This window comes from Oryza glaberrima, chromosome 5 (assembly GCF_000147395.1).
Source record: "Oryza glaberrima chromosome 5, OglaRS2, whole genome shotgun sequence".
NCBI lineage: Eukaryota > Viridiplantae > Streptophyta > Magnoliopsida > Poales > Poaceae > Oryza > Oryza glaberrima.
This window is the reverse complement of record NC_068330.1, coordinates 17,870,585-17,940,651: the sequence shown is the minus strand read 5'-3', so window position 1 is coordinate 17,940,651 and position 70,067 is coordinate 17,870,585. Positions and strand designations below refer to the sequence as shown.

At 40.8% G+C, this 70,067-nt stretch overlaps 7 protein-coding genes and 1 non-coding gene across 11 annotated transcripts in view; 4 read left to right on the top strand and 4 right to left on the bottom strand.

The window, feature by feature from the left end:
• The window catches only part of LOC127775143 (uncharacterized), a 3,103-nt gene extending 1,691 nt beyond the window's left edge, over positions 1-1,412 (bottom strand). Inside the window, exons 1-2 of the mRNA XM_052301455.1 lie at positions 1,108-1,412; positions 1-111 (exon numbers count right to left, since the gene is read on the bottom strand). The exon at positions 1-111 is cut by the window's left edge and continues 20 nt beyond it. Of these exons, the coding sequence (XP_052157415.1) occupies positions 1-111; positions 1,108-1,351 (355 nt within the window). The 5' untranslated portion in view covers positions 1,352-1,412. The remainder of the gene's footprint in view (positions 112-1,107) is intronic.
• A 2,455-nt stretch (positions 1,413-3,867) lies between these two features.
• TRNAI-UAU (transfer RNA isoleucine (anticodon UAU)) lies at positions 3,868-3,941 on the bottom strand. Its single transcript has one exon. It is a non-coding gene; the product is annotated as a tRNA-Ile (tRNA).
• Positions 3,942-6,179: 2,238 nt separating this feature from the next.
• LOC127774719 (GDSL esterase/lipase At1g71691-like) lies at positions 6,180-10,897 on the bottom strand. Its single transcript, XM_052301002.1, has 5 exons — positions 10,515-10,897; positions 8,255-8,376; positions 7,859-8,107; positions 7,342-7,591; positions 6,180-6,750 (listed from the first exon to the last, which is right to left on the bottom strand). Exons 1-5 carry the CDS (start codon positions 10,846-10,848, stop codon positions 6,524-6,526), a joined length of 1,182 nt encoding a protein of 393 aa, XP_052156962.1. The 5' UTR covers positions 10,849-10,897; the 3' UTR covers positions 6,180-6,523.
• Positions 10,898-13,984: 3,087 nt separating this feature from the next.
• LOC127772792 (uncharacterized) lies at positions 13,985-16,050 on the top strand. Its single transcript, XM_052298770.1, has 3 exons — positions 13,985-14,309; positions 14,876-15,144; positions 15,836-16,050. The coding sequence occupies exons 1-2, from the start codon at positions 14,219-14,221 to the stop codon at positions 15,103-15,105; spliced, it is 321 nt and encodes a 106-aa protein (XP_052154730.1). The 5' UTR covers positions 13,985-14,218; the 3' UTR covers positions 15,106-15,144; positions 15,836-16,050.
• Positions 16,051-23,422: 7,372 nt separating this feature from the next.
• LOC127774732 (KH domain-containing protein At1g09660/At1g09670-like) lies at positions 23,423-28,229 on the top strand. 4 transcript variants are annotated; one of them, XM_052301017.1, is made up of 7 exons: positions 23,424-24,082; positions 24,569-24,654; positions 25,184-25,329; positions 26,079-26,192; positions 26,289-26,405; positions 27,348-27,491; positions 27,607-28,229. In XM_052301017.1, the coding sequence occupies exons 1-7, from the start codon at positions 23,973-23,975 to the stop codon at positions 27,763-27,765; spliced, it is 876 nt and encodes a 291-aa protein (XP_052156977.1). In that variant the 5' UTR covers positions 23,424-23,972; the 3' UTR covers positions 27,766-28,229. The 4 variants fall into 4 exon arrangements, with proteins under 4 accessions (XP_052156978.1, XP_052156977.1, XP_052156976.1 ...); XM_052301016.1 differs by having other exon boundaries at positions 26,076-26,192; XM_052301018.1 differs by lacking the exon at positions 26,289-26,405 and having other exon boundaries at positions 23,423-24,082; positions 26,076-26,192.
• A 15,292-nt stretch (positions 28,230-43,521) lies between these two features.
• Positions 43,522-48,299, top strand: LOC127774500 (protein root UVB sensitive 6-like). Its single transcript, XM_052300759.1, has 14 exons — positions 43,522-43,978; positions 44,928-45,026; positions 45,108-45,221; positions 45,489-45,560; positions 45,649-45,759; positions 45,893-46,012; positions 46,201-46,302; positions 46,394-46,466; positions 46,818-46,898; positions 46,985-47,049; positions 47,157-47,258; positions 47,356-47,541; positions 47,678-47,914; positions 48,006-48,299. Exons 1-13 carry the CDS (start codon positions 43,601-43,603, stop codon positions 47,744-47,746), a joined length of 1,572 nt encoding a protein of 523 aa, XP_052156719.1. The 5' UTR covers positions 43,522-43,600; the 3' UTR covers positions 47,747-47,914; positions 48,006-48,299.
• A 1,170-nt stretch (positions 48,300-49,469) lies between these two features.
• Positions 49,470-54,291, bottom strand: LOC127773520 (PHD finger protein ALFIN-LIKE 5). The gene is made up of 5 exons (XM_052299602.1): positions 54,054-54,291; positions 53,877-53,909; positions 52,956-53,184; positions 50,237-50,366; positions 49,470-50,170 (listed from the first exon to the last, which is right to left on the bottom strand). Exons 1-5 carry the CDS (start codon positions 54,154-54,156, stop codon positions 49,889-49,891), a joined length of 777 nt encoding a protein of 258 aa, XP_052155562.1. The 5' UTR covers positions 54,157-54,291; the 3' UTR covers positions 49,470-49,888.
• A 2,401-nt stretch (positions 54,292-56,692) lies between these two features.
• On the top strand, positions 56,693-60,309 carry LOC127773519 (pheophytinase, chloroplastic). Its single transcript, XM_052299601.1, has 6 exons — positions 56,693-57,225; positions 57,437-57,548; positions 57,960-58,053; positions 58,513-58,690; positions 58,983-59,052; positions 59,456-60,309. Exons 1-6 carry the CDS (start codon positions 56,819-56,821, stop codon positions 59,804-59,806), a joined length of 1,212 nt encoding a protein of 403 aa, XP_052155561.1. The 5' UTR covers positions 56,693-56,818; the 3' UTR covers positions 59,807-60,309.
• The last annotated feature ends 9,758 nt before the right edge of the window (positions 60,310-70,067 follow it).

Sequence of the window (70,067 nt, the reverse complement as noted above, 5' to 3'; positions counted from 1 at the left end):
TTGCTCTGACATCTCTCCAGTAATTGCTGTTAGAGATATTGGATTTGGATTCGTTATGCAGTTGGTTCAATCCATCAGAGCTGTCACCTGTGGAGGCCGCATCATCATTTCCTGTATAAAAAAGCCATCATTTCAGCACAACCGACCAGGTCAACATTTCAGTTCATGGTTTTAACTAGAATATACTACAGACATACGAAAGCAAACATGAATTGTTCTGTAGACGGCGTGAAGTTTCCCTCTCCTACTGCCATCCGTGTAAACACGTTATCATGCATTTCCTTTATACCCCGTTCTTTTATCCTTATTCACTGGATTATTGCTGTGACTATTTGCTCCACTCTTCTATAAATACATTTTCTCAAGAAACCTTCTTCTATTGCGTTGCTTAGACCACTTGCTCTAAGTTATTTGTTAGGTTTATAAAATGTATTACTTTGTTCTTCCCTATAAATAATTAGATAATTCATCAGCTTTCATCCAAGAATAACTAAAAATAACACTGCCTTAAGTAGCTTAGACACAAACTGGAGCAAAAAACATCTAAATTAGGAGAGTTCCATCCAATTACTAGTGTCCACAATACAAAAGGTGGTTCACTGCTAATGCAACTCGAAAGACGAACTACGGGCAACGGGGCACGCACAGATTCTATTCTAAACACTCACCAGATTTCACTACAAGAACCCCGAATGCAATATCTCCCAGTTCCCATCATGGCTCTGCATACATCCATTTTGAATGTAGAATCCAGGTTTTAATCCATTATCTAGAAAAATGAAGAAGCTACTAATCAATATCAGAACCAATTCGATCACAAAAATGTCAGGGTTAGATAAAATTAGCTAGTGACTAGATTACTCTTCCAATTTCGCTAATTTAACCCAAATTTCCACTGCTGTCTCGTCAATCAGTTGCACAAAAAGACCACCACCGGCCGGAGAATTTGGAGCATGTCACCCCGCCCAATTCCCCAATTCCCCAACCGCATGGCATATACGAGAAAAGGTTCTTTTTCCAATCGCGCCAAGATCCCACCTTTTTCCCGGCTCCAGAAAAATTGGGGGTACAATTTTTACTTGTCGGAAAAGGGGGGGTCTCTCTCACCGGAAGAAGACGAGGCCTTGCTCTTGGCCTCATCGTCCCCGCCATCGCCGCCGCCTGGGCCGTCCTTGCCCCTCCTCCCCGACGCGCCCACCGCCACCAGCGCCATGCCGCGCCTCCCCCCGACCCTCCTCCCCGCCCACGCCGCCGCCACGGAGCACGGGGCGGCCTCGCCGGCGGCGAGGGGGCGCCGCCTCGGCGTGAGGCAGGGCCCCCCGCCGCCCGCCTTCAGGTTGAGGGCCCACATGGCCGTGGCCGCGCGGAGATGGGGGAGGAGGAGAGAAGCGTGGGAGTGGGAGTGAGGACCGCACGAGGCTGCGGAGCGATGATGATGACGAGTGGGGTGGGTGGGGTGGGTTGGTGGGTGGGCGTTTTGTCCTTTCGGAGGCGGATTTGCTAAGCGTAGAAAGCGCCTTTCAATACCTGGAAAGATGCCCCATAAAAGAGAGAGGTTCCATTGGGAGATTCTTTGTTCAGTTTGTAGCCGGAAATAGGGGTGGAAAAGCTCGGGTCGGCTTGCAGTTGCTCTCAAAAAAAAAATTAGGCTTGGTTTGGTTTGGCTTGGCTCAGCTCGGTTAGAGAAATAAGCTAAAACTTAAGTTCAGCTCGGCTCATTTGGCTTGCAAGCCTTTTTATTGAAACACCTCTTCGTATATATTTTGTAATTGTTAAAAAAAAGTAAGAACAAATCATCAGCATGTAAAATTTAAATAAGTTTATATATTCAATTCTTCAAAATCTTAATGATAAATTTCAAGTTGACAAATAATAACACCAAAAAAGTAAAATAATCGATATGGTCTAGGCTCACGAGCCAAAACAAGCGGCTCGCTAGCTAGCTCGACTCAACTCATTTCAGCAACGAGATGAAAAGGAGGCTTGAGCTTGGCTCGTTGGGCTTATGAGCCGATCCAAGCCAACCAAGCTCAAGCCAAGCCCGAGCTTATTTTCCACCCCTAGCCGGAAAGATAAAAGAGAAGGTACTAAGATAAAAAAAAAGTTCTACCAAATTTTAGCATATTTTTGCATTGCCTAATTTTGATAATGTTAGATATGTTTGGTTTGAAGTCTTACCAAGTTTTGCGTCCATAGCAGAATGGTGCAGGATTACTACCATTTTCTCCATCGATTGCATAATCAAAAGAACTATAATTTGTATTCGACGGAATATTATCTTAATACCATGTTTGCCGCCAAGTCTTTGGTCCTAGGGTCCAAAGGACATTATTTAATTCCTCCATACAACCCTAGAAGCAAATGTGGACGGAGATCTAGTCACCGCACAACAATTATTACCGCTAACATGTGGGTCCAAAGATGAATGAGCCCATATGTCAATGGCACAATGAATCCTGGTAAGAGCAAATAGTGCAAAATCGATATGTCTATGAGTGTGATCAGTGATTAGCTTCTAGGAAACCATTTCTATTAGGTTGATGGAAAGGTTTGGCGCGAGACGCCTATACATTTCTAAAATTTAATAAAAATCTAGTTAGTACAGCAAGTTGACATTTATCGCTCAAAAATTGAATTCAAATTTACTTAAGAAAATATAAAATTTTAAAACATCATCATCCAATTTTATAATTTTGATGTACACTTCGTGAACACATACATGGATTATTATACTCTCCATGAGTTTGTATGCTAGTATATCGAAGCATCCCAAGATATGTTAAGATTTGTTTGGCTCAACATCAATTTTACATTTTTACGAAAAAACAGTGGGCATGCCAAATAAGTTCTAGCAAAGCGTAATTTAATAAAGAACTAAGAAGTTCAAAAGTGTCTACTGGTACCATTTCGTCATCCAAAGTAGATTTTCTTCATAAGAACAAATTAAAGAAGAGAGTATGGGTTGGTGTGGTTTGCTACCTTTTCAAAAAATAATAATGTAAGATATTTAGTAATACATTCTATACACTTCACCATACCAAATTTTAGTAACACCTTTGTATCTACTATATTCATACACTTTTGGGATGAAAATCAAACTCATATGTTCCAAATCTATCATACTCTTTCTTTCTTCGGGTAATGCAAAATGAAAGGCATCAAACAAATAGGGCCTATATGCTAAACATTATTACCGCATTTGCTTTACAGTTCTCTTGTATTCCAAAAGAAAAACATTAGAGGGAGAAACGTTCCTCCAAACATTTTTTTAATAAATTATGAGCGTGTTGAGGATTAAAAACAGGACCTTAGGATTGAAACCACATATTTCTTACCACTTCACTATTATTTCTTGTATTCCTTTCCCAAGACATGATCAAATTATTTCTTATATTTTTGTGCTTAGTTGTTCATCTAAAAAAAATGTATCAATAACAGTGATGAAAATGCAACCTGTTATTCATTCCAAGAATCACGTTTTCCCCTATACCCTTTTGTGTTTAGGAAAAAAATGCAAAAGTGATGAAATGCAGAGAAAACAATTGCAAACCTTTGTGTGCTTGGTTGATTCTCCCAAAGCGTAACAAGATAGTGATGAAAATGTAGAGAAACTGAACACACACACAAAAAAAAAATTGTACAACAACAGTGATGAAATTCAGAGAAGTAAAAAAATTGCGAAAGTGATGAAATGCAAAGAAAAAAAATGAAAATGCAGAGAAAATGAACACGCATTGATGAAATTTAAATAAATAAAAAATTGCAAAAGTGATGAATGCAAATAAAACAAATTGCAAAAATTATAAATAAAAAATTGCAAAAGTGATGAATTATAAATAAAAAATTGCTAAACCAAATTGCAAAAATTGGTCCCGGCGGGGCTCGAACCCGCGACCTTCGGCTCATAAGACCAACGCTCTAACCAACTGAGCTACGGGACCGATCTGTTTGAAATTTCTTCGTATCTTAATTAAATTTTATCTCTAGAGTGTAATCGAAATTCTGTTCGTCATCTCGTTACAGCCAATTCCTGTTACATAATCTCCTTCTGTAACAGCAATTCCGCTTTATGTTTGATACCTTCTAGTGGATCACCACCATCACCGACATGTAAGATCATAAGATACAGTAAATGATTCGTAAGTGAACTAACCAAACTCTTCAATATTTATAGTACTAACATGTGTCACATACCATACTAGATTAATTTATTTTTGGACTAAGAAAATACAAACAATTAAGATAATGTGGTTTACAACAATTTAAATCATATATGAATTGATATTCAGAAACAAAACTAAGGTGATGCGACTCAATGAGAGAAGAAAAACAAAGATGGTAATGTAGATTAATCATCCAAAGGAAAAACTAAGGTAACATAATTTTATAAGAGAAGAAAATGAGAAAGATAATTTAGACTATAAATCAACATTCAAGGGCTAAAAATAATTGAGAAGATGTGATTTAATAAGAAAAGAAGAAATAGTATTAACTACATTGAATCAAAGATTGGCAAAGGATTTTCATAGGATTCAAATTCCTATGTAATTTTTCCTACATGTCCCTCTTTGATTCATCGGAAGGAAAAAAAAAAACTTCCCATGGGATTGTATTACTATGCTTCATATTTTTTGAATTTTTCTTTGTTTTTTCCATAGCATTATCAAAGGACTGTTATTGTCTTTTCTATGTTTATTGATTCCTCTAGAATTTGAGAAACATACTACCTCAATTCCTACATTTTTTTATTCCTATGTTTTTTCTTTCCCGCGAATCAAACAAGCCCTCAGTGGTACATATATAGGATAGGATATCGTGTACAAGTCACATAATTTATTTCATATACAAGCAAGATAAGATTTCCTGGTAATACCGGCTAACTGAGGTTCTTCAGCACTCATATATATCCATTTTCAGTTTCAGACAGCACTTAATTTTTTTTTTTTGCTCGGTAAATGCCCCTACTTTGTTCTTGCAAGCTAGCATTTTTTTTTTCAGTCAACGATCTTCATGTATTTCACACAAGAAAAACCCTAGCTACTTTGATGATCCTTTCGGAATCGTGCAGACACTACTAAAAAAGTGTCAAAGGTATCGGTTCATAGAGAGCCATAGGTAACAGATTTTCATCTGGCACCAATACTACTAAGCGACACCTATAACGAAAATAGAACCGGCACCTTTAGCATTACCCAAGTCAGAAAAAGAGAGAGAGAGAGCCGGCTCGAATCCGAGCCAAACTCACCAAGCGCCGTCACCGCGCATACGCCCTTCTCCAATTCAAACTAATATCTCCAAACCCCAAAATCATTCACAAATCACCACCAAAATAAATTGACATCACATAATGAATATATTCAACAACAAATTCATCAACAAATTCACAAAAAACATCATCGCCATGTGCCACCGCCGCAGCCCATCGCCCGTCGCCTCCCACCTCCCCTCCCGCCAGATCCGGGGGAGGGGAGGGCGCCGCCGCAACCCGTCACCCGCCACCTCCTGCCTCCCCTCCCGCCAGATCCGGGGGAGGGGAGGGCGCCGCCGCAACCCGTCGCCCGCCGCCTCCCGCCTCCCCTCCGGCCAGATCCCCTCCAGCTGGATCCGACGGAGGGGAGGGCGCGGCTGCTGCCGCCTCCGCTAGGCCGCCGCCCGGTCATCACTGTGCGCGCGAGAGAAGACAAGAGACGAGGGAGCGATAAGGTTGACTTATAGGATAAGGCCGATGCATCGGCCTGGATCGGCTCTGCAACTTGGCTCGGTTTGGATAGGTGCCGATTTTTTTAAAAAAAACAGACACCTATAATTTATTATTGGTGCCGGTTTTTAATTAACCGACACCTATACTACAAGTGTCGGTTTTTCCTTAGAAAACCAGCACCTATACTATATTAAAGGTGTTGGGGTTTTTTAAAAAACCGACACCTATACTATATGTGTCAGTTTTTCTTTAGAAACGGCACCTATAGTTGCTTAATGGTATCGGTTTTATATGTTTTCAATCCGCGGAGGAGGAAAATACATTATAAGTACCGGTTTTAGTTATTCTGGTACCTATAGTGCCGATCTCTATTGGCTTTTTTTTTTTGTTGTAGTGGAATTCATCGGTATTCATAGTAGCAGTAATTTATCACTACTCGGACATGACAACCCACAAGTCCATCGGTATTCAGCAGCAGTAGTAGTACAAACACAAGCAGCACTTGCCCTAATCCAAACTGAGCACACAAACACACCCACAAACAAACACCACCCCAGCTCGTTCATTAGCTCATCCCCTACCTAGCTACAACAACATAGTAACACTGCATGCAAAAACGAATAGATTCATACCCTAAGTACTTCATCCGTCACATAATAGAAAAGATTTTGGATGGATGTAACACATACTACGAATCTAATCAGACTTTATATCTAAATTCGTAGTACTGAGATATGTCCCATTCATCCACAATTCTTTATATTTCGGGACGAAGAGAGTAAAAGAGAGGATATATGTCACGACCGCCGGCGGCGACAGCTGCTACGGCTGCCAGGCGGCGAGCTGCTGGATGTTCATGGGGTGGACGAGGTCGGCGCCGCCGGAGTAGGCTGCCTTGCCGAGCAAGATGTTGACCCTCTCCGTGGGGTGGAAGGCGTCCCAGAAGATGTAGGTGTTCCTGTTCAGGCACGGCCGCTGGAACGGCAGGCACGTGATCATCCCCCTGTTCCTCCCTATCCCACAGCACCCTCTGTCCACCACGCTGAACCCTGCATCATATGTATCATCACCTCGCATCACGCGGTGGTCTCTACGGGTAGTATTCTGTTTCTATGCTAATGCTGATGTCACGTCACGGTGGTATCTAATTGTAGTATTCTGTTTTACACGAAAATTGACATCACGTCACGATCGTCTCTACGGGTCGTATTCTGTTCTACGTGAAAATTAATGTCACGTCACGGTGATCCCTATTGATAGTATTCTTCGCGAAAATCAACATCATGTCATCATGATAGTATTCTGTTCTACGCGAAAATTGACATCACGTCACGGTGATCTCTATTGGTAGTATTCAGATCTACGTGAAAATTGATGTCACGTCACGGTGATATCTACTTGTAGTATTCTGCTCTACGTGAAAATTGATGGCACGTCACGGTGATGTCTACTGGCAGTATCATGTTCTACGCGAAAATTAACGTCATGTCACGATGGTATCTAGCTACTAGCAGTATTCTGTTCTACACGAAAAATGATGTCATGTTGTTACGGTGGTTTCTACTGGTAGTATTATATTTTACGCGAAACTTGACGTCAACGCGATGTTGGTGGTTGAATAAAGATGATTTATTACGTACCGTAGGACCACGGGTTGCGGAGGACCTCGGAGATCATGGCATAGGTGTCGACGAAGATGAACTTGGCGCGGGGGAGGTTGACGTTGAGCGTGTTCACCATGGACTTCACCTTGCTGTTGAAGGGGATGATGAGGTCGTCCACGTCCGGCGAGCACATGTTCGCCGGGTTCCTCGCCCGCATGTTGGGGATGCACGCCATCGACCCTACTCCGGCGATCACGAACCTCCGCGCCCCCAGGTTGTACAGCCTCTGCAATACTCATCGCAATCAATCACATAATTATCTAAGGATGCATTTAACCCCGCTGGTTAATCAATTGAGATTTGCTCCGGTCCAGAAAAAAACACCTCAAGTTACCGGTCTAGAAGAAAAACACCTCGAGATACGGTACCAAATTGTTTATGATAGTTGGATCTAGCTGTGAGGTACCGGTATCTCGAAATACTTTTTTTTTTTGACCAGAGCAAATCTCTAATCAATTAGCTGATTGATTATATTGATTGTTCGTTGCCGTACGGTGAGCTGCTTGGTGTACTGCTGCACGAGGAGAGTGGAGTACTGATCGCCGTTGTACTCGTTCCTGGTGTTGTAGTTGGGCATCAGGTAGTTGTTGAGGTAGTCGTTGCTGCCCATCCCGACGTAGAAGATGCTGCGCGCCAGCGACGGCGCCAGCTTGCCGGCGGCGCCGCCGCCCAGCTTGCCGGAGATCTGCTGCAGCGTCGCCTCGAAGTTCTTGATCTGCTGGTTGAACGGGCTGCGCCCAACCTGCACCGCATCGCATCATATCCACAGACAAAATTAATGCAGATTACTAATTAACTTGCTGAACTGACTGATGATGAAAGGAATGGTCAATCCGCTAATGATCAGGGTGCATGCGTGCTTGGGCAATTGATATGAGCATGTTCTTACGAAGTTCTGGCCGGTGTTGTCCAGGATGCCGGCGGCGGCGGAGGCGTAGTTCACGCCGTGGAGCGCGGCGTCGCCCGTGGCGTCGTTGTGAGATGGCAGCAGCGGCAGCCCAAGAAGCTCAGCTGATGAAAAATCCAACGAGACAATTAGCATACAATAATAATTTCAGTGAAGCTTACGGCTTAGCTCTGTTCTTGATCAAACATCTTCTTGTTTTGCAAAGTTTAAATTTATCTTTTGCACTGATAAATTTTAGCTATTACTACTACTAAGCTGGAGTAGGTACGTCACTAAAGATCAGTCGCGGTCAAGGACAGATCTGGCTAGTAATTAGTACTAATTTGTAAGGATGTCACTCTTGTTGCTGGTAAATTCTTATCAAGGACTGCAACTGCATATCCATCCATCCATGCATGCTGCACAGTGTACACACACTTCTGCATTTACAGCCATAGCCTCTGGAATTCCGGATAGAGTCACATGGAAACATTGATTCCCCACTCGCTGGTACAGTGCTAGCTGCTACTACTCGTCGATGAAAATTCATCACCATCATGTGTACTGCATGAGGTGAATCAATGGTAGGGCAGACCTACCCATGGGAGAAATTGAGGGCACTGCCATTATTACTCCATGGATCACTACGGAGGCCATATTGGATATGAGTTGAAATCTTTGAATGTGCACATGCAAGAGGGTGGTGAGTATTATAACTGCGGCACTTACTCTAGCTAGCTAGGATGTTCATACAAAGCTAGCTAACCAATCTAAATTTTGCAAGGACCATTACATGCACTGTGTGTGTGTGTGTACATGTTTGGGTTTCAATTAGGACAAGTACTATGTATACTACACATAATCTATGCTTCATTTTGGCATCCTCTCTAGTATATTGACTTGCATTGCTTCTTCAAGTAAAACAGAGGAGACTGCTATCCAAACATTGCAAACAATGAAATTGTAGATACCTACACAATTTTGTCCAGATACATATACAGATCGAGAAGAAGTGTAGGTTTCCTGAGAAATTAAAATATGATATGCACACCGAAGACATCCAGAATGGAACAGTGAAACACTTGATTTATAAATAAATTACTTCAACATTATACTAGCATTGAAACGAAATTTTCAAAGATTGTAAAACAAGTAGTAAACTGAAGTTCTCTTCCACAGCAGAGTAGTTAGCTAAACACACTTCATTTATTATTTAATTGTAAGATTAACTCACTTAAGGATGTACAAGATTAATTAATCAGTAATTAATTATTCGAAGGTATTGCAGTGCACTAGCAGTAGCAGATTAAAGTTAGCATTTCACATACTACAACACCCATTGCTAAAAGCAAGTATAATGAACTAGAAGTACAATTACAAAGCCTTCAATTGGTTTAATTTGCAGCGTGGGCCCTTCCTCACATACTAACAACTCCCATTTCTAAGAGTCCATTGTAGCTGTTGTTATGTGCTTTGGATTCTACTTGGTTTGGAAAATCTTCATTAATTCCAGTAAGATTTTCTGTTAGTCATAATTCAAATGCTCATAACTATAACTATTAGATCCAAAAATGAAAATAAAATAGTTACTTTTGAACAGTCAGTACAGTACCAAAAGGAAACCAAAGATATCCCATCTTTCATCCTCTAGCTTATAATTAAGCCGCTACTAAAATTTAAATTCCAATACTAAATTTTAGAGTTGATTTTTTTTTATCATAACTTATTTTCTAGCATATGACCGACTGTTTGACTACACACATAACTAAATATGGAAGAAGTCCTTTTTTTTTCTGAAAACACAAAATAAGTAATATTTCTTGCTAGAGCTATAGAAGTATTTGAACTTTATCATTTTCTTATTCGAAGAACCTTCCAAAGCGTTATAGCTTGCAAAACTAGTTTTAAGGGCCATTTTGTAGAGTTCCAATTCGGAGTGAGGTTGTGAAGCAGCGTAAACCTAGTTCCATCTCTCTAGTTCATTTTGTGAAAACGTTCCACCCAACGAAAGTGTTTGGCTTGGCTCAGCTCTACTTTATTTTTCTTGAGATGTGCGAAACAAGCCCTAAGTAATTTAAAAATTTACAACAAGATGAACTATGACGGCCCATATGTATGTGACATCCAGTAGAAGCAGCATATCTGCACTACTAGCTACTGCATATTTCTTCGGGAATACATATCTTTGTATTAAGCTGCATTAGGCAAAATGCAAATGCATGGAGCATATAGATAGATGGAGCTATGGGCGACGGCGACGCACCTATCTCGTCGACCATGGTGTAGCCGTTGGAGAAGCGGCCGGTTGGGCCGCCGGCGAAGTCGATGCCGTAGGGGAGGTAGTTGGCCTTGGCCAGCGACGTCATGTCGTTGTTGTTCCCGTTGTCCGTCAGGGAGTCCCCGAACACGAACATCGCCGGCACCGACGCCGCCGCCGCCGCTCCCCCTCCTCCTCCCACGCTCCCCCCGCCGCCGCCGCCCGGCCCCATCGGGAACGTGCCGTTCCACGGCGGCCGGAACACCTGCGCCGCCGCGCCGCCCCAGTGCCAGCTCATCACCACCACGACGAGCAGCATCAGCACGGGGTGGCGCGCCATTGCAGCGGAGCAGAGCTGCAGTGAGGCAGTGAGGAGTGTGAGCTTTAGCGCCTGTGCGTGTGTGTATATAGGAGAGGGGGCAGAGAGAGGGTTTTGGAGCGGTGAGAGCTAGCGCCGGTGGTTGGTGGGTAGATGGGGTGGGGGGAGCAGTAAATGTTGAGCCGGTGAGGTTTCAGTTTCACCACCACCTCTGCCATCTCTGGCGTGGCGAGTAAATGCATGGACATGGTGGAGCGAGCTGTGCGTCCCTCGGAAGCCGTGCACCATGCTGTGCACTGTGCACTGGTGCAGCGACAGTGAGGTGGATCACCGGCCGGCAAGCCACGACGACGGAGACGCGGTGACCGGACCCGTGTAGCTGAAAGAGCTGGGCCGGGCCGAATTTCTCCCGAGGGGAGCCTTTTTTTTCTTTCTCGGAAGGAAAAAGTACACCGAAGGTCCCTCAACTTGTCATCGAGTTACAAAATCGTCCCCTAAGCGCAAAACCAGATATCCGGCATTCCTTAGCTAATCAAAACTGGTCACAATAAATCCTTCAATGGTCTTGACCCCGATTTTGTTCTACGTGGCGGCTAAATCAGCGTGGAATATTAATCCACGTGGAACCCACATGTTTGGCTGCCACGTCATCTCTCTCTTCCTTGCTCCTCTCGCTCTTCTCTTCTTTTCTCATGTTCTCTAGGCAAGCCGGCCGGTGGCTAGGGAGGAGGACGCCGGGACGAGGCGGGAGAGGAGGAGGCGGCGGGTGACACGGCATCGGCCTCGTTGGAGACGAGCGCGGCAGCCTCACCCTCCTCGCCCGCGCGGTGCATGTGGCCACCGGGGCGCGCGAAGAGGGCCCCCGCCATGGCGTCGAAGTCAGGCGCGGAGACGGCGAGGTGGGCGACAGCGCGTGTGGGGGGTGGGGATGGGAATGGCGGGGAAGGGGAGGGGAGCGAGTCGAGGGTGGCGGGGGAGACCGGGATGGGAAAGGGAGCACTGCGTTGGCGGCCGCCGATGCTTTCCTCTTCCCACCGGCTGAGTCAGAGAATGGAGAGAGAGATGAGGAAGAGAGGAGGGTAAGACAGAGGGGGAGGCTAATGTGGCCACGCTGACATGTGGGGCCCACGTAGGTCCCACGCTTATTCAGCCGCCACGTAGGATAAAACTGGGGTCAGAACCACCGAAAGACCTATTGTGACCGGTTTTGGTTAGTTAAGAGACGCCCGATATCTGGTTTTGCGGTTGGGGAACGATTTTGTAACTCGATGACAAGTTGAGGGACCTTCGGTGTACATTTTCGATCTCGGAATAAATCCACTTTGATCCCTTCAAATATACTACCTTGTTAAAAAAATGAATTCCTAGTTATGGGTAGGATTGGTCTTTTTTTGGACGGCGGGGTAGGTCTAATCTAACCCGTATCTTTCAACCGAAATACTTATCATATATTTTGAACCTCGAACTATTAAAATAGGTGTACTTTGACTCTCACGTATTATTTTAAGGGCGGTTTTCGTAGACGTGACTCGTTGACATGGTCAAACCGACTGAGTTAGCATGTGGGACCATATGTCATTGACTCTTGCTCTACCCCTCTTTTCTTTCTCTCTCTTCTCCTCTCTCTATTGCCCGACAGTGCATGATGGCCCTGTGACCGCTACAAGTACTCTCAACTCCGTTGCCACGAGGAGAGGGAGCTTGTGGAAAGGCCAACGACGATGGAACGTGATTGCATGGGCCGCTTCATCTCCTTCAACTTCAACAGAACGACACCCGGAGAACCCCACTGCCTTGTCACCACCAATATCCATCCCTGTAAGGCTGGATTGCATAGCACCAAGTCATTGAGGATGGAAGCCATAGCACTGTGGCCGTATCCGCTCAGTAGAGATCCTGAACACCGCGACGTCGGCCTCCCCCTCCCATCGTCGCCACGACTATTGCTCGTCATCGCGTGGGGAAGATGGGAGAGGAGGAGGTGACGGCAAAGCAGTGGTAGGAGGCTAGGAGCAGAAACTTGGCGGCTAGGGTGCTCACCGTCGTCTGGAGCTCGAGGAGCCACTGGCCACCGGGAAGGAGGTGCAGCGATAGTCAAAGCCGGTGCTGCGTGACCCTGTCACGGAGTTCGCTGGTAGACCCATCGTCATCATCGTCGTCCAGGGAAGAGCAAGGCAGTACCCCATGTGGCAGCCGATGAAGCCTGTGGCTCCCATGACGAGGACGGAGATCCCTCACCCGTTGGCCCGCCTGACGTGCGCGAAGGCTCGCACGTTTTTCTCCTAGGCGACGCCGCCCTAGGCAGTGGTGGAATGGGAGGACGTGTGGAGGGAGCGACACGAGGAGTTGGGGGACCGCCTGCGATTCTAGGGTGATGAAGGGGAGAGGAGTAGGAAGGCGAGGAGGAGCGAGAGGAGAGGGAGCGGAAGGACAAGAAGTGACGTTGGGGAGGGGTGGTTGTGGTGCATGGCGAGTCAGCGGTTTTGAAGGTCGTAGAACTGCAGCTTGATGGCCACCGCGCCGCTCGACACCCCTGTTGTGCCAGGCACGCTGGCCGCCATGCACAACTGCATTGCGAGGCAAGAGAGAGGGGAGGGAGGAGAAAAACGAGAAAGAAAAAGAAGGGTTGAATGATAGCCATTGACATGTGGGTCCCACACGCTGACTCAGCCAGTTGGACCAGGTCAACGAGCCATGTCAGCGAAATTCGCCCCTCAATACCGCCGAAGGAAGTTAAATGACACCGATTTTAATAGTTGTGGTTAAAGATAGGGTAAATTGGAACCATGCTATTATAATTTTGAAAAGTTTGAGATATGTCATCGGTATCTCAATGACATGTAGGACCCACTTGAGTCAATGACATGTGGGTCAGGATAGCATATCTCAAATTTTGCAAAATTATAATGTCATGGTTCCAATTTTCCCTTAAAGGTACATGGTATTCCTCTTTTTTTCTCTAATTAAGGCCCATTTAGAAATGTTGGGCCTGGAAAAAAGGCCTGTACTGAGGGTGACGTCGACCTGTCGTAGGGGGGGCCCACTGCCAGCCACACGGAGCCGCCGAGAACGACCACGCAGCTACCATCCCGACCCGACGCACCACCACCTCCCGACTCCCGTAAAACGGAACGGAGCCTTCGAGGCGGGGGGGCCAGCGACCGACTCGTCCGTTAGATACCCACCGGGCGGCCACCCACACGCACGCGGCGCCTCTTCTTTCATAACACGCCACGGAACGGAAGCTTCCGCCTCCGATTCCACCACCACCACCACCGCCGAGCACGAGGAGGGGGAAGGTTTGGGCCGGGCGGCGGCGGGGGTTGGAGATCGAGGAGAGTCGCGTCGCGTAGCTGATCCGAGCCGAGAGGTGCCCAGGAGGCGCGGTGAGATGAGGCGGCCGCACGCGTGGTGCGACGGATCTACTAGCCCGGCCGCCTTCCTCCTTGCCGCCGCGGCGATCTGCGGCCAGTTCGCGACAGGTGCGTGCTGCGTTTCCTCGCTCTCTCTCTCGGCTCTAGGTTGTTGGGTGGGCGTCGGCGGCAGGGGGTGGATTACGTGGAGATCTGGTCGCGGATTAGGGATTCGTTTTTTTTATCGTTGTCCAGTTACAATTTAGGTTTATTGGGATTCGGGGAGACAAACTAGTTGCGAACAGTTTGAACTTGGGATGACGTTTTGAAGAGTTTCGTAGGAGGTCTTTGGATCTGAGCAGATATGGTTCCAATTAGTTGGGGACTTGTTAGACGTTGGATCCCAACTTCTCCTATCACCTCAAACTAATTAGCTTAGCTGATTTTCATACTCCTATAGTTGCCTAACCTCTGCGATTAAGTCCTTATAGATGAGAAGGAAAGAATTGGAAACTGCAATTTGAATTTGAGGTGCATTGTATCTTAAAGCAATAGTATTTTAAGATGAGAGATTTATGTGGTCACCTTGAATTACCGATGAATGTTATGCTTTTCATATCATCCTATTTAAAAGGCACATGTGAACCTCAAGAGTTTTGATTTTAGATACTGAAACATGCACAAAATGTTTGCAGGACTAGCTGGTGATACCCAAACATCCAAGGATGATAAGAAAGCCCAGTCGAAAGGTCATACTGGGCGGACAGTTTTGATTGTCCTCCTAGGAATTGGGGCAGTCGTCCTGTTGTCATTTTTCCTTTTCAAGTATTGGCAGAAGAAGAAAAGAGAGGAACAGCACGCACGTCTTCTAAAGCTGTTTGAAGAGGATGATGACATTGAGGTTGAGCTTGGTCTTAGAGATTGAAGGTCTTCATTGTACAGCAAGAGTATCTTGGCTGACAAGGTAATGTCTCTATGGATGTACAAATGATGAAAGGCTATGTACATTTTAGTATTTCCTGTATACCTTGATTCTGCGTTTGATTTGACCATAAATTCAATGTAAAGTGTGATGTTCAACAATTTTGTCCTAAAGTTGAATTTCGTTCTTTGGTAAATGAAAGTGACATCAATGTGATTGTCTAATGCCATTTCACTGCCTAATCTTGTCACGTGAGCTTCTCTGTTCTTTCTTACAAAGCTCTATCCATTGTTTAACTTTACAAAGTTGGATCCTTTATTAAATCCACAAAGTATAAACTTTTGGCTGGATACTTAGAAGTCTGACACTATTTGTGGCCTTGTAAGCCTTATACTTTCTTGGCGTTGTGTTTTGGCCCAGTGCTCTAGGTTGACTCAATACAATGCATTTTGACTTGACATATGCATTTTCTCTTGCTATACTATAGCATCCAATGTTTTATAACGAACCTTTTGATTACTGGCTATAATCCTTCTTATGCATTAGTATATGCAAGCACACACAAATAGATGGCGGCATATAAAAGTACCTGAGGAAATAAGGGTTACTCCTTTACTAGTTTATGTCATCTATAATCTATTAAATACATCGTGAGTTCAATTATCTTTACAGTACATGAGCATTATTTTCTCATACCTCAAGTTTTGATACAGATTTTCTCTGTTGCTCACAGGTTTTCCTGGCTGGTCCTCACAGCATTTTCATGTTATTGTAAAGAATTTGTTGTATTTAAACTCAACAGGCCTCCTTAGAAAGATCTACTGTATTTTAGTTTTTGGTGAGTGGCATCCACGATGAATGAAAACATGGGCTTTAGCTTTGAGGATGAAATGTGGAGGTCTGGAAAACATTATTTTCTGTTTTTAAAAAGGAATTGAGAATATAAAACATTGCTACAGCAGAAACCGACTCAATGATTGTTCTTCTATGACATGCTCTCCTGGTTGTATTGCACCAGCGCAATATGTAGCACTTGGGACGTTTTAGGTCAGAACTATTTTCTGTTTGCAGAATTTCTTTTTTTTGGTCCATTAGACATGCTAGAGGTTTCAGTTTAGTCTTTGCATCATGCTCCTGATGCAACGTTTCCTTTTCTGTTAAATGCTACAACAAATTTTTACACACTATCATGTTACTAGCTGCTGATGTTTTCCAGTCATCTTGGGCTCTTGGCTGTTGCACCTGCAAAGATTGTTCTAGTTGTGACAGATTATAGTTAGGATTTTTAAAAATTCTATGTGGTCTTGAAATTCTACCAGAAGAAAAAACTGGCATAACTATTTCCCGTTAGCAGCACAACCACGGCCACCAGCCGAATTACGATTTTTTTTTTATCTTTTAGACTTTTATTTTATTTTATTAATAGATATTTTCAAAAAATATTTCTGAAAGCTGAACCTTTTGGCTATTGTTGTTTTGTCATGCTAGCCATGGTGGCGTGGTAGGACAACACTGCCACATGTGAGCTGGGCGTGGCGTAAAATAAAGTTATTTGGTCACACTAGGTTCAGATTTGAAAATACTTTTTAAAAAAGGTTTATTAATAAAATTAAAAAAATAAAAAAGTCTAAAAAAATAAATAATTTCCCGAATTACCGAGAAAAGGGTAAACATTGGGTAATATTTTTCGTCTGAATTACCGAGAAAAGGCTAACACTGGGTAACTTCTTTGTCTTGTGAGAGTACTGATGGCCAAGGCTAACACTGATCTGAATTTGTTGTGCTTTCGCTGCCATATTATGTCCCTGCATGCTTGATGGTTGATGGAAATAGATGGTACGCAAACCTGTGGTGAACTGGTGATTTATCATTTATGGGATGTGCGAAGAAAATGCGTGCTGGATTCACCGTTTTGCTAGGGTGAAAATGATCAAAATGGTCGGAAAATGTCTCAAGAATTTTCATAATCATATTTTTCTCGGGAACGGAACAGAATTGGAAATGGTAAAACATTGGAGAACTGGAAATGGAACTGTACAGACGGAAACTGATAATATACTGTAAAATCTCACATTTAACTGCTTCCAAAATAAAGGCTGTGTTCGGCTGCCGTTTTTCCCAACCCCTCTCGTTTTCTATGCGCACGCTTTTCAAACTGCCAAACGGTGCGTTTTTTACAAAAAGTTTCTATACGAAAGTTGCTTAAAAAATCAAATTAATCCATTTTTTTTAAAAAATAGCTAATACTGAATTAATCACGCGCTAATAAACCACCCCATTTTCTGGGATGGGAACGAACTAGATCACCGGATCCGTTCCCTACACCCGCACTCTTCCCTTTGCCCTAAAAAACATTGCAGAAGTAGACAATGAACGCAGATATAGGGTGGAGCTCTCTCTTCATTATAGATCTTATCTAAGTAAGAGCCAACCTTGGATGTCACACCCTGCCCCAGTATATATAAGGGTCTTAGAAGGAGATAGACCTTATCTTTACTCCGGTTCGGATTGGCCCACAAGAAACTTATCTCCAATAGATTTGTTTCACAACACGAACAACGGCGAACACAGCCTAGTCCCACAGATTGTGTAACAGGCCATTCCGGGCACACTAACCTAACCCAACTAGGACGCGATTAGTCCTGCAACTGCGCTAAATTCAGCCCAACAATGGCATATAGTTGGGCCCATGGACGCAATTAGGCCTGACCAAAGCCCAAGAGTTGCGACAAATGCAAAGCAAATGAACCGCATTACAAAATGGGCCATCAGGCCCACAATATGAGCGGAATGGACCTAAGACAATTTAGACATGTTGAATTTTGGCCCACTCCCTGCCATTGTTTACTCGGTTACAGTTTGGGCCACCAGCTGAGCTAGGTCGGCCGAAATTAGGCCCAATATGAATCAAGATAGGCTGAAACTTGTGCACTATGTGGGTGTTATGGGCTGAAATTTGGCCTATGGTTACTGTGCAATAGTTAGGCCCAAGATTGGCATTTGATGGGCTGTACTGTGGCATACTCCCAATTTGCATAAGCCCAATTCATCCCTTGGCCTAAGCCGTGCGCCAGTCAAGCTTGACACTGTTGTCTCAGGCTCTCAGCTCTTGGCCTAAGCAAAGCTTGGACGCACATTAATGGGATTTTTTTTGTGCGAGCAGCTCAAGTACAAATGTGCATAGTCCTATATATTATAGATTCCATCATTAAATAGAGGGCAGGCTAAATACTGATAGCTGAATTCATACAAATTTTCTGTACAAATTAAATGAGGGGTGGTATTGAGGAGTAGAGAATGATTTTCTTTTCATATTACATGAAGTAACCCATATGCACCACCACGAATGATGAAAAGACACATAGATCGACGATGAAATATGACGTTTCTAAATTCCCAATTATCTTGGGTTGCAAGCTTATCATAGATGTTTAAGCGGGGTGATTAAATTATATGTCACACCTTAACAAGTTTAAAAGAATCTTATCATAGTGTTTTTAGTCATTGACATATATAAGTATGTATAACATATATTTTGTTAGGAAAAAAAAATCTTGTCACGCTGTGACTCCAATCAAATATATATATCTGCTAAGTTGATCAAACTCGTCTAATTTTAAACGTGTCACACTGCGACTGACAACCAAATTAAATACCCCCAAACAAAACAACACACATTGACTGTAATTTATAAGGGTTCTAACTTCATTAATTTAAGATGAGAAATAGCATTACAAACCACAAGTAATCGATAAAGTGCGGCACATCAAAACACGCACATGCCACACATTCAAGCCATAGGCCGGAGTGCCGGATCGACTCAATAATGAACTACTACCTCCTTCCCGTAAAAATTAATTTTTTAAGGAATTAAGGACATATTAGAAGGATAGACAAATGACTACAATAACCCTATTTAATAAACATAGTACATGCACATATTTCATATATAAAATTGATTAAAAGGAATGTTGAGACAACGTGTTAGACATGGGATGGAAAGAAAGAAGATTACAAGGAAATGTAATCAGTTTAATGGGTCCCACATCAGTAGAAATATAATTTTTATGGGACAAAAGTTCAAAGATAAAAATTCAATTTTTACGGGACGGAGGTAGGACTTGACTGACTCACCTGGACTTGACTCAATAATGGAGTAGTTTGTTCAGTGATTTGCTGTTGAAAGTTGAAAGTTGGTTAGGGGTATAATGGATTGAGTACCATTTTTTCTTTAATTCTTGCGATTAATTTCATCCATTCATGTGCATTGGAACGCCCAATCGCAATAACGATAAAGAGCAACAGAGGTGGCATAGATGTGAGAGTAAAGGAGGAAAACAAAAGCTACTGCCATCTATTTTAAGGTAAATTTAGTGAGATATGCGGAAAAATTAAATTTTCTGAGAAAAATAGGTTCATACATTCCTGAAACACAAAGTGAGATATATCACGAGGTATTACCACATATAGTTTTTCTTGCGATCAAACTCATTTAATCTTTCCATCAAAAAATATAAGACATATTTCTTTTGTCATCAAGATAAGAAACAATTTAACTCACTTGCCATGTGACAAAATCAAGGAACTATATACATACACGCAATCAATAAGTATTAAGATGATTTTTTTGTCAACAATTTAATTTAGCATAAAGAGATTATAAATATGCCTTGTACTTTTGGAAAAATCCAAAAAATAAAAAATGACCTTAGACTTTTGGATAGAGGGAGTAGTAAAAAAAAATTGTACCACTATGTGATATAAGCACAAACATCACCTTTTTTTTTTTTACAATTCCTATATATAATGGTACAAAATGTGGTTACTAACAAAAGGACAAAGGTCATATGTCTGATAAGTAGATAATTGGGAAGTTCTTTCCACCATCATCAATTTAGACGGGCCTCTTGTTAAATCATGCTTTGACGGTTTGTAATGAACTGTCTATATATATATATATGATGAAGCATCCAAGATGAACTTATTGAAACCATGTTTATGTATAAGTTAGAAGTTGGTTTTTTCTGAGATGGAGTGCGAGTAGAGAGAATGAAAAGAGGCTAGGAGTTGAGTGGAGCTTTTTGGAGGAAGAAATAACTGTCCATTGGGTATCTATCCCACAAACACCTAAATCGGTGTAAGCTACTTCCTCCATTTCAGATTATAGATGTCTTAACTTTGGTTAAATTCAAATTGTTTCAAATTTGATTAAGTTTATAGACAAATATAATAATATTTACATTACCAAATTAGTTTTATTACATTAATAATTAAATATATTTTTATAATAAATTTATCTTGAGTCAAAAATATTACTATTTTCTTCTATAAACTTAGTCAAACTTGAAGCAGTATGACTTTGACTAAAGTCAAAACATCTTATAACCTGAAACGGAAGGAGTATAAAATAATTAACTACTTGAAACAAATGACGGAACATTTTCCACATACATTTTTCGTTTGATTATTCTCTTTCCTCCATCAGATCTCATCACCTCACTGAAACCCATGTTGTGCGTTGTGCCACTACATTGGCCGCCTACTATGTAATTGGTATACAGAAGTGCTGGGCAGTGATCAAAGCGCTAGAAAACACAATATTTACACCTTGTGATTCTAAAGTCACGATTACTAGCTGAGTTGAAATTTCAAATGCTAATTAATTAAGCTGGGTGTTTTAACTATTTCAGGAGGGTCTGAATGCTATGAGTTGAAATTAAAGGAAATTTCCAACGGCAAGATAAGATGACTTGCCGTAAGAGCTTTGTAAGCTCTTAACACCTCCAGGAAGAACCTGCGGAGAGTCAGCAATATACAGTCATTTACTCATTTATGCCATATTATTTGCCCTGGAAGAAAAATATCCATCACCGTTCATGTGGGCCACAAGTCCCGCTCCTGTTGGGCCAGCCTTAGTGGTATGTTGGTCGGAGGGCCCCACCTGTCAAGATTCAAGCTAGAACCAGCTCCACGCGGACCCATGTTCAGGCATGCAAATTTATTTTCCTTAAAAGAGCTTAAACAAGTACTAATTTCTAACACAATTTTATTGCTTGACCTTACAGGCGGAGCCAGAAATTCAAGTAGAGCTAACTAATGAGATATGATTTCATCAAAAAAAAAATTACATGGTAATTTAATAAGGTTTATACTATAATTATGGAGGCAAGCCTAAGCTATCCTAGGCTTTCCTCTGCCCTGCTTGACTTTATCACTCTTTGTGCACGCTAATAGCATGATTTGAAAGGGGTATATTGGATTATAAACACACACTTTAAAAATATTTAGGTAAACAACTAATAAAAACAATGGATGAGGAAAACTAACAGAAAGATAATTGCGTTGTAAGATTACCTCATACTAAGTGTGGGAGAAAAAACCCAGCTAGCAAACAATGGAGTATACAACGAGTTGTGAAAATAGATTAATAAATGTTGTAGGGCAAGCATGAGTGTGGGAGGAAGCCCAACTAGCAACTTGCGGGGTAGACAATGAGTGATGAAAATGGACCAATGGATGTTGTGAGGCAAGCACGACAAATACCCCCCTCCCCCTAACGACGCATGGGGGATGCAATAGGAGGTGAAGATAGAATGATAAATGACGATGTAAGGATACCATGTGCCGTGCATAGGAAGGACCGGAGAGGATGCTCACTTGTTGACATGTTGGGGATGCAACGGAGGGTGAGGACATATCGATGGATGGCACTATAAGATCACCCGATACCGATATGGTGTGTGAGGGAATACACGGTGAGGAGGTCTATCTAGTAGTGTATGAGAGATGCAATGATAGTAAGGACAAAACAATTGATGGTATTACAAGGCCATCCTAGATGGCGCCGCGGCTTGAGGAGAAAACTAGGGAGAATGCCCACCTAACGATGGGTGGAAAACACTAAGGAGGGGAGAGGGGCCCACCTAATGATACGTAGAAAACACTAAGAAGGGGAAAGGTTCACTATTAGCGTGCGGGAATTGGCAAGACACGGAGGATTGCATATGGTTCATGTGACAACCATTAAAATCTTCCAGTAAATATATTTATAATTGTTATGGTATAAGATTATTATTTATGTTTTACACTCCTTTCAACACGTGAACATACATTATTTTATTATAATATCTGCCAATTTGCTAATTAATATTCTTTTGCTTAGTCTCAACAAATAATGCCCTACACATATACTCTATCCATAAATTTGTACTAGCTATGTACAAACTCATTAGCTAGGAAAAAAATTGGACACATTGATGCTGACATTTTTTAATGGTGAAATGCTAACATGTGGTGCAATGTAAAATATAACTTGGTTATTGTTCCGTGCGATTCACACTTTAGAAGTCTCGTCTCACGAAAGAATAGTCTACTATTTGATCGACACTCTGGATCAAACATCTAAAAAGCTACAAATTACCGAGATGACATGGTTCCAGACAAAATAATTAAGAATAAATATACTTATTTCGATCGGCCATTATAATATACGAATTATATATTTAAGTAGCGATGGGACACTCGAGTAACAAACATATTGCTTCGAGCAAAAATGTGTCACCGATTGTTTCCTAGGGTCCTACTAATTCTATCAACCCTTGAAAAAAAAAGAAAGAAGAGAGTAAGAGCACCATCTTTTTCTTATATTATTAGCAACTTAAAAAATAATTTATGGATCAAATTTTTATATACATGCATGTCTCTAGCGATTTAAAAGCAATCACTCTACGGGGGTGTTTAAATCCAAGGGTGTAAAGTTTTGGCGTGTCACATCGGGTGTTATATAGGGTGTCGCATGGGGTGTTCGGACACTAATAAAAAAAACTAATTACAGAATCCGTCGGTAAACCGCGAGACGAATTTATTAAGCCTAATTAATCTATCATTAGCAAATATTTACTATAGCACCACATTGTCAAATCATGTAGCAATTAGACTTAAAAATTCATATCGCAAATTAGTCGCAATATATGCAATTAGTTATTTTTTAAGCCTATATTTAATACTTTATGCATATGTTCAAATGTTCGATGTGATTTAGTGAAAAATTTTAGGGTGGGCTAAACAGGCCTATATTGATGTGTAATTTTTCTGCACGCTCGCGAAAAAAAGCAAACACTGTAAAATAAACTATAACGAGAAAAATCACAAAATTAAGTTAAAAACTGACTTTATAATTTAAAGTTGGTTTATATTTATATGTGTAGTATAAACGTTGGCCAATAACGGGGCTGTAAAAAAAGAAGAGACGCGCTCCACTCTCTAGAAGCGGTCAGGCACAGGACTCCAATCATCTGAACTGGCAAGACGCACACAGCAGTGAGGAGAGAGCATCCAAAGCTCCCTCTTCTGGGTTTGTCTCTTCCTCCTCACCACCCACCCCCTTCTCTTTCTGCTAGCTAGCTGCTGTACAGACAACGTCACAACACTGGAGAAAGAGCAAGCAAGCAAGAACAGAAGCAGCAGCAGCAGCAGCATGCAGGCAGCCACAAAAGAGAGCTGCTGCCAACTCCTACACAGCCTGGGCTCTCCTCCTCTGATCATTGATTGATGCAAACCCAGCTATTACCTTCCCTTTTTATTTTATAGCTACACACACACACACATATATATAATCCCACCCATCCCAATACTTGCTTCTTGGTTCTTGGCACCTCTCTGTCCTTTTTAGATTTCCTTGGATTCCATTCAGGCCTCACCCCCCCATAGATAGATACATCTCCTCTCTGATAGCTTCCTGGTTGTTTTGCTCTTCTTGGTTTTCTTGATTTCTTGGGTTCTTGGCTACTGGGCTGTCTCTCTATCTTTCTTGATCCTGGTTTGCGCCGAAAGACTGCAATTTTCTTGAGTTCTTGTTGCTGCTGGATGCCATGGATGAGAGGATCCCACCACCGGCTTTCTTCCAGTTCTTGCCATCCGGTGCTCATTCTTCTCCCCATCATCAGAGCCCCTTGAGGTCTCCTGCCTCTGAGAGGGAGAGGTACGCATGCTCCAACTTCTGTAAAGTTTTGTTTTTTAATCTATCTGATCTTATTGGATTGAATCATTCCGAGTAGTATGAGATTTGATTCTAGCTATTATGCGAGATTTGTGCTTAATTTTGACCGTCTTGGTGTGATTTTGGCCTTGATCAATGATGATCCCGGTTGTGGCCTATAATGATTTGCCAAGTTGGGGATTTTTGGTGTCCTGCTAATGACAGATTTGTGGCTGTGTTGTTGACTGTTGGAAGCCATTAGGAGTAAGTAGGCATTATATATTTTGATTGGACACTGATAGCTGTAAAGGCCATGTGCATGGTGCTCATTGTTTTAATTAGGTCATGAATTCTCACCATTGTTAAGCTTGTTGACAGATCATTTTTGTTTTAAATGCTTGGAGTAACCTTTCTCCCTTTTTGTGCTTAAGTAAATCCACACATGTGATGATTGTAATTCAGCTGACTGATGAGGTTTTTGTTTTGTAGATATCTTGCTGAGTTACTTGCTGAGAGGCAGAAGTTAGCCCCGTTCATGCAAGTTCTTCCGTTTTGTAACAGGCTTTTAAACCAAGGTTTATTTCCTCTGCCCTTTTGGATTTTTTCTGTGTATTTATCTATTCCTATTTATTTGTATAGTCTGAATGTGAGTGCCTATCAGGGAAGTGCATCCAACCATTTGCTACTTTTATCTATTCTTCTAAGCTGCTACTCTGTTGATCTTGGATAATCTGTTCCTTGTCAATAAGAAATGCCATCGATGTTCATCACATTCACACCAAAATGATATTATTTATGTAAACATAGGAATGCACACAAGTGATATCATTTTAAAAAGCACAGAAGATACCCATTGAGATGAAAACTAAATACTATTAAATTATTTAGTCGTATCATTCAGCTGGGATGCTTCAGATTCAGTTCTGCATTTCAATATAAGATAACACAGAATTTGAGTTAGTCAATTTCTACATTCTAGCTCCTTTCGCTATTGTTTCTGGTGTTACACACACTGAAAAAAAATATTTCCTGGATATTTTCTCCTTATTTGATGTGGCATAATCAAACTAACAAATCTTATATTGGCTCCTTTTGTCAATGCAGAGATTTTGAGGGCATCTTCTTTGCCACCTAACCCAAATTTTGTTGAACCTGAGAGAGTCAATCATGGTAGCCCATTAAGGTTAACTGGCCACCCTATGAATGGTCAACCAATGGATCTGGAGGGATGGTCAGGAATGCAAACAGAGGTAATACATATTCATACAATCATCTGTTCATTGGTTCTGCATGTGGGACCTGCCTTATCATCTGTTGTATATATATCATGTACACCAAGACATAGTGATCGGGAAAAAGTGTTAACTTAGTAGGCTGATATATATCTTCTCTGCTTTAAAAAATATTTGTTTTTGGATATTACATTTTCAAGCATACATATAACCTGCGCTGGCAACTCATGTTTCTTGCCCATCTAAGGTTTTTTACTCTTTTTTTTAGAAGCTAGAGTGACCGGTGAACTTAGCCTAAGCCGATTCTTGATAAACTGTTTAATTCCAAATAGGCAACCCTACAAAAAACCGATTCTTGATAAACTGTTTAATTCCAAATAGGCAACCCTACAAAAAATATATTTATAGTGGGCAAATGATAGGAATTATTTCAACAGCACTAATTTGATTTACTCTCATTTTACTATTATGTAGGAGAAACAGGAAAAATGGGTCCTAGTTATTGAAAGATGGCTTCTTCCATCTTATTTTCTGTTTTAAGAAATGTGCAACAGTGCAAGTTTACTACTTACTTAGCAATGATAACTATTGGATTTTAATATTAGGAACAGCTTGTTCCACCAATGGACATATTATATTAGTGTTTGGCAAAACCTCATTCCCATAAGCAATGCTGGTTTCTGTCATATAATCCATGTGCGATTGCCATTTTCTCCAAAATCTCGAGCACTGGTTTGCTTATATTTATAAGTGTTTATTTTCAGCAGATGGGGGTACTCCAATCGCCCTCCATGGGCTGGAATGTTGCTCCAGGAGTTGCTGGAAGCCCTGTTGTTAAGAAAGTTGTCAGGATTGATGTTCCTGTCGACAAGTATCCCAATGTATGTACAGCCTGCATTAAACTATAGTTATTTGGAGCTTTCTTTTGTATGCACTATAACAAGTCCAAATCATTTATAATCTTTTGTTATGGTTAGTACAACTTTGTTGGTCGATTGTTGGGACCACGAGGAAACTCCCTGAAAAGAGTTGAAGCTACCACCCAATGTAGAGTCTATATTCGTGGACGGGGTTCAGTGAAAGATTCTGTTAAGGTAATTGAACACAGTTAGAACTGACATGCTATAGTTGCCCATTACTTGTTATGAAAAACTGGAACCTTTTAGGGCCACTTCTTTTCTGTTACTATACTTACTATGCCCATAGAGATATAATATAAATTTAGTATGTCTGGTTTGTAGTTAAACCAGCTTATAATTATAAAATTAGTATCGCTTCATATAAAACATTGGGTTGGTCCTGGTTGATAGAGCACTGTATATTCTAAGAAAGGCCATCTAATTTACCTTTCACAGCACAATTTTAATGGCTCGGTCTGAAACTTTGACTAGTTATATTTCTAGTTTGTTAAGCTGCAATCTGGGGTTTGTCAAGATTGATCCAGTGCATTAGCCAGTATAAGGAGCCCAGAACCCTATTTTGTGTAGGATAGATCTGCCGTTCCTATGTTTGATGCATTAGTGATATCTCACTCATCCTGTAACTTTTATAGTAGTATAGTTTGGTTTGACTCCGGAGGTGTATATAACAGTGGATAAAACGAAGGCATGTTGTAGTAGATTGACTTTATCTAGTCTCATGTGCCCTGGACAGTGGAATTATTCATGTGCGTGAAGATTTTCGCTAAGAAATACTCTTGCATAGTTGTTTCTTTGGAATCCGTTTTGTTATGATTGGCACAGATATCCATGCTTACTCTTAATAAGCTTGCAAACTTAACTGTGATCCAAAGATTTTGTCAAATGCATTCTCATGGCTGACTCTCAGTCTTGCATTCAAACATTTTGATTGGTCAAATATGTAGGTTGGAATTTTTTGATTATGTAAGAGCCCATGAATAGATAAGAAAAATCCTAGTTTCTAGAATCTTTATTTGACAGAAGCATCACCCTCCTTGTGTTTGCCAATTTTTCCATCTCCTGACCATGAAACATCAGCGGAGAGGGGTTCTGAAAATATTTTTTATTCGTAAATAGGAAGACAAGCTTAGGGATAAGCCTGGCTATGAGCACTTAAATGATCCACTGCATGTACTTGTGGAAGCTGAGTTTCCGTCTGATATCGTTGATGTGCGACTAAACCAAGCCGTGGCAATCCTGGAGGATCTTCTCAAACCAGTTGTATGTACCCTTCCTCCCTACCTGTTTCGAGTTGCTGCTTTATTGATTCTTGCGTTTTTTTACTTACTACTATTAAATCGGTAGTACCTATCTTGCTAACTAGAGCTATTATCAGGATGAATCCATGGACTACTACAAGAAGCAACAGCTGCGAGAACTGGCAATTTTGAATGGCACTCTAAGGGAGGAGAGCCCAAGCCCCCACCTTAGTCCCAGTCCCAGTGTATCCCCCTTCAACTCAACTGGGATGAAACGCGCTAAGACAGGACGGTGATCGGAGATCGCGACATCTGGAAATTCGATGCCTGAGCTGATAATGAGCTGAACATACTGCAAACCTGTTCTACTGCTGGAGATGATTGCTGATGCAAACAAAGGAAGGAACAGCACGGCTGGCATTAGGCCTTGCCTTGATTTTGTGCGCTTGACCGCAGATATGTTGTTGGATGGAAGAAAGGAAATCTATGTGAAAGTGATATGTCTGCTCGTGGGCTTGTTGCTTGCTCATATTGTTGTTTATTCTTTGTGTACCTGGCTCCTAAATATTAACATTATTTTGTTTTGGATTAGTTAATGCAGTTGATGGGTGGTTCTTAGATATTGGGATTCAAGTGGTGGACAATAATCAGGTCTGGTCTGTACAAGGAGTAGGTTGTGGGGTGTCAAAAGGTTGCTGTTCCAGTGGACAACTGTGATTGATACAGTTCTCAATAATATTATTTGCATTGGTTATTCTTTTATATTCGTGTCTTTTCTCCATTTTATCAGTGATTTCAGTCCAGTCAATCTGTTTGACAGGGAAAGTTTTGCTGCACCTGCACACTTGTGTTGAAATGTACAAAAGAATTATGTTTTAATTTTATAAGTATTACTCACTCCGTCTATAAATCTAAGGGATTTTGGAATTGTTAGGATGGCTTAAACCTGATAGGAAAATATGCATGCACCTCTTAACTGGTGGATTTTTTTTATTGATTACACAAGAGGGTTGCGTAACATTTCATTAAGGAGGAAGAGAAAAACATTAACAGGAAAGGAGCTTAGACTAACCTAACCTCACCCGAACCACCAATAGACCTTAGCCTTTATTTTCCTCTGGCAAAAAAAAAAATCTAGTATTGGAGGTGACATTTCCTTTCAACTAATCTGGATAGTCTTCTGTCTAAATTCGTTGTACTAGAAAATACCCCATTCAATAATTGGTTTTTTTTACAGGGAAAGTACATAAAAAAACGCACCCAACTAAAAATAACTTCACCTAAGCCAGTGGACAAATTTTGACTGGCTCAATAGGTCTACTCGAGTGAAAAAAAAAAAACTTTCCCAGGTCATGAATAAGATTTGACAGAATTTGTGAGTTATATGTGGTGTACTTAGATTTGGCTATGGTTTGCATAGAGTCGACAAGTTTATCTGTTAGACTGGGTGTTTTGTATGCTACTCCCTTCGTTCTAGGTTGTCTAGTAAAGTTGAAGAGTAAAATAAAATGACACTTTGATGTTCTTTGGAGTTTACTTAATTGAAAAATATCATACCTAGCGATGCAACTGCCGGTTAGCAATAAATGCATAAATGCAACGGTTGGATATATATTGTAAAAGTAGTACTTCAAAATTCTTTATATTTATGGATGAAATTCGAATCCCAAATCATGTATTTGTGTACAGAGAGAGTAGATTACACCCACTTGTAAGTTAATGTAACGTCTGTAACCCAACATAATTTACTCTGAATTATAATACTTCCTCTGTCCCATAATAAGCACAGTTGTAGGTTTTAGTGTCCAACTTTGACCATCCGTCATATTCGAAATATTTTTATGATTAGTATTTTTGTTGTTATTAAATGATAAAATATAAATAGTACTTTATGCGTGACTTAATTTTTAAAATTTTTTCATAAACTTTTTAAATAAGACGGACGGTCAAACGTTAGGCATGAAAACTTATGACTGCACTTATAATAGAACGGAGGGAGTAGCATGGAGGGCAAGTGACAAGTCAAACAGAGCGCACCTTGCTACCGAATGCATGAACTGCAATATCAAAGTACTCCCTCCGTTCTATAAAAAAACTAACCTAGTATTAGATGTAACACATTTTAGTACTACGAATTTGAACATATATATGTCTAGATTTATAGTAGAATATGTTACATCCGATTCTAGATTCGTTTTTTATGGGACGGATGGAATACTCCAGAGTCCAAATTACTTACCTCCCTTGCCTTGCAATGAACATGTCTCTTTGTGTGGTAATCATGATCAGTGCACAATTATACTATCATGCAGAGAAAGCATGCCCCATCATTTCGTAGAATCATACTAGTACACATGCCTTTATTGGCATGTCGCATGAACCCTGTGCCCTTTGACAGAGCTGTTTCTCCCATCTCTTGTATGTGGGTGAGAGTGTGTCACTCGCTCATCATGGTTTGGTGCTGAACCATGGATTTTCCATGATCGATGGTGCACCGGGCTCCGCCATCATTCCATGGCTACACGCCATTACTGGGCGTTGGTGCTTTTGTTTTGGGCCATCACGATGTTTGGTTACATCTGGAAGAAACTCCAACGGAAACAAAATGCTTTCAATCATGCATGGAAGCCGATGATGGCCCTGCCCTACCCTGCTTTATTGATTCTACTGTTTTTGAGAAGTGCTATTGAAAAGTATAATTCATTTTAGTGTTAATTTGTGGTATCTTGTAATATCTCAATACTAATAAAAAAATTCCTTGTGTGTACCATTGAAAATTTGCCAATTCTTTATATGCCCTTGAGTTTTACTCATGCTCTTGCATACCTTCGAAAGTTAGTTTTGATCCCTTCCAATAACCTTTCCGTCAGTTGACCATTAAATTATTATGAAAAGAATATATTTTGCTCTTTGGTATATAGAAACATATAAAGTATATTATTGAGTACCAAAATTTGTTCTATGAAACTTTTATATTCATAAGTTTGTTACGCAATATATTATTTACGACAAATTTAATTTTTTAATATGACATGAAAATTAATACATTATTTTACATTATTAAAAAATGTATATGTAGCATATTTTGTTGATAATTAGTACAACATATTTATTGTATAAGACAAATCTATTTATATGCTACATAAAATATATTTAATAACTAATAAATAAATATTTTATGCCATACAAAATAAATTTTTTATAAATAATATCCCACACAACATTGTTATTCATTTATGATGCATAGTTGGTTTCGTAGTAAAAGCATGCGTGGGTACATGATTTTATCCAGTAGGTCCAATTAATGCATCAAATCCATAATCTATATTTTCAATAAAATTATAGCCCACTAATAAGTATAAGCTTAATATGAAACCATGCCACATCATCACCCACTAGCTATAATTACATATTTAACCTCATGCAAGTATACAATATCATATATAATTTATTTAATTCTACAAATCAACATGCAAGCATATCTAATCATCATCCCTCACATCATTTGCACAATACTTTAACAAATCTATCTATCATTTTTATAATATTTAACATATATTTATCGATATGTTTCACATTAAAACTCGGGTATCGTTTGTTTGCTTCATGATAAGTAATCATAAACCATGATGTTTCACGTTTTTCTCTTTTTACTCCTAATTTGATTGTTGAAAAAAATATACTAAGAATTGCTTAGTGATTTCCGCAGCAAAGCGCGGTGAATCACCTAGTTAAAAAGATTTGTGTAACCTCGTAGTTGATATAAAAAACACAAATTGTCCATCTATATAACATTATCTAAAAAGGCATCCTCCTTTTGGATAAAACACTTTAGCTTCCACTACGCGTAGTTCACAGTATTCCCTCCAATGGGATCTTAAACCTTAATTAGCAAGTTACATGCCGTCCTTTTCAAGGAACCTATTGCCGAGTTAAGATTAAGCTTATCGTCGGACACATCTTTAGCAACAAAGTGAGAGAGATTGACAGGGGAAAAAAAGGGACATTTTTTTTGTCTTCAACTGAAGCACAAAGCCGTTTAATATGCCATGCATGGAAGATAATGATCAAATCTTGTCGAACAAGGTTCATAAAAGTTACACTTTTGCAAGTTAATTAAGCTACTAAATCAGAGTGGATGACATACCACAGAAGCAGTTCAGTTCAGGCTACAGTAAAACGACTATAAAATGGGCGTAGCCACGCTAAACAAATACTGAAGATCTGAGACCACGAGCCTGCAGAATACATCAAGTACGAATCAGTCAACTTAATCGTGATCACATCACAAGCATCGCATCCTAGCACATGGTTGGTGCAAATCAGAGGCATTCGCTAACACCGAGCATATAATATGCAGAGAATTTTATCATGATTCGCCAAAAGTTTTTTTTTTTCTGAAATCACAGGCAGAAAAACACATGTGCCCTTTTGCACTAATCTCGCCGCGAGCGACTTACCAATCTGCTTTGAACTTTGCTCCGGAAAATTTGCATCAATCTCACCAATCTGTTCGGCAGGCCAACGGCTGCGGCTGCGACTGCACAAAGTAAGTGCTGCACTGTTCGTGCCGGCTGCGGGCAGCCGCACAGGCCCATGGAAGCAGCGCCCCGGGGGGGGGGGGGGGGGGGGGGGGGGCGTACGGTATGGATTAGGGAATGGTGATTCCTACCGTTCCCCGAGAGGCCGGCGCGTGCGGCGGCCTGCGCCGACGACGCAGGAGGAGGGCCACGGATTTCCCGGCGCTCGCCGCCGGCAAGGCAGCCCCGGCCTTCGCTCTCCTCCCGCCGCCGCCGTCGCTGCGGCGCGTCTCGCCGCTCACCGCGTGCATCGCTTGAAGGGGAATCCAAGCAGGCCCATATGGCCCGGCCTGGCTCAAGTGGGCCGGATAGGCCCAAATAATGTTGGGGCCCGAGACTTGACAATACTGGGCCAGAGTATTGCTCAAGCGGTTCCTTCCTCGCGCACACGTTTGAGCCATGGACATAGAGAGAAAGAGATTTCTCTCTTTCTGTGCATGCACGTTTCTCGAACGGTTAAACCGTGTAATTTTTTAAGAAAAGATCTATAGGAAAGTTGTTTTAGAAACATTGTATTAATCTATTTCTTAAGTTTAAAATAATTAATACTTAATTAATATGTTAATGACTCACCTCGTTTTACATATATTCTCAATCTTATTCTTTCTCCTCTCAAACACTCTAAGCGAAGGAATTGGTTTGCACCGGTTTTTGAAGTTGGCAGCAGACGTTACACCCGATTTTATGGTTGAGGGATGCGATTCGATCAAGTGCAAGAAATGAGAGAGGTAAATTAGACATACTCCCTCTATCACGAATGTCAAAGAATTGGGCCGCAATTGGCCTATCTAGGCCCGGTGAAATATCTGTGATAGAATTTGTTTTCGTTTTTTTCCTTTTATTTTACTATGGTGTCATCTATCTTTTCATTTTTCTCTCAAGAATTCTGAAATTAAACTTCAGTCCATGGTTGATCTCCATTCTCCAACTGTCTTGGAAAGTGTATTAATATTAACATTAGGGACACCCCTATGAAACCAAATCAAATTTGAAGGGAATTGGGTGTACGTTTGGTTAGCCAAACAAGCTCTAAGGACTGTCCCAACCCTCCACCTAAGATGGTGTCTATGGCATTAACTATATTGCCATATAGGACTTTTAACTTATGTGACACTATATTAAATAAGAGAGAGTGTGTGAAGAGAGGAAGAAACTGGGTCTCATGCAAGACACAGCTTCAACACGAGAACCTATGCACTAGACACTATCAAGTTTTGCATTGGGAGAGAAGAGTGTCTTCATAATAGATGAAGAATAAATATGATTGGTAGAGAAGAGAGATAATGTATTTATTAATGGCCCACTTTAAGAAACCATGGGTTGTAGAGTGTAATTTCTATTATGATACCTTATTGACATGGCACCATAGACACTGCTTATGGACACTATGGGTTGGGACTGCCCTAATAATATGCATTTCATGTATTTCATCAATAATTATGGACAGTTCAGTCCAACCACTAGTCATAAAAAGCAGAATTAAATAAATTATATTTGTTCGCGATATTAAAGCTATTTATGTTATAGTATGTTTGGTGCTCTCTCTTGCACCAGCATTGACGAAATAGCTATAATCAATTCGAAGTGTTTAAATTGCATTTACTTCATGATACACGTCAACCACGTTCACAAGAAAAAAAAAAGAGAAGCTATTTCCAATTGCTGTGCAAAAGTACAAAACTACCGAACCAAACATTGCATATAGTCAATTTTTTTTCTCCCATCTATAGGAGTACACGTCAGTTACAATCACAATATTTTTTTTTGAAGAAAATAAACACTTTGTCCAAAATTTGGGCAAAACCTTTTCCTTTTTGACTCGTACACTTTATCTTGAGATATCCAAAACTTGGGAGCAGGGAATTGCACCCTGGTACAGCATTGGTCAGCGAGGTGGGCCCCATCCCATCCACTGCCACGTCAGCGCCTCTCCTTGCCGACCAAGTTCGGCAGAAATAGTAGGAGGTTCAACTAACAACGTCCCGGCTTTTAAGATGGCCTCCGAATAATCGAAGCCGGAGAAAACAAAAATCGTTTTCACCGAATTTCTCTGACAGTGACTCGTATAAAGGATTGGGTGGTGCCTGGAAATTCGGCCATTCAATTTTGTTCTTCTTTGGTCATTTTTGTTTGTTTCACTAGGAGTACTAAACATGATGTGAGGCGCTGCCAATAACACGTATATTTGTCACGGTGACCAGTAATATAAGTGTGGACGGTTAATTCTACGTGGCGGTTTTTCTTTGGAAAGATGTGGTTTCGTCGTGGCATTGTTTCACCATCTCTCTTTTAAAAAAAGCTATGTGCCTTTTTGAATTTCTATTTTCTTAAACTACTACTCTATTTTAAAATAAGCATGTACGTATTTTACATGGTTTTTAAAATTATACGGCATTGTCATTTTATCCGGTTGATTATAAACCGTTGCAGCTCATATGACTTAAAGTTGTAATGGTTTTAGGGTAAAGTAAGAGCTGAACTCTATCCTAAAATCTCTTTTAAATAGAGAGTCAAACATGTTATAATCGCATGACGACTTAACATATGCAAGAGAGGTAGCGCTTACTGACGTTGTCAACGTTGTAATATGTTGGATCGGAAAGAAGCGCACATAATCAAAGTCCTGTAGATGTAGGCTTCAACTAAACTATGCTAACAAATATCATGTGTTTCCGTGTCATCATCTTACATGCTCTTGGGTTATTAATAACTGAAGTGATCGAGAAGATTAGTCGTTGTTCGCTATATCGACTAACTTTTATAACATGTAAAAAAGTTTATAATGATTTTATATGTGTGTTCTTAGCGATATAAAATCAAATTCTGAAATAAACTTAAATGAAATGTGTATGTACTGTATTTAAAAAAAAACTAAACACATATTAATGATAACATTGAATATTCATATGGGTAGTTCAATTACTAGTTAAACTTTTTAAATATATATATTGATTTTACTGGAATCAAGGATGTTTTATATCTTAGAGCGAAAAGAGTTAAAAAGGAATCTTTTCTCTTATTATCTTTTACCCATTTGTTTTGAGTATTGACTGTGACATGGTTTTTATATATACTTACGGCCAATGGTAGATTGAGCATGGGGTGGCAGGGGCTTAAGCATTCACTACTAGCAATAGGATCATGAAAGCACCTACTAAATTTTTTGCAATGCATACATAAGAAGGAAGAGATATAGTTTTGTCTTATTTATTCAGACCCCCTACTATTTTTTTTCATAGATTCATCACTGATTATGGCTTGCCAATGGATCTTCTAGTGCTTTAGTTTTAACTGAATTCTCAGTTAATACACTGCTGTCAAGCAATAACTCCGGTTTGCAATTCCATCCAAAGTACTGTAGCTATCGTCATCAATGACCATTAAGAATAATAAAAATGATGCTCGAAAAACACGCCGAATCAAATGGAATATTAGTACTGTATCATTTGCATTCAGGACAGCATTGTACTATATATATTTGGGCGCTTTCATATGTTGCATCAACGCTGCACTTGGTCCAGAAATTAAAAGAGAATATCAATTAAAATCCAAGCAGGACCAATTGATATCACATCCTAATTACTACCTCCATATTTTAATGTATGACGACATTGACTTTTTGTTTAATGTTTAACTATTTGTCTTATTCAAAAAATTATGTAATTATTATTTCTTTTATTGTGACTTGATTCATTATCAAATGTTCTTTAAGCATGACATAAATATTTTTATATTTGCACAAAAAATTTGAATAAAACGAATGGTCAAATATTGGTTAAAAAGTTAATGGTATTATACATTAGAGGGAATATCATTTAAGATGAACTGGCCGGCTTTGGCTTAGGTACGAGTACGACCATAAACCAATGGAGCAAGCTAGCTAGCATTAGCAACAACGTGCTTAATGCGCAAGAAGAATGATTTGCTCGTGGCAGGAAATTAAGCACCCCTATGTTGACGCACTCCTGCATCGAAAGCGATCGTCCAGCATTCAAAGCATTAATTTGATCTCGTTCATCTTGATTCTTTTTAAGGCTTCCAAATTGATGCTTGATAAAAGCCAATTTATCGTTCTTTTGAGAAATGCAGATTCATTCATCACCACGTGATTTGCATGAAAAAAAAAAGAAATATAGGCCAAACTGCACCGGAAGGATGCCAAATAATGAAAGGAATCACGAACTTAGCAATGATATCTCAAGTCTTAATAGCTCCTGCATATTTATTCTGTGTCTAAAAAAAAAGGAAAATCACAAACTCAGAGCCATTGAGATATCTGGATTTTTCACATTTTGGTCCTTTTGAAAAACTTATTTCGCAAATAGACCTTTGGAAAAACTTATCCGGAAATAGTCCTTTTTGGAGCGCCAGAGTGGCTGGCGCCGTCGTTCAACGGGACGGCGCCAGCCTCTTTGGCGCCGTCCTCCTGCCACCGTGGCACACGCGAGCCGACGTACAGGAGGAGGGCGCCAACATGGCTGGCGCCGCCCTAGGGAGGAGGGCGCCCCCCACGGCCCACCCCTCGCCTCCATTCCTGTTTCTCTATATAGAGTTGCAACATTTTAATTTTTGTTTTATTTTTTCGGATGTTTTTTCGCACTTAGGATCACGATACAACCAACTACTAGAGAAAAAAAATTAAACTCGAACGGAATATACCATTTAGCTAGATATCCGAAAATAGTATACCACTTAGCCTACTTTGCACCTTCATCATAATTAGACCGTAACTCCTTTAGCATGTTAAACATAATGCACTCTACCACTATATGAAATTACTTAATATCTAACCACATGAAATGATGTAGTTTTTTATTTTTATTTTATTTTTTTGATATTTTTTCACACTTAGGAGAATACAGGAACCAACCGTAGAAAAAATAAACTTAAACGAACAAAATATGTGATTTCTAGAATTTTCCAAAGCTCTCCTGAAAAGTCATTCGGGTGTCATTTATTAAAATAGGCGTAACTTTCTCATACGGACTCGAAATCAGGCAAATAATATATCCACGGACATCTACAGAAAAAGTTACATCTAATTCTCCCCTGCTTTGCCGGGTTCGGCGATATTAAAACCTCCAAATTCCGCTTGCAAGATTGTGTTTTCGAGGAGAGAAGTTTTCCGGTAGAGCTTTGGAAAATTCCACATACCACATATTTCGTCCGTTTGAGTTTATTTTTTATATGGTTGGTTCTTGTGAGTTCCTAAGTGTGAAAAAAATATCAAAAAAATAAAATAAAAATAAAAAAGTTGCACATCTCTCTCCTCTGCACTAGTTCGGAAAGAGAGAAGAGGAGAGAAAAAATTTTACAGGTCACATATTACGTCCATTTGAGTTTATTTTTTCTATGGTTGCTTCTTGTGTGTCCCTAAGCGTGAAAAAAATATTAAACAAATAAAAGAAAAATAAAAAATTTCGGGGAGGGCGCCAGCCACTCTGGCGCGCTCCTCCTAGCCATCTCAGCATCGCCCGCCACGTCGGTAGGGGGACGGCGCCAGAGAGGCTGGCGCAGTCCAGTTGGACGATGACGCCCCAAAAAGGACCATTTATGGGATAAGTTTTTCCATGGGTCTATTTGCGAAATAAGTTTTTCAAAAGGACCAAAATGTGAAAAATCCAGGTTGAGATATCCTATTCTTCGTCTCCAGTTTTTTCAAGAGAAGTGTTTACCATAGGTTTGGTGGAAACCTAGTACAGTAATTCCGTTTACACAAAATTTGCCTTGCCTACTATAGGTGCAAAATGCAAATTACGCTAAAATTTTCTGTTACAAAACTAAAATTTAGCTGAGTTCCAAGAACATATACTACTTACAAAGGTAATGAAACTAAATAGATTTATCGAACTTGGCCAAAGCCATCACCATTGGAGAGTGTAAAGGCAATAGCAATGCGACCAAGCATTTGCTAGGCCTCAGCTGCCACGTAGGATAGATTAGAAACCTTCAAAGGACACCACACTCACAGTGCAAAGGTGTGGTTTAGAAAATCTATGGTGGGACTTATAAACATTTTGCATTTTAGTCTCTTTTAGTTTACAATTTACATAGTACTCCAAAATTTACAATCAACACCCAAAAGCAAGAAAAGTAATATAAAATCTCTCCCCTCCCCACTGAATCCACTCCATGGCCCCGATCCCCTTTGGACATCCCGCCGCCGGATGGCCTGCCACTGCCAGCTTCCTCTCTGCGCCCCACCTCCGTCTCTACTTGCTGCCGTTGACCACATCCATGTCCACATCAACAATCCCATCTCCTTCCCACTATCCGACAATTGACGAGGGCTCACCGCTCGTCATGGTTGAGCTCCCCGGCGGAGTGGGGCGACGGGCTGCCGCTACTACCGTCACGGATCTCATTGCTCTAAGACGGCAGTTCTTGTGAAGAAGTTGAGGCTTCGCTGTGATCGAGGATGGCTGGCGACAGTCACGGGGATCTTGGTGTCGGCCTGCCTCTCCTCTCCAGTGGTGAGTCCACCGTTGGGGCTAGTCGGTGTGCCAGCCCTAGCTCTAGCTGCAGGATCAAGACCTAATATTAATGTATGAGTTTGTTCACAGCGCTGGAAAAATTTACAGGAGCAAGCAAGCAACTAAGTGGTGATGCTGGTTGGCTGCAGGGCTATGCAACGATGCGTATCTGTCATTAATATGCTCTTTATTGCTAGCCGATAGGATCATTTTTGATCATTAAATCATGGATCATTTTTACCCTTGGTGTAGTTGTAATGTTGCAGTATGTAGCTGAATCCGGTGCCTATATATCTTCCAATATTCTTCAAGTCTCTCTGATCCAACCTGTGTTCTTTTTACCTTATCCGCGTATGATTTGGGAATTTTATTGACATAGATCACGGACACATAAAGATATTATATTAAGATATTATCATATAGCCCCATCTATATTTTCATTCTAGATTCGCCGCTGCTCCTCTCCTCCCACGGCCAGCGGCCCCCTACCCTGGCCTGCGGGCCGATGAGCTCGGTGGCACGGAGCGGAAGGCAATGTGCAACAATTGTTTTTTGATCAATACAAGACAAAATGCTGACCAGATGCTGGTGTTTGATCTAAAACGCTGACTAGATCCATAGAGTGATTGGGAGGCATGTTTTTTTTCTTGTTTTTTTAAGCAAAGATGCTCCTCAGATATGCCACTATATTATGCACATCACCCGATAGGAACACACCATTGTTAGCATAGTATACTAGGCAGCACGAAGATGGTTATGTTCGGCGAAGTTACATAAAAGACGGACTCCACTGCTTGTCTATTTGCAAATTCACACACTTTACTCCGACACCCTAGAAGTTTTTTTTTTTTTTAAAAAAAGAAGAACTCCGATATCCTAGACAGAATGAACATGTCAGTTTTTTTTATTACACATACAGGAGACGCAATCACGTAAAGTCATGAACTCTCGTAATGCTTTCTTAATTGCGTCTAATAAGACAATATAACTTGCTATTTTGCTATTTTCTTAGTTTTTTTAAATATCAATAAGACATGCTGCGTTCGTTTTCAGGGGTTCCCAACTCCCCTCTTGTTTTCCATGCCACGCTTTTCAAACTTCTAAACGGTGTGTTTTTTTTTGCAAAAAGTGTTTTTTTGCAAAAAGTTTCTATACGAAAGTTGCTTAAGAAAATTATATTTTGATCCTTTTTGAAAAAAAAACTAATACTTAATTAATCGTACGCTAATGGACCACACCGTTTTACGTACGGGAGGGATTAGTTCCCATCCTCCTTAAACGAACACAACCTTAGTTCGTTTCATCGTTTAGGATGAAATTTTTGATGGCATGTGAAACGAAACAAGCCATAATTAATCAAATATTAATTATTGTAAAAATACACCATTCAACAGTTTAGAAAAATCTCCATATAGAAACAGAAAGTAGCAAAAAAGTTCTTGAGAACACACTTGAAATGTGGTGGGTTTTTCGTATTCTATACTAAGCCACCATTTACCATAATTTTTACCACACTTTAGCTGAGTTATAACAAACGAAAAGTAAACCACATTTTTGCTAGCAAAACAAGGGTGGTGTGTCACACCTTTTTAGTTGAAGACATGTGCGACTATGAAATATGTGAAAACAAATCTTATCACAAGTACGATCGTGAACCAAATAATGAACTAACATGATCAAAATTGTCTAACACGAGAGGTGTGACAATCTTTGATAAAGTTTAGGAGTGAACCAAACAGCAAATATGATGTGTCGTAGGGGGCAGCAATTACTGATTGAGCACAGTACTAGTGGGAAAATTGCTATATATACAACCCAACTGTCCGAATCAAGTACGACTAAATTTGATTAATGATTGTATACACTGAATTTGATTAACGATCGTATACAACTGTTGTGCATAGGAATACACTCTTCTTTGATTGATCTATAGTTGTATGTCTTTAATTGTACTCTCTTCGTACTTGTAAAGGAAGTCGTTCTGGACAGCAACACGGTCTCCAAAATACAACTTTGACTTCTTTTTCCTATAAAAATATTTATTGAAAAGTGATATATGTATAATTTTATGAAAGTACTTTTCAAGACAAATATATTTATATAATTTTTATATTTTCAAACTCAACAACTTGAGAGTTATTTATGATTTATATTCTTAAAGTTTGACTTAAACATTATCCTAAACAACTTTCTTTGCGAGTACGGAGGGATTACATGATGTACAATTGGATCGTATGTATAATAGTACTCTAGTACTGGTCATTTGGGCTGAGTTCTTTTCTTAGGGGGTGTTCGGCACCCCTTTTCCCAACCCATCTCCCTCATTTTCCACGCGCATACTTTTCAAACTGCTAAACGGCGTGTTTTTTTGCAAAAAATTTCTATACGAAAGTTGCTTAAAAAAATCCAATTAATCCATTTTTGAAAAAAGATAATACTTAATTAATCAAACGCTAATGGACCGCTCCGTTTTCCGTGCGTACTCCTCCGGTTGGGAACCGGGAATGGAGAACATGGCCTTAGAGTTCTCAACTCTCCTCCCTCGTTTTCCGTGTGCATGCTTTACAGACTACTAAACGGTTCATTTTTTACAAAAGATTTTTTATATTATAGTTGTTTACAAAATCATATTAATCTATTTTTAAGTTTTTTAACCAGTACTGATCAATATTATGGTAATTTTTTTGCTTTGTTTTTCCATGTCAGGAGCCCGAATTCAGCCTTGGTGCCGAAGGTTTTGCTGTTACCGCGTAGGCTGCCGACGACGGAACCAACTTCTACCTACGGCTACGTTCGACAACGACCCCACGGCGCCGGGTGGGCTGGGCACCCGTCCCACCCACGTTCTGTCGCCGCTCCATCCACCCATCCATCCGATCGAGATGGACGGACGGTGATCCCGGCCGACGACCGAGACATAAAAAAAAATCTGCAGCCACACGACCGCCCAGCAACGCGCCCCGCGCCGCGGCGAGGACGGAGAAAAGATCAAGGCGCGCGATCCCTCCCGAGCCCCCGGTTGGCTCGGCTCGGCTCGGCGCCGTCCACGGCGGGGCCGGTCCATGTCCATCGGTTGGCCGCACAAGCCGAGCGAGCGAGCGAAAGCCAGCGGGATGGTTGGACCCCACGGCGGGAGGAAGATTGGGGTACGTACGTGTAGGGGTGGGTATCTGATCGGCCGGCAGCGGCGCCCACGATCTCGTGGAATCTGCTGGAAAGGGATGCCCATCCGTGCCAAGTGCCATGGCCCGTTTTGGGTGGTACAGCCGCGCGCGCACACAGTTGAAATTTGTTCTTCCTTTCCCTTGATCAAATTTGTCCGGCTTAGTTGTTTAAGGGTCTTATGTTTTAGGAGCTTTTAGCTGTAGCAGCTTCTTCTATAATCAGAAGCTCTCCTAAATAGTACAGTTTTTTATCTAAATTTTAAGAAGCTGTAAATGTAGAATCCATAAAATAAACTAAAAGTTAGAAGCTGGGAAACCAAACTTTTCCAAATTCTCATAAGTTGGCTAACAATTAGCTGCTTCTCAGAATTTTAAGCTCCCTAAATGACGATGGGTAGAACTAGGTATGCCTTCGCGCATAAATACTTAAAAATATTAATTACTATATAAACTTCAAGCTTATTTGATTTTTTAAATATACCATTTAATAGTTGTAAAAACGTATTAACAAAACGTAATAAAATTATGGTTTGGAGTTGAAAAAAAGAATGGAGCATCAATCCTCATTTATCCGGGGGATTTCAACTGTATTTTGCTACAATCATAAATGGATTTGAGCATTGTTCTGAGTGCTAGATAAACAAATAAAAAAAAGTGTCGTGGTTTATGTCCCCTGCAAAACCTTTCTGGTGGTGGAACCAGTCTGACCCAAGTTTAAATTATAGATTTGACACGAGCGCTCGTATTTATTGCTAATTTTTTTCGAGTGGTGTAAAATGTACCCATCGACAACAAGACGCCTACGATGACTTCATCGATATCAAGATATGCTGATCTAGTCTTTTGAAAGTGCTAATAGAGATTTGAAAGTGCTAATAGAGATAAAGTGTGCGTATATACATTTATAAGGGTGAGTATGCGCCCGCTGTGAGTACATGTGTTTTTACTATGTTTTTTTTAAAAAAAACAGAATGATTCTTATGATCATATCCAACTTATTAGGTCCTGTCGTCCAGCAGGTCAAAAATCACAGAATGCGTCTCAGGAAATTTATGGATAGAAGATGCACCGGCCAGGTCATGAAGATCAGATCCAAAAATGCCTTTTTTTTTTTAAGCGAGAAAGGCACGACAAAAGTACAAAATTCCACATGTGATGTGTTTTAAATTTTTTTTTGAAAGGGAAGACATGCTCTGTGATTAAAAGCATCCCCCAACTGTGAACAAATCTGGCGGAAAAAAATCATTTGTCTGTCTGACTCCACAAAAAATCCAATACTCATAAAAAAATCAAAACAAAAGCAATTCAATCAACAATTCCCAGCCACCCGCCCCACTATTCCCACCCGCACGAGACAGACAGGTGGGCCCAGAAAAACCCCGGCCCCACCACACGGCCTCGCCGGTTGTACGCGTAGCCATTCCCCGCCAGCTGGCAGAAGGCCAAGCAGCCGACGACCACCCATCAGAGAAAGTTTAATATACTAGTATAATTCTAATACTGGTGCCAAATCATTTATAATTAATTTAATAGCTAATTCATACTCCAATATTTACCTATAATATAAATCAATACACAATCAATACTTTGGTTCTACTTGTCACATGTACATGTATTTTAGAGTCTGTGCTACAACTAGTTACCGTTGCTTTTCTCTTACCTCTTTTATTTTATTATTAAAATATGTTTATAGCGGGCGATAACCTCTCTCTCACCCGCACTACCCACCGTCCCACTGACAGGTGGGCCCACCAAGACGCGGCCCCACTCGTCAGTGACACAAGAGGCTGGCATAAAGCCTCGCTCTCTCTCTCTCCCCTAGCGAGTGCCTCGCTGTTTCGCCGCACCCATCGAAATCTCACCCGCTCTCTCTCTCTCGCGCGCGTGCGCCGCCCACCCACCGCCGCACCGGAGATGGCGCCGGCGATGGGGATGAAGCGGCCGGCGGCGGCGGCGGCGGCGACGGCCACGCAGACCGTCACGCTGCCTGCGCCGGACGCGCGGGCGGCGGTGCGGGACGCGGTGCGCGTCGCCGTGCGGGAGGCCGAGCCGCCGCAGGCCCCGGCGCTGCCGCCGAGGGCGCCCGCGCCGGCGGTCGCGGTGGACGGGGTGCTGTGCCTGGAGGAGGTGGACGGGAGGAAGTGGAGCTACGTGGTGGAGGGGGGCGCGTCCCCCGGGAAGGCCGGGAGGGTCAGCGGGAGCGGGAGGGGGAGGGGGAGGGGAGGGGCCGCGTCGCCGATGGGTGTCACCTTCAAGGCCGTGCCGCTCCAGTCGCCGCTGCCGCCCGTCGAGGTGAGGGCGGGGTGAGGCCCGTAGGGATCTATGGGGATTGGTGGCATTCGTGGTGTTTTTTGGTGTTGGGATTTCGATTCCATGGTTGCGACCCACCCGTAGGGAGATCTGATTTGGAGTGAAATGATGCGTTCTTTCGTCCTTTTTTTTATGGCTATGTTGTTGTTTCGACGATTGGTTCGTTCCTCGGTGATAAATTGAATGTTTCGTGGGCGGTAACATCTCCTGATTTGTAGTTAGTTTGGTTTGATGGGATGCGGAAAAAGCATGGTTTAAGCGGATTTTCTCTCGTTAACAGTTGTAGTGTTTGATGGGGGTGAGATTTGCAGCTCTGTTGGTCCTGACTCCTGAGTGCAAAATTGGATCCAGAATTGTTGGCTCTGACCCTTCAATGCAAAATTGGATCCAGAATTGTAGGCTGTGGTGTTGATTTGTTAACAAACAACCCGGGAATTAAAAGTTATGCGGTTTGCTTTTGCCTGTTTTTGGCTGTGTGGAGGCAATTAGTGAAATTCAGGGGGATGTTTTCATGTATTTTTCCCAGGTTCACAAGCTGTTCACCCACGATTTAATTTTTTTTTCAGTTCAGCGATTAAAATTCTTATCATGGGTCTGCAGGTTTAATTTGTCTCAGTTTGGGAACTGCAGGTGTTGTAGTTTTGCGCTACTCCATGTTTGATTTATGGCTATTAGTTGAGGCCCTTTGCTGTTGAAGCTAAGTTGCAATTTTTTTTAGAAAAGTGATGCTTGTGACTCTTTAGAGCTACTTGTTCGTTGGATGGTTCTTAATAGCACTTGTTTCTTTTGTTTACATTCTCTTGGTGCCAACTGTCATGTTCTTCCCCTAGTTTGTTCTACTAAAATATTAGGTGCATCTGCTATGATCTTCTGGAATGACATGGCAATGAGTGATGAACTACGAAATGATCATTAAACTTTTCTGTTGCAGGAAATAATGTCCTTCATTAGGTCATATGTTGTACCTGAAGGCTTTCCGGATAGTGTCACTCCTTCATATGTCCCATACATGACATGGAGAGCATTGAAGGTGTATTTTCTGGACATGACTTGGATTATTATCACTGTTGACTGTATTATCTTGCTAAATCCCTACTATTTCTCTTTTTAGCATTTCTTTGGTGGAGCAATGGGTGTATTCACGACAAGAACCTTGCTAAACTCTGTTGGAGTTGCCCAAAGTAGGGCAACATCTGGAGCTGTGGCTATCAACTGGATACTCAAGGTAAAAATGGTTTTTGGCTAGAACAACATAGAGAATAAGAATGGCCTTTCTTCAACCTGCCTAGCTTGCTATCTAGCTTGACTAATAGTTGATGTGGCACTAAACATTATCAGTACCCACTGACTAGATATCACCCTGCTACCTGCCTAGCGCGTAGTGCCTTAGTGATACCAGTGACCTACTCAGTATGATTTAGTTTCTAAGTGCTGATGTGTTCATATTAACCTTTTGTGATTGTGCTATTCTCTGATAGTTTCATTCCTACAGGATGGAGCTGGCCGAGTTGGAAAAATGCTTTTTGCCCGCCAAGGGAAGAAATTTGACTACGACCTAAAGCAGGTGCAATATTTGGAATCCATGTTTTGCAATTGTTTTGAGCTTTATTTTGCTCTATGCAAAAAACTGATCGAAAACACTTTCACTTCAGCTTCGCTTTTCTGGCGATCTCTTGATGGAGTTAGGAGCTGGGATAGAGTTAGCTACGGCAGCTTTCCCTCAACTTTTCCTACCTATGGCTTGCATCGCAAATGTTGTTAAGGTTTGACCTAGCGGCTTACTGTGACGAGTCCTAACATTAATATGGCTTGTTTGATAAAGTTACTGTAATGAACCCTTTTTGTACCTGCAAATGTACTGAAGATTGTTCTACTTGATGAAATTGTTACATTCAGAATGTTGCTGCTGTTACATCAACCTCGACCCGTACACCAATCTACAAGGCATATGCAAAAGGAGAAAATATTGGAGATGTCACTGCCAAAGGAGAAAGTGTTGGGAACATTGCTGATCTGGTAATCATTCATCTTTTGCATTTTGTTTCTTGTTGGTCTGGTTACCATACATGTAGCTTATATATTCTGCTGGCATCATTTATGTTAATAGTATGCTGGCTACTAAAATTTGTCTTATTCAGTACTGCACTTATATGAAAATTTGCATTCAATAGTTCACTGATATTTCTGTCTTTTTATGTGTGAAGTTGGGAACTGGTTTGAGCATTTTAATTTCTAAGAGGAATCCATCATTGGTGACTTCATTTGCCTTCTTGTCTTGTGGCTATCTCCTTAGTTCATACCATGAGGTTTGCTTTTGAACTTTCTTGATGCTCTTATAATTAAATCATTCTGATAAAAGTTATTGGTTAACCAATCAAATATTATATGTATTCTCAGGTGAGATCTGTTGTGCTGAACACTCTAAACACGGCAAGATTTACTGTGGCAGTTGATTCCTTCATTAAGAGCGGTATGCAACTTTGACTTCTAGAGTCATTCAGACTTTGTAATTTGCAATAGGAGAAAAGTTTGTAGTTGTGTATACTGCTGCACTTTGAAATACAATGTGAAGCATCATCCTTAAGAAGTTCAGATGGCGCAACTAAATGTTCTGGATGCCACAGATAGATTTAAGAATGAATGGCAGACATAGTTGAAGACATTTATCAATATTCAATCTGCACATATTGTTTGAATAAAATGTGGAATGTGGAATTGCTTGAGCAACATATCGCAAAGAACTGTATTCATTTTAAAAGAAGTCCATGAAAAGTTGCAGTATTCAGTCTAATATTTGGATTCTCCATATGTATTGATGCAGGACATGTTCCCTCATTGAAGGAAGGAAACTCACAGGAGACTATATTTAATCCACCATGGCGGCATCAGCCAGTTGCAATAGGTTTGCATCTATAATTAAAGATTTTTATGTATTTTTTCATTCATGCAGATTTTAGAGCCTTTCTATAATCAATTTTGATCTTATAGGATCAAGATTTGGAGAGGCATTTCAGGAACCTGCTTCTTTTGTTGCCATAAGGCCTTTGTTTGAGGTACTATCTCGATGATGTTATTAGTATTTGTCCTTAGACTGTTCTTTTCCTTCATTAGCACAATAGAGCATTGGCATGTGTGAAGTTGTGATATATTTTAATTGTAGGATGAGAGGTACATTGTTACATATAACCCAACAAAGGACAAGGTATATGCTTTGCTCAAGGACCAAGCAAAGCCAGATGATATTCTCAAAGCCGCTTTCCATGTAAGTATTGATAACAAGGTTAACAACTTTGGCAATGCCATACTGGTCAAATTTGTTTGCATTATATCATCCTAATCAAATGTGTTTTGGTTTACAGGCACATGTATTACTACATTTTATTAATGCATCACATGCTAACTTGAATGCACGGAAGCGGATGAACTCCAATCGGTCATACCAAAATGCAAACCCACTGAACATGGACTTTATACCACACATTGCTGAATCTTGCAAGATTGTCACTTCATCATATGGAGTTTTCAAGAAGAAAGCGAGGGAACAGGTGAAACCGCACCACCTTTATCATTTACATTTTGTACCTGGTTTGGGCTGAACTACTAGTGAATAACAATTCCGACAAAAACATGGCATGATTCTCGTTGTATGGCATAACTAACGACTCATTTTCTGATTCGCAGGGATGGATAATGTCAGAATCATTGCTTAACCCTGGACGAGCTCGGTTGTGTGGAATAGTACCTCAATGACCCAATAATATTCGTTTGTTATAGTTGAATGGATGGTACAATTTTATTTCATACATCGAATTCGGGCCCTATGTGAGTCAGCGAACTTCTTTAACTAAATCAACCATATCGAAGTGAAGTACCTGGCATGCACCGCGCGAGACAGGATGGATGGGTACTTCAACTTTGGTTAGTGCTCTCTTGATGTGAAACTATGAACATTGTTACCGAACCGTTAAGCATATTTTTCTTACTCGTTTTATTTATACCTGTTCTACAGGAGCGATGTGCAACATCATGGGGTATGCTGACTCATGGAAAGACGGGGAAGGAAGGAGAAACTAACCAAAAAAAATACTGGACTAACAAGCTTCTTGTATATCTATCTCACTATCAGTATTTAGTACTCTGTATAATGAGACGGGTATCCGCCATATAGTCGTCGGTGTATGTATTGACCGACCTAGTTTTTGTTTCGACTCTACTTTCATTGTTTCGGCTAACTTCGCGAATCTGTTGGTGTTTGTAAATGCCAGTTTTTCCATAAAGAAGAGCTCTGTTTGTTTCCAACTCAGTTCTTGAATTGTTGCCTACTTTATTTGAGTCATTCGTTGTGCTTGAACCTGTAGCGTCAACTATCAAGAGCATCTGCGTTGTAGACTTGTAGTGATGGTTCTGACTCGTTTTGTGCAGAATTGTGAGTCCACACTCCACATGCGTTGTGTAGTTTTTACGTTCACATGCTAATATGCTCTGCATGTGTTGTCAACATGTCATTACTGGTTTTCTAGTTGAATTTTAAATCAATAAGATCGAGATATAACATATACTCCATCCGTTTCGTAAAAAAATCAATAATAAGAATGAATTTGAACATGCTCTATGTCCAAATTCATTCATAGAATTAGAAAAAACTCTTTCCAGATTCATTCATAGGATTATATAATTTTTAGATAGAGGTCCGGTGGTGTTTGAATCTCCTTAAGATAAAGATGAAGATAAATATTAAATGTTTTACGCAAAACAAGGTGGTAATAACGTGTAATTAATTGAGTTTTAATTATTACGAACTTGAAAAATGGATTAACGTAATATTTTAGAGCAACTTTCATATATAAAGTTTTCACACAAAACACATTGTTTAGCGGTTTGAAAAACGTGCCACAAGTAGGAGAGTACTTATGATAAGATATAGACTCCATGAGGATGAATTTGGACATACACTATGCTATGTCTAGATTTATTCATAGATTACAATTTTTTTTAATGATAGAGGGAGTAAGAGAATACTTATGATAAGATAGAGCGATCACTAGCTTTTGAAGATACTCCATAGACATGCCATGCAACAAATATACCACCTCATTTATACTTTCGTTCTCACTTTAATATATATGGTTTGAGGAAGCCCACTTACATATAACACCTCACTTACATTTTCGTGTTCGCTTTGTATAAAAAGATTAACCAGAGAATGATATGGTTGAAGGAACAAACCCTTATAAATTTGTTCTAACCTTGCTTAAACTAGCAATGTGGTATTAAATATGTGCACACAGCTCTCATGGGCCACACATGTCAAATCTTAATTGGACCAAGATGTCACACATCTGGATCACCCGATTCTCAATAAAAACCTCATATCACTTCTATCTTGTCACACATTATATTGTCATGTTTACTGCATACTTCATATGTCATTCATCCAATGCTGCGAAAATTTACATCTAACCTGGTGGTCAACTGCTCATAAGGTCATACCACCTTCAATTGACCAATATAAACTTCAAACAAGTTCAAATATTGGCTAAGAATTAGAAAGAGGATAGCAGTCAAGAAAGAAGCCAAGATCAAGAACTAGAATGAAACTAGGCAGTGAAGAAACAATGGTCAGAGAGTCCTTCAATTCAAGAACGTCTTTGACATCTGTCTGCAGAGGCAGCCGCACCAGGGAAATGAAGCTAATATTACTACAGCGACCAAGAGTTTTAAGCACAATTAAAGTCAGAGCAACACGAACAGCTGGGGCAAGATTAAATTAACAGTGTTTTGATTTGAAATGGAAAACCAAGTCTACGGGCTACAAAGCTAGGCCATATCTGCAGACATCTCAACGATTTGGCGCTGGTTTCCGTTCCGACTGCTGCTTGTTTCTGCTTGTCTCTATGCCCTTGCCCTCTTGTTGCCGCAATCTGGGCACTTGTAGTGTTTGATATGCTCGGCTCGAGCAGGTGTGATCTTCACGCACTTTCCATGGTACCACCGCTCGCAACTATCACAACAGATCCAAAACTCATCTTTGCCATCATTTGTTCCACAAGATCCGCACAGGGTGTTGTCGCGCTCCTCCTCCTCCTCGTCTGCATACTCATCGCCGCTCTCATCATCATCCTTGGGGGGTGCAGGTGGTTTTGGAGCCTTTGAATGAGACTCTGGTCTTGGTTGCTACAAACAGAGAAAATTATAAGCGCTGTGCTGCACTGCAGGCAGCAAAAGAGTATATGAAGATACCATTTTTGAGCTGGGCTTGTTGGGCTTGTTGGTACTGTTGGGCGCCTTCTCCTTGGTCTGTTTCTTGGCAGCGCCAGTCACAACTTCAAATATTGTAGGTAAGTTATTTATCATGTTGAAGAGCCGCCTCCTGTAAGAGAAACATAGCAGATGTTTCAAAACAACTTGAATTGCAGAATGAAAATGCACTCAATTTAGCCTCTCCATAAAAAAATGGATTTTCTCATGCCCATAAAAAGATGGCACGTACAAAAAAAATTGCACGTGATAAAGGCAAAGTTTAGTTAGCACAACAGAAAAACCATCTACTGTTTACTCTATGATCCTTTTGGTCATATATGGATTGCTCTAGGATCCCAAACTCCCAGTAATAGCAGGATAATGCTCATTGCTCACTGTTTGGTAGAATTTCAGTGATGGGTGCACAAACCAAATGCCATTGTATAATTAATAATTATTTCATGATTTATTTTAACATTTACTAAATGTTATGCAAAAGGATAAAGCTGTGATCAAGTTTAGCTTCTGCTGCAGGAGGAATGAACCCCATTAACCCTCAACTTCATATAAACTGGACAGGCTGCAATTTTGTTTTGTTTTTCTTGCGTACTTGTGTATTTGTAAGTTCACACATTTTCCTACTAATGGCCTATTGATTACATGTATTTCGTTGCAATGCATAAAGAAACACCTCAGACCACCTAGATATATCCATAGAATTTCCATCAACACCATGAAACTGGCAGGTTTAGAGAAGAAATTCCAAACCTGGAAGTAATAACCTCCAAATGTAGCTGAACTTGGTTATGGACTTATGGTTGAATGCCAAAAACCCAAGTTTTCACTCAAATGTTGAATGTGATGAATATGATTTGGTGAAAGAGATGTCATATTGTTTAGGTAATCAAGTAGGACTCGTCTCAATAGCACAACTATCATGACCACAAACCCACTATAGGATAGCTAGATCACTGACGCAAGTAGCAACTTATTGGCTTCTCTCTCCAGAATCTAGCCAATGGGATCACCCAATGTATAACTACTCAAGCAATAGCATTAGGTGATTAGGAAATTTGTAACTAAACTACTAAAGCAAAAGAAAGATTCAAGATTGTTTTGAGCTACAGAAACTTAACTGAATAGATCTTGTTAAAATAAATGACAAATGAATTGCATGATCAGTACAACAAACAAGTTATCTGAATCTAGATAATTATCAGTACAGCACATTCACTTTCTGTGCACATCATTTGTGTAGACTGTTTCAGCCTTATCGTCTTATGTTCAGTTTGTTACCATAAAAGGATTTTGTTTGTGTTTCTAGTTTCAACACTAAAGAAAGTACAGGCATCATATCAGAAGTAAACAGCTTGAATATACAGAAAAACCATGCCCCTAAAAATGCACTAGCTTTTGTAACTCTGTACACAATCTTAAAACCCTGAAGTGGACACTATGCTCCTACTCCCTCCGTCCCCAAAAAAACGAATCTAAGACTGGATGTCACACATCCTCCAGATTTGTAGTACTAGGATGTGTCACATCCAGTATTAGGCTGGTTTTTTATGGGACGGAGGGAGTATGTAGAATTAACCTATTTTGGTCTGTATTTTGGTTTGTATACTTGTTCACTTCAAAAAAACCTTAAAAAACTCATATATGTAAAACATGTGCATCTGCAAACTTTAGCACAAAAAATTGTTCATATGTGCATTGTGCAAAAAGAAAAGAGAGGTTATTTTGTATTGTGTGCCACATACAAATTTTTGAAGCATGCAGAACCAAACTGCAGGTTTGAGCTGCATATTTCCATTTTCTGTGGAACTATCCATATCAAACAAAAATATTCCAGAAAATAACAGATAGACAATTTACCCATAATGTGGGTGACCAAAACTTTGGCTCGTGAAATTGCTGTTCATTCAGCCTTGGATTTCATCACTTTTGCCTCTTGGCATAAGATTCTTGAACTTGACCTAGAGATGAGCATTCTGAAACTGGGACTAGTTTCATTATCTGTCAAGGCATTACAAACCACAACCCTTATCTGGACAGTGGACATGCTTACAATGGATTGACATTATTGAAAAAAGAAAACAAAATTCTTTGAATACTCTAGCATGCCACATTCACCAAGTACATGATACCATGCAGCTGGCCTGGAAACTTATTTAGGCCATGGATGCAATCTTTCAAATATTTCTCTGAAGTTTACTGCCATTCTAGCAAAGAAAGCTTCCTACAAATTCATACACAGGGCTGCCTGCACATAGGAAGTCAGTGCACATGCTCTGCGTCAATGCATGTGCTGTTACCATTTCTGGCGTGACCTTTTTTCCTAGTATCAAACATGAACAAGGTGATTTTTTTTAGTTACCGTGATGTTAAAAGTCCAGTTGGGTTAATTGTTCTTCAGCCATGCAGGATTAAGCTGATCAAGGAGTCAACCTCAACAAAATAAATTTTCATGGGGTATTTTCCTAAGAGAGAACATCTAAACATTGCAACAGAAATAAAAAAAACACTGAAGAGAGGAGAACCACAACAACTTAAGATGAGAATCAGAAGCTAGCAATGAGGTATTTTAGTCGTGCTTACATTTCTATAGGTACAAGACTAAATTGTAGCTGAAATCCACATAAATGCATCCAATAAAAAAACATGGAGCTACATCCATACATTTTTCTGCAAGAAAAAGTTTGATAATAATTGAATTTACCTGGCCTCTTTGTCGAACCCAAATCGTGCTGCGAAATAAAACGCAACAGCCAGTAGCCATGAATCACTGTGGACAGCAACTAGTGCCAACCAGTCTTTCTCATTCATGCCGTCCCTAGCAAAATTGATTCCTAAAGCTGGTTCAGGGATCTCCGGAGGAACTTCCTCAGCAGGCAAGGTAACTTCCCATGTTTCATTAGGGTACCCATAAAGGCACAAGTTCTCCTTTTCTGTTCGAATGAAAGGAATTAGTAGACACATAAGAGTTATGTCTGGGCAGCACTTGTTATGCAAAAGGCAAGCAGAATCTACGCAAGACAAAGAAAGAAAGTTAATGTTGGTTGCATACACTAACAGGCAACATAAATGAAGCGGCCTCACACTTGCAATGGCACAAGAAGGCTAGCTAATTTCAGTAAAAACATCTAACTAATTCAAAAATGGATGATGACCCTACACTGCATTGACTGGGAAACAGCTTTGAATCAGACAAACCAGCCCAAAAAAAAAAAAAAATCAAGCATCAGCAAGTGGGAGAGTCCATTTACCCCCCACATTGATACTCTCCTCAAATTCCTCCATATCCTAACAACAGCAAATGCTGAATTATAAATAGCTAACAAACAAACAAAAAAAATCTAAGAGTTACCACTGATACGACTATTTCGATCAGCAAGCAATCCATATTAGCCTCTAATCTACAACCCGAAACACACATCACGCCCCAATTAGTCACTGCATTGATGAAAAGCTACAGGGCTACTAGCCTACTACTACCAACGCAGAGCACAGCAGCCAAAAAAAAATCAAACCAAATTTAGCTCCGAGACTCCCAGCAGAGCAACGCGACGCCCCATCCCGAGCAACACCGGTTGCTCCAGCGCCCGAAACCCTACACGCGAAGAGATCGAGCGTGACTCACCTGGGTCGCAGAGCTGGTAGAACTTCTCCACATCTACACACAAAAAGAAAACAACACACCAGCCCCAAGCCGGGCAGCAACGAGGCACGTCAGCGACATCAGGGAGAGACCGAACAGCGCAAATCCGGAAGCTAACAGTAAGGAAGCGGGAGGGAGCGGGGCGGGGGGAGAGATTACCGGTGGTGAGGGCCTTGATCATGCCGGCGCGGCGGCCGCGGAAGTCGCGGAAGACCTCCTCAGCCGTGCGGGAGGTGTACGGCCCCCCGGAGCCTCCGTCCATTCTGGGGTCGTCTTCGGCGGCGGCGCGGCTGTTGCGGATAGCAGCGGCGGCGGTGGCGGCGGCGAAGACGAGAGAGGAGGAGGAGGTGGGGGTTGGAGGCGGAGAGAGAGGAGACGGGGTCGCGCACCCGAAGCGAGAGGGGGTGAGGTTTTATTTGGGTAGAGGGGGGCTGCGTGTGCCGTGCGTGGTTCCGGGTGGATTTCTTGCCCCCCGTCGTTTTCTTTTCCGGGTGGAACCCTGGCTGTTAAAAGGGTGTGTTAAGATCCTGGCAAAAATTTTCACCCCTATCACATCGAAGGTTTGGACACATATATAAAGTATTAAATATAAAAAAATAATTAATTACACAGATTGCGTGTAAATTATGAGACGAACCATTTAAGCCTAATTGTGCCATGATTTGACAATGTGGTGCTATAGTAAATAATTGTTAATAATGGATTAATTAGGCTTAATAAATTCGTCTCGCAGTTTACATGCGGAATCTATAATTTCTTTTTGTTATTTGTCTACGTTTAATACTTCAAATGTGTGTCCGTATATCCGATGTGACACGCTAAAACTTTACACCCATATATCTAAACACCCCGAAAGTGTAAAGTACTAGGAGTATATGTCACCGTATCTTTTTCCTCTTTTGAAATCGTCATTCGTCATCGTATCTGTTGTATTTACTACCTCTGGTTTTGGTTTGGTTTCTAATGTATGATGGCATTTAATTTTGGGACATCATTTGTTTTATTTAAAAAATACATAATTATCATTTGTTATCTTGAGGTGTTTTATCTGAAGTTACTTTAAACATGACTTATTTTGGATATCTATATAAGAAAATTTAAATATGTTAAATGTATGCCTAAAGTTAATAGCGTCATACACTGAAAATCAAAGATATTAATCTATTTATTTTATTTTTTAAATCATAAGTTATGTGTGTTTTTTTTCTATTTTTGTGAGGACTTATCTCGGTAATATTTATAAAGAATAATTCATTATGTATTTGTGCGTTAGAAAAGGAATGGTTGATCTGTTAACTGGAAATCCTCAAGCTTCAACTCAAAAAACCTAGCCCGCTTCGAGCCGAGCCATCATACCTCCGTCTAGCGGACAGAAGCATATCTTCTGCGCTACTCTCTTCTGACTTTGAGTGGCTCATATATGGATCCCATATACTATATATATATATATATATATATATGTGTGTGAACGACCCATGTCAAATATAGTACTATGAAGAAGACTCATCCCTAATGGTTTGTGAACCCTCCAGCTCTCAAGCAACGCCATCACTCGATCGACTCTCCACCTATCATAGCTCATGCCAATGCACTCACTAGCTTCAAACTTAAGTTTGGTGGATGTAAGTCCACGAGTGAATTAAATCTGCAAATAAATAGATATAGTTTACTATGTATATTACTATGCTTCTTTAATATTATTGTGCGATCTTTTTCCATCCAAATATTTTATTCCTACAATTGGTCTATGATTCTGATTATTTCTTTTTAAACGTGCACTCCCGTCATATTTTCATGCTTCTTCAATTCCTATAGTTTCAAAACTATGCATTTCAACTCTATAAAAATGCATTTCAAAGAAGGCCTAAATTTTTAAAACTTAATTAGTGGCATTCAACTGGAGAATATCCATTACAATTTTTTGAACTTTTACCTAGACCTATCTTTAAGGGGACCTTTAGCAGTTACTATAGACTTACTCTCCGGTCCAAAAAAGACAAGCTAATATACTACAACAAATTTGGACATAAGTTGCCGTTTTTGGGACGAATCAGGTTGGGTGGATCAGATCTTCTAAGGACAGAAGCATTCACTGTAGCTAGATATCAAAAAGTATTGTTGCCTCTAGCGAAGTAATATGGGCGGTACATTATCGGATAGAACGGTAGAGGTTACTCCCTTACCCTATAAAAAAATCAATTTATAATGTGATGTGATGTTTTCTAAAACATTGTTCTAGAAAATATTAGGGATGCAAGTGAGATGGGTTAGCTGGTTTTTTTTCCTCTTATTCTACTTGTAGCTTTTTTTTTCCATTCAAATTTTATAGTAGCATATAGGAAATGAACTAGTAGTAAACAGGTTTTCATACGGAGAGCAGAATTACCCATTTGCATTCTTAGAAAACATTAAGCTCCATTCTAAATGTTTATTTTGGGCGCAGCTCGGCACTGCGTTTGCATCAGCAAAATGCAGGCAGTGTCTCATCTTTTCACTTATGCTTATACTTACCAGTTAAAATTTAAATTTTTAACCTTAAATTTAGAGCTAATTTTAAGGTCTTTTTTATCAAAGTTTATTTTTCGGTCTTTGCTTCTACTCCCTTCGTTTCATAATGTAAGTCATTCTATCATTGCCCGCATTCATATAGATGTTAATGAATCTATGCGTAATGCTAGAATGATTTACATTATAAAACGGAGGAAGTAGATCGCTAAGAACACGTATATAAAAGTTTTATTATTCGTGAATAAGCAAAACGATGGCGCGGGCAGAGTGATCCGTGTCCACGAGAGAACGAACGGGGAGGAGTCGAGAGAGGCGCAAATCTCAACACGTACCCTCTCCTCCATCCGACGGTGGAGACGAGCGAATCGCTCCACACCACCACCACCGTCCACCGCGACCCGCAGCGGTGAGTGGATATGGCCGCCGCGCTCGCCGCCGCCGCCGCCGCCGCCGCACACCACCACCGCCTCTCCTCCTCCTCCCCGGCCGCGCGGACACGAGTAGTTCACCACCACCACCGCCGCCGCCGGTCGTCCTCCCTCTCCTTCTCCGCGCCAGCCTCTTCCCACGGCTGTCCCAGAGGCGCCCGTGCGCTCAGGCGCGCCGCCGCCGGCGATGGAGGCGGTAACGGCAGCGGCGGCGTCAGCACCGGCACGGTGGACCCGGCCGCCGCGTCGTCGCCGTCGTCGTCGCTGGAGGAGCTGTACCGGAGCTGCGCGACGTGGACGTGGAGGGGGATGCGCGTGAACTACCTGGTCAGGGGGGAGGGCCCGCCGCTGCTGCTCGTCCACGGCTTCGGCGCCTCCGTCGGCCACTGGCGCAGGTGAGCGTCGCGTTCCCCGCCGGCGCGCTCTGCTTGCCCCGCCCGGCGACAAATTTCGAGCTCACCTTGTGATGGGTGGTGCTCGTGGCGCCACACCGCGATTCTTGGCACGCACGCACGCACGCAACGTGCTCGACCGACGAACCGCCGTACCTTCCATGCCGTATCAGCTGACGAGCATGAATTTCTGATGATGATCTCTGTGTTCCAGGAATATTGGCGTGTTGTCTGAATCCTACACCGTGTACGCGATCGATTTGCTCGGGTTTGGCGCGTCGGACAAGCCTCCTGGATTCTCCTACACGATGGAGACATGGGCCGAGGTGAGTTAATTATCGCTTTGCTAAACTGATCATGATTCATATGGATATGGATTTTCATCCCTCGAGAGGATATCCTCTCGTTGTTTGCATGCCATCTAAATAGTTATAAAAAAATTTGAAACAAATTGATAACATAGATTAATATGAAATATATCACTTCACAAACACGCATGAGCTCCGCCATTCACTATCAGGCACTAGTGCAGCCTCCCTAGAAAGGAACAATCTCCTTAACCAAATTTACACCATCATTCACCGTTCCATAGATGCCGGTTAAAAATCATGTTTTGTTTCACTGTGCCAGTGGCCAGTTGACCATCATCAGATGGTCCCTGTGCCAGTCCGGTTGATCGGTTGATCCCGCTGATTCGCTGAAGAATTCGCATGTTCTATGATGTATCTGCCGTGCAGCTGATCCTGGACTTCTTGGACGAGGTTGTGAGGAGGCCCACGGTGCTCGTTGGCAACTCTGTCGGAAGCCTCGCATGCGTCATTGCTGCAGCAGGTTAGACATCCCCAACCAAGGCTGTGCATGCATATGTTTGTCATAAGAAAGAATCGTCAGAAGTGATGAGCTGGTATAGCCTATGATGCTGTTGTTAAAGTGGAGCAGTTGACTCTAAAAAATGGAAAATTTGAACCGCATTAGTTGGTACCTGACTCCGGAAAACCCACATTAGTTGGGTGTCTTTGGGCTATGGTTTGGACATACAGTAGATAGTTGCATGTTAATCTTCTTAACTTGTTCAGATGAGACTAATTCAACCAGGTAAGTTCAGATTTATATGGATTCTTCTCAGCCCAGAATTGAGCAAAAGGAAGAATCCTTTTTTAAAAAAAAATCGAAAAGCAATTTAACTAACTCATTTTTAATCTATTCTCTGCTGCAGTAACAAGCTTAATTACACGCTTAGTGAGAAGCAGGAATTGAAACACTGAAATTTGTTTGCTGATGGATTTCCAGACTCCAGCAGAGATCTTGTCCGGGGGCTTGTTCTACTGAATTGCTCGGGCGGCATGAACAACAAGGCCATCGTCGACGATTGGAGGATCAAATTGCTCCTTCCTCTGCTATGGCTGATCGACTTCCTGCTGAAGCAAAGGCGGATAGCATCAGCGCTGTTCGAGCGTGTAAAAGACAGGCACGCTTCAAGCTCACCATTGCTTACTCCTGATCTGATCTTGTACTTACTCCGTTTCTAAATATTTGACGCCGTTGATCTTTTTAAATATGTTTGACCATTCGTCTTATTAAAAAAAAGTAATTATTAATTCTTTTACTATCATTTGATTCATTGTTAAATATATTTATATGTATACATATACTATAGTTTTTTAATAAGATGAACGGTCAAACATGTACTAAAAAGTCAACGGTGTCAAGTATTTAGAAATAGAGGGAGTATCTACTAACACTGGCATTCTCTGAAACAGGAGCAATCTGAAGGACATCCTGCTCTCTGTCTACGGGAACAAAGACGCTGTGGACGACGAACTAGTCGAGGTAATCAACCAACTTACCAACACCCATCTTTCTCCTTCCACATGACATATCGTGCATAATTATTGATGGTTCTAATCTCTGGGCGAAAAATCATCGAAAGATTGAAGTTCCTATAGGCGATATTTTTTTGGCCTTCTAATGCGGATATAGCATTGGCTACTTTCTCAATTTCCGTTAGTACGCTTTTCAACATGTTAAACGGCGCATTTTGTGCCAAACTTTTTTTTATATAGAAGTTGCTTATAAAATCAAATAAATTCATTTTTCAACTTTTAATTTTTATGCTAATCATGTTTATCGACTAATAAGTCGTTTCCATTCTCTGATTAGAACGCGGCCTAAATCTCTGACCTATGTCTCTGAAGTCTGAATTGCTTGTGTGTTTTCTGGGTGGTGTGTGCAGATCATCAGGGGGCCGGCGGACGGGGAGGGGGCTCTGGACGCGTTCGTGTCGACGGTGACGGGGCCGCCGGGGCCGAGCCCGATCGCGCTGATGCCGGCGGTGGCGGCGAGGTCGCCGGTGCTGGTGCTGTGGGGGGACCGGGACCCCTTCACCCCGATCGACGGGCCGGTGGGGAGGTACTTCTCCGCGCTCCCCAGCGAGCTCCCCAACGTGACGCTCCACATGCTGGAGGGCGTCGGCCACTGCCCCCACGACGACCGCCCGGACCTCGTCCACGCCAAGCTGCTCCCATGGCTCGACACCCTCCCCTCCACCACCGCGCTGACGCCGGTATCGTCGCCGGCGGCTTAATGCTGCTGCATTTTTTTAAGAGCAAGTTTAATTGTATAGTCAAATGCTAGCTCTAAAAATTGGCACACCATCCACTGTTAATCTAATAGTCTACACGTATAATAGTTCCATATAAAAAAATACTATACCAATCAGTACTGTCTTGTAGCCCATACTACAGCTAACAAATCTGTAGCTCTCTTCTCTCCTCTCCTCTCCTCTCTTTTCTATATATGCTTATAGCTAATTTAGGAGTGCTAGCTTCATATTGTACTTGCTCTAAGAGGAATGCTGCTGCATCTGCTGCTTTTTGGTTCGCAAAATTTGCTATGTGTACAGGCGGAATGAGACACACCTAAGTTTGGGCTAACCTATGTATGCTGCTTGGGTCTGGTTGTGGGATAGTGAGTGCGGTCAGTTTAGGCCCAGCCCAATTTGGATCACACCATTGGTTGCTATCCAATTCGGCCCACATAAAATTTGGATCCAAACAGGCCCACATATGTATACAAACTTTATATACGTGTGTATTAAAAAAAATAAAAAAATAGAAAATATATCGTGTATATAAAGTTTGTATACGCGTATATAAACTTTGCATACGTACATATTTAAAACCGAGAAAAAAAAACATGAATACAAACTTTGTATACGTACATCTTAAAAAAAAACCAAAATAGAAGAGAAACCCCCAAAAAAAGAGAAAAACTCGCTTCTCCGTTCTCCCGCGCGGCGCACCGTCCGCTGCTCCCTCTCCGCGCGTGAGTCGTGACACGTGTCCAGTCACGCGGGGAGCGGCGCGCGTGACTGGCCGCCTCGCTCGTGCTGGTCGTGAGGCCGTACGTCGAGCAGATGAACTCACGAATAGCGAGGAGCTCCGGCGAGGTGGCTGTTGAAAAAGCTACCGTAATAACTGTCGAAACTAGAATTAAGGATTTATACATGTTGATACTTTCTCGATGAGAAGTAATACACTACCTCTATCTGGAAATTAATCCGTTGATTGTAGTATTGATCTAACGATCTTAAGTGTATTTATGCCCCCAAGGAGACGTCCTGCCCGCCTTATATAGTCAGAGGAGTTGGCACTGCAAGATAAAGACTTTATCCCTTACGGTTTAAATCTCCATAACTACTTTACAATTATAATCGTCTAAGACTACGAGATATTCTCTTGATACATAAGTCAATACAATACCCGAGTCTTATCCTATATATATTCTAATTATGTAAACTATCACCTATAACCAGTCGGATAGTCAAACTTTATGGGTATATGGTACCCAATAATCTCCACACTAGCTTTGGCACGAAATTACCCTCGAGATCAGTTAATGATTTCAATAATCTGTTTTGCACATCAACCGTGTAATTAATTAAGGCCCTCAATATTATACTCGCGAAAGGCCAAAGTGATTTCGCCAAAGACCGAGTAATTCGAAAACATTTTGCCCAAGGCCAAAAATATACTACCATCAGAGAGCCAATTAAACCGGCCGAAAGCTTCGCTCTTTGCCTCTCTCTGGAGACCGAAGCTCGAGAGGCATTGCATATGTACAGAACAGACTGACATACAGTTGAAAAAAACATGAATCATTTCTCTGTTTTTTTCATTCCATAGGATTGAAATCCTCCAAAATTCATATATTTTTTCTACGAATCAAAGGGGCCCTTAATTTTGTTCATGAATTTTTAGAGCAAGAGCCACACACACATCACCCGTTGACCACTAAACAATAGGAGTACTAGCTAGGTAATGATATCGCGCGTGATCCATCGGCCGCTCCACTTGCTAGCTACTCCAGCATGTACGGCTCCACTTGGTTCTTCATCGATCGATCAGCCGCTAGCTAGATCCATCCAGCACACCAGATGAAAACCATCTGAGATCACGCGCTCGCCAGCTCCCACAGCCTCCCAGTCCCACTACGTCCGCTAGCTCCTGACACAAGTCAACGGACGTCGCACACGCCGGCCGGCCAGGAGCAAGAGGATGCATGCATCTTAACATGTCCTCTATATATATCCGTCCCAAAATTTCCAACATTTAATTTTGCTCAGAAGTTGATTTTTTTATGAAGAAAATACTTTGTAGTAGAAAGGAAAAAGTCTGAATTATATATCCCCTGAACAATCGTAGTCGACCGAATTATCCCCTAACTCGAATATTAAATATTTTACACCATCAACTATTGAAACCGGACAAATAATCCACATACTCAATTCAGAGTAGTTTTGGTCCTACATGGTATATATATGGCAATATACTTAGCAATTCTTTAAAAAAATTTGTGGGGCCCACTTTGTCATATCTCTCCCTCTTACCCTCGCTCTCTCTTCTCCCGGACCTTGGTGAAGAACACGGTGCCTCAAATGCATCCACCGAGCTCGAGACGGCGGTGGGCTTGTCGATCGCGCGAGCACCGGCTCTGCCACCCTCCCCAAACGACTTTGAGCTCCGCCATTGGCCACCGCCTCCAACACCTTTACCGACCTCGAGGTGGCGGCGAGCTCGTCGCTGCCTTAACGTGAGCACTGGCTCCGCCATCCTCCCGAAATGACTTAAGCCCCGTAGCTGGCCGTCTCTAGGGCCCTCAGCAGGAGGGAGGGATACGGGAGAAGAGAGAAAGAGAGGGGGATGGAGAGAGGTGGGAGGGGAGAGATTTGATAGGTGGTCCCACCATTTCTTTTAAGAATTACTGACTAGATTATCACGCATATGTCAAATAGAACCAACACTCTGGATTGAATCGTGAGGAGGAGGAGGGGGAGGGGGGGGGGGGGTATTTGTACGGTTTCAATAATTGAGGGTGTACAATGTATGGTATTCGAATTCACGGTAATTCTATCGATCGCGGTATTTTAGGAAGTAATTCGGATTTTTTTTCCTACACCAAAAGACGCTTTGATTATTTTTTAAAAAGTTAAACTTTTATACGTTTAATTAAGTTTGTAGAGAAACAAAGTAACTCTTATAACGTTATACTAGTCCCATTAAATCTAATGTAAAATATATGTTGATGATATGTTTATTTAGTGTTAAAATGTTAGTACTATGTTTTCTATAAAATTTACTGAAAGAAAAAAAAAAGAAGTCAAACGTATTGAAGGCAGCTAAGTAGCTGATCGACCTCGCACGCGTATCGATCGATTGCAGCTAGCCGGTCGCGCGCCGGCCGACCACCACCACCGGCGTGTGTCCACCGCCTTTTGTCGGGGGGAACGTATTAAAGAGGGTGGCCGGATCGCCGGAGCGGCCTCACCGCCGGTTTTTATGGCGCCAGTCAGTCAGTCAGTCAATCATCAATTACTATCTCCGTCCTAAAATATAGCTATTTCTAGCACAGTACTTTGTCTCAAAATAAAGCTATTTTTCTATCTACCTTCTCCTCTCAACTAATCACAACCATTCTTTTTCACCTACTTTCTCTTTTCAACCAATCACATAACTTCTTCAATTATTCTCACCTACTTTCTTAATACCCGTGTCAACCTCAAAAATACTTACATTTTAGGACGGAGGAAGCATAACTGATGGGACGATCAACGGATCCGGAACTGTACGTACGGCGGTCATCGTGGCGATGGGAAGCCCCTGTAAAAAGTTGGATGTCCAATCTCATTTTGATGCTGAGAGTTTTTACTACTCCTAGCGTTAAATATACTTAAGCCAAAGAAAGTATTATATTTAACTATTTAAGTTCCGGTGAAAAAGTATTAATTTGCTACTCTGTAGTCTGTACCATAATATTTGTATTTTTAAGGATTTGAATTTACCCCAAAATAATTATCCCAATGGAGTACTAATGGTCCTATTAATTACTTCTCATTCAAATTTATCCTTATTTTACCCTCAGCTACCCTCCACTCTTACCTATACACAATTTAATAAGGGACATCATAGTATTATTTTCTCAAACATTAATGTATGTGCTAAACAATCTAGAATTATAATTATTTTGGTACGGAGATAGTAGCTTTAACTCCTCCCCCGGTCGTAAATATTTGAGATATGATCGACTGCATGTGGACCACAAATGTGTTATCGCGGACATGCTTGTTAGGAACACTATTCACTGGTGGAGGAACCATCTTTGGTCGGTCGACCAAATTCCACAATAGTCCCGTTTGCAACAAAAACCGGGACTAAAGATTATCTTTAATCCCGGTTGAAAAGGTTAGAGCTACTTTTTGAGAATAAAGATCATTTTTAGTTCCGGTTCAAAAAACGGTAGGTGATGTCAGACCCTCTAATATCTTTAGTCCTAGTTGGTGTTACCCTCTAATATATTTAGACCCTCTAAGATCGGCATGCGCGGAGAGATCGAGGCGTGCGCATGAATCGGATCGAGATACATATCTCCTCCTCCCTCCCGGTTCTATCTCCTCCTCTCCTCCTCTCCTCACACCCTGTCTCTTCTTCTCCTCCCCTTCTCCTCTCCTCCGGTCCCCTTCTCTTCGCCATCTTACGTGCGGAGGATCCTCTCCTTCTCCTCCCCCTCCCCCCTCCTCCCCGATCTGCAGCCTCCTCACTCCTTCCCGATCTGCAGGCGCCTCCCCCCTCCTCCCCGATCTGCAGGCGGCGGCGCCGGCCTCACGCAGCGGCATGCGGCGGCGGCCGGGCGGCAGGAGGAAGAGGCGGCTTGCGCGGCAGCAAGCAGCGCGCCAGATTTATTTTGTTTTGTTTTTGTTTTTGAGAATTTGTGATCCGGATCTGAGATGTATTTGATTTGTGTGTGATGTGAATATGTGATGTATTTGTGATGAATTTTATAGAAGTTGTGATGTAATTTTTTTTTAAGATTTTGTGATGTATTTGGAGATGATCGATTTGAGGATTTGAAGGTGATAATTGATTTGGGATTTTGGGATGGGGGATGGAGTGAAATCAATATATTAAAAACAATGAAGAAAAGAAAAGAATAAAGAAGCAACTGGGCATCAGTCTGGCTCTATCTTTAGTCTCGGTTGGTAACTAAAAAGGCTATATCTTTAGTCCCGATTGGTAACTAAAAATAGATTTTTACCCCCGGTTATTTCACCCGGGACTAAAGATAACGATCTTTAGTCCCGGATTCGTAGTCCCGGTTGGAAAACCGGAACTAAAGGGGGATTAAACGAACCGGGAGTAAAAACTACTTCTCCACCAGTGATTAAATAATGTGCGTTGTTGAGAACCTTTCCAATTCTACTTCCTCTGTTTTGATAATTCCTGTCATTATGGATAACGCTAAGGTCTTGAAAACATATCTTTAACTATGTTTTTCTGTTATAATCTTAACTAATTCAAAGATTTGTAACTTCCCTTTCGTCACATTATCCGCCATGGCGCTAATTTTCCACCAACGCGTGCTAATTTTTCATCCGCATCCAATTTTAATTTAGTTAGGTCCATCCACAAGCCCACAAGTCCAAACGATTCTAGATCTATATATCTACAAGCCTATGCTCCTTCCAGGTTAACACAAAAAAGTTCGCATATACAAAAGAAAAAATAAAACAGGAAAAAAATATCGCATCGTTACTTTGCATGACTGCTCAGAATCGGAGACGGAAAAGTTGTATCCGGTAACCCATAACAATAGAACTCTAAAATTTTAATTTTATGGAAGCACTTCCCGAAATCAGAGTTTCATAGCTTGAACATATCCAAATCGGATGCAAACACCACACGGCCAAAAAAAATATATATCAAAATTTCCATTAACAACTTGAACATGAAACTGAAAGAACTCTAATCCACGCAAATAAAATCAACAAAGGGATCCACCGGATAACTCCAATCCACCCTAAGAATTGCAACATGAATACTTATTTTATTTTATTAAAGTATGTTCTTCTAGTGCCTTAGAAACAAATATTAAAAGTTATTTTTTCAAAAGCATATTTTAAGAGTAGTTGATAGAGCAAGTTCTAGTTTGACTCTAACTTTATCCAAACGATAGGAATTATGGAATCAGAGGGATTGAAATATATGAGTATGACAAAACTGAATTGAATGGTGACAACTATATCCACTACAAAAAATCTCTATTTTTTTAACGACATGAACACAAAACATTGCGAAGATTTATATTGATATAGAAGTTACAAGATCACCATATAAGGCTATAAAAAAAACCTAATGATTGATAGGGGTTTCAAATTTTACAGTAAAATTGGGTACCTCCCAATACCTTACATATTATAAAAACAGTAACATTTTTCATAATTAAGTCATCTCTATATATGAGTGAAATGACACGTACTAGCGGGATGCGGGCATGCGGCTTATCCATGTAACTAACGTCAATATACCAAGGAAATTTGATAATAAGTGCCATCTTAATTTCCAAAGTTGTAAAAGGAACTCAAAGAGACAACTCTACGTACTTAATTTTTTTTATATTGTTTTTGCAATGTTACACCTTTCTTTATGTAATTTTTTTTATATTTGACAGGGTCGCAAATTTAACTAGATATAAATTGAAACATCTAATTAGGTAATTAAGCTAAGCAACAATGTATTAGGCTCCCTCCAAGACTCCCTCTCGTATCTAAATTTTAGCTCCGTAAACCAAAACTTTTACTTCAAAGATGATATATTATTTTTGGCATTTCAGACACTTAGAATAATTCCCCGTACACACATGCAAACACTCATGGCTGGCCCTAGGGGGTTAGGTCGTGCGGCCGCCCGAGGCCCCCAAATTCTAGGAGCCCCCTATATGTGTATATACTACTTACTGTATAATTCTAGTCCACGTGCCATGGATCTATATTAACTTAGTTAGCTGGATAGCCCAATACAGAAAATGAATTTTAGTCCATCGTTAGGCCTGTTTTAGCGAAGCCGAAGCAATCTTCATTTGACTCCCATCGCTTTGCCTTGATCACATCACGCCACTCGTGTCGTGCCGCCTCGATCACGTCACGCCGCTCGCTACTCCTGCGCTCTCGGTGACTTCTCGGTGTCTCGCAAACGAAAACAGCAAGTTGGCAAATCGCGACTTGCCAGTAGCCACGCTCGTGTCGATCGTCCGCCGGTTGACTTCTCTGCTCGCTATTGCTCTTTATTTCTCTTTGAAGTTTTAAAATGTTATATATAGATAATTTTGTCACACCGAATATTAAAATGGTATGTGTTTATAAGACTATATAAATATATAAATTAGTTTATGTATATATGTAGGGGCCTCTATATAAGTTTTTGCCCTGGTCCCCCAAAACTTTAGGACTGGCCCTGCAAACACTGCCCATATGTGTAACTTCATATGTGTGTAACTTCCAAAATGATTGTCTGGGAAAAATAAAGAGAGAGAGAGAGAGAGGCCAGGGCAGGCAATATCAGACACAAGAGTGACAAAATAGCCGGACAAAAGTCAAACCGATCGCCAGCTAGCTAATTTTAGCGTACGACAGATCGATCGGTCAGCTCATGCATGTATGTCCATATATGCCCTGCATGTGAAGATGTGACGATGTGCATATTATATATACACAATCACACACGCCATTCGGTCGGGTATATATATCCATGCATTGCATATATACACAAATATGCACGCTTTTCTGATTAAGGTTCAGATTTTATCTCAGTTTTTATTAGCACGTTTTTTAAACTAACAAACGGTATATTTCGTGTGAAAACTTTCTATGTAGAAGTTACTTTAAAATACCAAATATATCTATTTGTTAAGTTTATAATAATTTAAAACTTAATTAATCATGTGCTAATGACTTTCTCATTTTACACACGCCAATTTAACCTTCATCAGTTTCAAACCCCACCATTCATATATATTCATGGAGAGGCAGCATTCGTGGAGATTGGCTAGCAGACAAGCAGTTGCATCATCCATCGACGACCCGTCAGAGAGCTGAATAGGTAAGTTAAATAAGGATGAAAAAAGAAATAAGAAGAAATTAATAGTGTCCACTTCACATCCCGATTCAGGGCAATATACACTGATTCGTTGTGTACTTAATTAACCTCACGAAGTACTATACGAGAGGTCGGGTATTTTGCTCATCAAAGTATAAAAAAAGTGTTCAAATAATGAACCCTTGACTCCTTGAGTGGTTTTGAACATTATCTGAACATGTTTTCATACATTGGATGTAGAATACCTGAATTTAATTTCGCGGCCGTACCTATTAATTAGGATCCCGCAGCAAAATATAAAATAACATACGGTTAGAAAATGCCGAGTTACAGACTTTATTTCGGGCTACTATATATCAAGGGTTTGATTCTTTCATCAGCCAGCAACTGCGAGTCTACACGCGCCGCGCGGGAAAATATATGGTGGAACTAGAAAATAGCCGTTTAATCAAAAATAGACATCCGAGATTCGTCCACGTCATCACGAGTAAAAAATTTACTCACGGATAGTGAGTAAATTTTTCGTGAGTAAATTTTTTACTCGTGATGACGTGGACGAATCTCGAACGTCCATTTTTTTTCCAACGGTAGCTTTAAAGTTTTCACTACATATGTGGTTTCCACCGTATACTGCGCCGCCGCTAGCAACACCACAATGGGATGATTGGGTGGGAAGCTAGGCACTAAATTAAGCACGGAATTACAAAAATGACATTTTTATTGAATGATGAATTCTAAACTATACCCTTGTACAATAAAATATATATACCCAATCTGTTTCAAATCATCTGCCGTTCTAGGTTATTCCAAATTAAACATTTTCTAATATTTGATCATCAGTTTTTTGTAAATTCATATAGTTCAAAATCATAAGATTACTTTTAGATTCACCATAAGAAATATATACCTTCATCCTATATAATTCATGCGTTGGTATACTATACGGATCTTTTTAAAGAATAATTCTCAAAGATAGCTAGAGAACATTTCTCAAAGATAGCTAGAGAACATTTCTAGAACGACAAGTAATTTAAAACAGAGAGAATACTGTAAATGTTCTATAAAGGTTGGTTCTCCCAGAATCCCACTCAAATGGTGATTTCATCATGAAAAAAAATAGTACGAGATATATATGATACAATCATATATAAATTGCCAATATCAACCTGATGGTATATTTGTATACCATGCACAGTATCAACCCCCATGCAATTCAATGCGTTTTTCTTTTAGGGAAAAAAAAACTTTTTTTGGGTGAACCCATGCTTGCATGCGTTTGTTGATTTGTATATGATGCATGAGTTGGGAGGTCACGGGCTTCACTAGGACAACCGATACATGATACAGATCCATATATTATCAAATCATTCATGAAGCATCTATGCATGCTCGGCACAGGATCGATCATGGCGCCCTAGCCTGCACGTTGTTAGCTTGTTAGAAATATTGTCTCTATGTAGCTTGCTTAATTAAGTTATGCCCTCATAATATTGTAGCGTTAATCCTAGCAATGCATTATGCATGCATGCATATACATATACACATTGTCTTCTTTTCTTTTGCAATCAAATGATGTCGATCTCGCTTGCTTTTGTAACGATATCGGAAACTCGGAATGTAGTTCCATCAGAACTTGAGCATTCTTTTGAAGAGTTATAATTAAAACAAAAGATTTTAATTTACAGGCGTCATGGAATGGCATGTATTATTATGCATAACTATACAGGCAAGTAATATTTTGTTGTCATGTAGTAAATTATAATTCAATGCGCACAAAATAGTACTACTCGACATTAATCTCTCTTACGTAGCAGTACTACGACCTTCATCCCAAAAAACTTTATCACAATGTATCTAAGCAAATATTAGTCTAGATGCATAGCTCGAAAATGATATCTTTTTTACGGATGTATAGTAGCTAGTATAATTAGCACATTAATTTACATGCTTGCGGCCTTGGTCTAATTATTCCATAAAGAGAATGTCAGCGCTAGCTTTAGATTTGAAACCTGAATCCCCTTAAAAAAACTTGGCATGTAGATGAATTAAGAGTGAATTACACATATGGTCTCTAAACTTGTGTGGATATGTCGTCATCTAGTTCTTAAATTTTTAAAATGTATTTTTTGGTCTCTAAATTTGTCTTATGGACTCCAACCCACTCTATGCGTTGACGTGGCATACCATAGCGGCTCTTATGTGTCAATCCGACCAACATACCAGTCATATAAAAAAAATTAAAACAAAACATATGCTACAACAAGCTAGTAATTAACTCCAGGACACATGTCATAATTAATTCTCGCCGTTCACTAATTGCCATTCACCAGCCACACCGCAGTCATCAACAAGCTGCTAGCTAGGCAGACATCAACCCCACCATTCATATGCATGCGTGCATAGACGATGCCCCTTCAA

Bases quoted from the DNA above. Each gene is read 5' to 3' on its own strand.
- LOC127774719 (XM_052301002.1), bottom strand. From the start codon at position 10,848: ATGGCGCGCCACCCCGTGCTGATGCTGCTCGTCGTGGTGGTGATGAGC. The intron at 8,377-10,514 runs GTGCGTCGCCGT...ATTTTTCATCAG, and splicing joins CACCATGGTCGACGAGATAG to CTGAGCTTCTTGGGCTGCCG. The intron at 8,108-8,254 runs GTAAGAACATGC...GATGCGGTGCAG, and splicing joins ACAACACCGGCCAGAACTTC to GTTGGGCGCAGCCCGTTCAA.
- LOC127772792 (XM_052298770.1), top strand. From the start codon at position 14,219: ATGAGGCGGCCGCACGCGTGGTGCGACGGATCTACTAGCCCGGCCGCC. The intron at 14,310-14,875 runs GTGCGTGCTGCG...AAATGTTTGCAG, and splicing joins CTGCGGCCAGTTCGCGACAG to GACTAGCTGGTGATACCCAA.
- LOC127774732 (XM_052301016.1), top strand. From the start codon at position 23,973: ATGGATGAGAGGATCCCACCACCGGCTTTCTTCCAGTTCTTGCCATCC. The intron at 24,083-24,568 runs GTACGCATGCTC...TTTGTTTTGTAG, and splicing joins CCTGCCTCTGAGAGGGAGAG to ATATCTTGCTGAGTTACTTG. The intron at 26,406-27,347 runs GTAATTGAACAC...ATTCGTAAATAG, and splicing joins CAGTGAAAGATTCTGTTAAG to GAAGACAAGCTTAGGGATAA.
- LOC127774500 (XM_052300759.1), top strand. From the start codon at position 43,601: ATGGCGCCGGCGATGGGGATGAAGCGGCCGGCGGCGGCGGCGGCGGCG. The intron at 45,027-45,107 runs GTGTATTTTCTG...TTCTCTTTTTAG, and splicing joins TGACATGGAGAGCATTGAAG to CATTTCTTTGGTGGAGCAAT. The intron at 45,760-45,892 runs GTTTGACCTAGC...TGTTACATTCAG, and splicing joins GCATCGCAAATGTTGTTAAG to AATGTTGCTGCTGTTACATC.
- LOC127773520 (XM_052299602.1), bottom strand. From the start codon at position 54,156: ATGGACGGAGGCTCCGGGGGGCCGTACACCTCCCGCACGGCTGAGGAG. The intron at 53,910-54,053 runs GTAATCTCTCCC...TTTTGTGTGTAG, and splicing joins GATCAAGGCCCTCACCACCG to ATGTGGAGAAGTTCTACCAG. The intron at 53,185-53,876 runs GTGAGTCACGCT...TCATTCGAACAG, and splicing joins CTACCAGCTCTGCGACCCAG to AAAAGGAGAACTTGTGCCTT.
- LOC127773519 (XM_052299601.1), top strand. From the start codon at position 56,819: ATGGCCGCCGCGCTCGCCGCCGCCGCCGCCGCCGCCGCACACCACCAC. The intron at 58,054-58,512 runs GTTAGACATCCC...ATGGATTTCCAG, and splicing joins ATGCGTCATTGCTGCAGCAG to ACTCCAGCAGAGATCTTGTC. The intron at 58,691-58,982 runs GCACGCTTCAAG...TCTCTGAAACAG, and splicing joins TTCGAGCGTGTAAAAGACAG to GAGCAATCTGAAGGACATCC.